The 71479-nt window shown below is 34.0% G+C and overlaps 7 protein-coding genes, 1 non-coding gene and 1 pseudogene across 9 annotated transcripts; 2 read left to right on the top strand and 7 right to left on the bottom strand.

The window, feature by feature from the left end:
* Positions 1-23: 23 nt before the first annotated feature.
* LOC132168212 (blue copper protein 1b-like) lies at positions 24-853 on the bottom strand. The gene is made up of 2 exons (XM_059579334.2): positions 572-853; positions 24-486 (listed from the first exon to the last, which is right to left on the bottom strand). The coding sequence occupies exons 1-2, from the start codon at positions 831-833 to the stop codon at positions 224-226; spliced, it is 525 nt and encodes a 174-aa protein (XP_059435317.2). The 5' UTR covers positions 834-853; the 3' UTR covers positions 24-223.
* Positions 854-4403: 3550 nt separating this feature from the next.
* LOC132175752 (ARM repeat superfamily protein) lies at positions 4404-9311 on the top strand. Its single transcript, XM_059587798.2, has 8 exons — positions 4404-4677; positions 4915-5217; positions 5947-6239; positions 6709-6837; positions 7194-7316; positions 8125-8232; positions 8582-8760; positions 8925-9311. The coding sequence occupies exons 1-8, from the start codon at positions 4518-4520 to the stop codon at positions 9046-9048; spliced, it is 1419 nt and encodes a 472-aa protein (XP_059443781.2). The 5' UTR covers positions 4404-4517; the 3' UTR covers positions 9049-9311.
* A 2031-nt stretch (positions 9312-11342) lies between these two features.
* On the bottom strand, positions 11343-16246 carry SQN (peptidyl-prolyl cis-trans isomerase / cyclophilin-40 (CYP40) / rotamase). Its single transcript, XM_059587810.2, has 9 exons — positions 15851-16246; positions 13955-14452; positions 13657-13744; positions 13492-13544; positions 13000-13104; positions 12475-12550; positions 12068-12105; positions 11911-11982; positions 11343-11747 (listed from the first exon to the last, which is right to left on the bottom strand). The coding sequence occupies exons 1-8, from the start codon at positions 16019-16021 to the stop codon at positions 11929-11931; spliced, it is 1083 nt and encodes a 360-aa protein (XP_059443793.2). The 5' UTR covers positions 16022-16246; the 3' UTR covers positions 11343-11747; positions 11911-11928.
* Positions 16247-34058: 17812 nt separating this feature from the next.
* On the bottom strand, positions 34059-35241 carry LOC132167582 (uncharacterized). The gene has a single exon (XM_059578591.2). The coding sequence runs from the start codon at positions 34723-34725 to the stop codon at positions 34315-34317; it is 411 nt and encodes a 136-aa protein (XP_059434574.1). The 5' UTR covers positions 34726-35241; the 3' UTR covers positions 34059-34314.
* A 2908-nt stretch (positions 35242-38149) lies between these two features.
* LOC132163661 (peroxidase 10-like) lies at positions 38150-43981 on the bottom strand. 2 transcript variants are annotated; one of them, XM_088513276.1, is made up of 6 exons: positions 42749-43981; positions 40381-40540; positions 39656-39847; positions 39474-39545; positions 39225-39396; positions 38150-38705 (listed from the first exon to the last, which is right to left on the bottom strand). In XM_088513276.1, the coding sequence occupies exons 1-6, from the start codon at positions 42763-42765 to the stop codon at positions 38296-38298; spliced, it is 1023 nt and encodes a 340-aa protein (XP_088369402.1). In that variant the 5' UTR covers positions 42766-43981; the 3' UTR covers positions 38150-38295. The 2 variants fall into 2 exon arrangements, with proteins under 2 accessions (XP_088369402.1, XP_059430014.2); XM_059574031.2 differs by lacking the exon at positions 42749-43981 and having other exon boundaries at positions 40381-41658.
* TRNAI-AAU (transfer RNA isoleucine (anticodon AAU)) lies at positions 43963-44036 on the bottom strand. Its single transcript has one exon. It is a non-coding gene; the product is annotated as a tRNA-Ile (tRNA).
* Positions 44037-46159: 2123 nt separating this feature from the next.
* Positions 46160-46747, bottom strand: LOC132168850 (cytochrome b561 and DOMON domain-containing protein At5g47530 pseudogene; annotated as a pseudogene).
* Positions 46748-48547: 1800 nt separating this feature from the next.
* Positions 48548-52401, top strand: LARP6C (RNA-binding protein). Its single transcript, XM_059579903.2, has 10 exons — positions 48548-48853; positions 49091-49172; positions 49281-49378; positions 49979-50050; positions 50135-50214; positions 50325-50403; positions 50593-50640; positions 50759-50827; positions 50989-51117; positions 52144-52401. The coding sequence occupies exons 1-10, from the start codon at positions 48548-48550 to the stop codon at positions 52399-52401; spliced, it is 1221 nt and encodes a 406-aa protein (XP_059435886.2).
* A 5805-nt stretch (positions 52402-58206) lies between these two features.
* On the bottom strand, positions 58207-61010 carry LOC132167355 (transcription factor HHO6-like). The gene is given in 6 exon segments (XM_059578301.2): positions 58207-58500; positions 58502-58750; positions 58900-58976; positions 59331-59721; positions 59863-60095; positions 60432-61010. Coding segments are annotated over 6 exon segments (1218 nt in total). The 5' UTR covers positions 60646-61010; the 3' UTR covers positions 58207-58446.
* Between the last annotated feature and the right edge of the window lie 10469 nt (positions 61011-71479).

Raw genomic sequence — 71479 nt, 5'->3', positions numbered from 1 at the left:
CCTTAGTCACCACCTTCGACAAATCATAATTATTTTAACTAAGAATATTTAAGGTTGTTCTAATTTCTAAGGAGAAGAGAACAACCTTTTAAACATTTCTCTCATGTCCAAACCAAGTCACAGCAGGTACATTTATTTCACTATCATCTCAATCAGAAGGAAGGTTAAGTACTCTTATTGAATACCAGACAAACATAAAAAAAGATGTCACTTTTTGTATCAATTATCTAAACCAACGGGGCATTGGCATGACAAAGAACTTCATCTGTCCAACGCTGCAATGGGTGCCATCGTGCTCACCGCAAGCAAAGTAGTGAGGCTTCCAATTTTTCAGCACGTACTCGAAGCCCTGCCCGCCTCCTTGCGTCACGTTGGCCAACATCTCTGCTCCGGTTAAGTTGCACGTTATAAAGCTCTGAAGGTTTCGTAGCAAGTATACGCTGTGAGGGATTATGGTATTGTCTGTTGGCGGATCATACTTGAAAACTGCAACCACCATATATATTGAACTTAGCATATGTTTAATAAAATGTTATACAACTGACATATAAGTTGAAATACGTTAACTCACCCAAAGTGTCGTTGAGGTAAAAGGGGCCGTTGTTGAAAGCCCAATTAGTGTAGCTGAAGTTGAAGCGCCAGCCTTCGGAGCCGCCGACGATGACCTTGTTGGGGGCAGCCTGTCTATATTTTGGGTGATGGGAGCCACCTTTGTGAGGAGGCCAATGGTTGTTAAACCCAAACTTCCAATCCTTGTTGGCCGTACTAACTGCCAACATGCAGGAAGCAGCTACAATAAGGACAAGGCCATGTGCAAAAGTGAAACCACCCATGTCTTGTATCGAGAGAGCAACTTAAGACAGAGGGAAACTTAAGAGAAAAGATTGTAAGATGTTGGGTTTGACGGGAAGAGTTGATGGGTATTTAAAGAGGGGAGAGGACGAGGGAGAACAGAGAGAAAGGGTGTGCCAAATTCACCCTTTCTTTTTTAATTATTTGGTGTGTAAAAGAAAATTGAAAATACATGGTGAAATAGTCCTCCATTGAGTTCAATTTTCAACGACTCAATCCTCCACTACTTGGATATTTCTTTTCCTTTCTTTTTCTTCCCGCGTGTGTGTCACAATATTCCTCCCCAAAAAGCAGCAATATCAAAACATATATGGAAAAAATGGTCAAATTAGCTAGCTAGGTCCCTGTAGTTTGGGCTTCTGCCAAATATCTCATTCAGCTTTCAATTATTTCAAATAGCTGATAGCTCCCTCTATCTTGGACTATTTTTAAATAGATACTTTTTATTTATTTATTTATCTATTTTATATTTCATTTATCTTTTTAACAATTTTTTTGTGACATTTAAATTATGCTTTTAAGAAATAAAAAACTATCAAATAATTCTATTTATATTAGACTATGATATATATATAGTAGACATAGGAGCGGGTCTCTTCAGCCCATCTGGTCAGCCCAAGCAATTCCATTTTCAATAAGTCTTATAGATTGACTGAAACTTGCCAAACCAAAGGAGGATGGTGCACGAACGATGAAGAGAGGTTGTGTTTAATGTATCCCAATTCCCAACCATTGCGACCTTGAGTGATAACGTTCGCCTCTTTTATCTTCTCTAATATTTTATCACTTTTGCAATTATACCTTCAAACTTTAAAAAAATTGCAATGTTAGGTCGCACATGTTTAAAAACTTTGTAATGTTATCCCTCTATTGAGATTTTCTATTAAATCTTAACGAAGGACACCAAAATACAGAACCAAAATACAGAAAAATATTCCTATAGGTTTACGACTGACCCACAGCCACCTTGACAACCATAGGATAATTTTTTAATTTTTAATTACAATAATTTTGTAATTTTATAGGGGTATAGAGGACATTCTACTTATTAATCGTTTGATTTAACTCTATATCGTAACAGTATGGGTGATATTACAAAGTATTCAAACATGCACGTCCCAAAATTGTAATTTTTTAAAGTTTGAGATTCTAATTACAAAATTAAGGGAACAACGGGGGTATGTGAACTTTTTACATGTATTTGTAATTTGAGAAATCCAAATAACGTGATCACTCTGCCTACTATCGAGGTGGTCACACGGTAGGCACAAAAATAGGAAGAATGCTAGGCTTATAAACAAATTTTATAGAAAAAATTTTACAAACTGATGTAGTACAACATGATTGGATATAAGATAAATTTAAATTTTGAAAAATCCAAATCATGTTGTGCCACATCAGTTTGTAAAATTTTTTTCTGTAAAATTTGTTTATAAGCCTAACACTCCTCCAAAAATAGACCAAGGGGAGCCATGGCCTCCCTTTGTTTTATTTTTATTTTTTATTATTAAGTTGAATATATATATATATATATATATAACTTAATAAAATTGTAATTTGGGAAAACAGAACCACAGCCCATCCCTCTTTTTTTTTTTTCTTTGAAGTAATTATAGAAGCACTCAAAAATTCTAAACGAAATATCCAAGGGGCTGCAGCCTGCAGGCCCCAAATGGGTTGGTGACAAATGTGACATCGAAAGAAAATCTTGGTTCAACCAAAATGGAGGCGGCCAAAACTGCTATCATTATTCTCTATTGTCTATCTAAAGTATGAAATTGACCAAATCAAATTCAATGCTATATGGAAAATTAACTGAATTTGATTGACAAACATGTCAGAGTACTATACTCTACATGACTCTATACATGATGTCTTGATGACGGCTTCATTACACAACATCATTTGTTTACTAAAAACATTATAAAATAAATGGATTCCTTCTTTTTTTGTTCCAACAGTGGTTTCTCCTCTACCTTTTTTTTTTTTCTTTTTCTTTTTTGGTGTGTTTTCAATGCTTTAGCCCAATGCTTCTTAGGGATTTTCTATCTTCTCTAAATTAGAGTTCACATCTGATGTATATGTTGTTACACAATAATATCCAACAAAACCAAGTCTCTACATTTGTCCCTTCTATTTCACTCCTGAAAGTACATGTGGTCCAAAGAATTTGTACTAGGAAAAAACATTGATGAAAGTTACAAATCATTTTGCCTGAGTAATGCTTGCTATTTAGAATATTGTTATACAACGGTCATATAATTTGATGATATTTAACGGTAAAAGTCAGTACCTAGATTAGCACTTGCAAAAAAAAATTAATTGGAAAAAGTACACACATACATCCCTCAAATTATCACCTTATTGTCAATGTCCACCACAAACTATCAATTGTGTCAATGTCTCTCCTAAACTACCAACAAAATGTCAATGTCTCCCCTAAAACAAAAATACTGAAATTAAAAAACTCTTCTAATTATTTTTTTTAAAAAAAAACTATAAACTATAAACTATAAATTAAAAAATATAGAAATAAAATAAAATCCAATTTATATGGATTTAAAAAAAATAATAATAAATTTAGAAAAAACTTAAAATTAAAAAACACGAAAATCCAATTTATAAGGATAGTTTTTTTTTAAAAAAAAAATTATTTTATTTTATATATATATATATATATATATATATATATATATGTGATTTAAAAAATAAAAAATAAATTTAAAAAAAAAAAAAAAAAAAAAAAGGAAAAAAATTAAAAGAATGCTTTTATAAAAAATTATTTTTTAAAAAAAATTAAAAAAAATTTTTAACTTTTTTTTTCCTAATTTAAAAAGATATTTTTGTCATATTGAAACTTTTTTATCGTCATTTTTGTTTTTTTGTTGGTCTTAAGAAGACATTGACATTTGTTGGTAGTTTAGGGAGGAGATTGACACAATAAATAATGCTATAAGTCTTCATAAAATCTTCCTAAAGTCATCCCAAATGTAATATGCCTTTTAAAATTACTAATAATCAATAAATCACATCTCAAATTTAACATTGATTTAAAAGCTACATCACATTTATGATGACTCTAAAAAAACTTATAGCATTACTATGCCACAATTGATAGTTTGAGGAAAACATTGACATTTGTTAGTAGTTTAGGGGAAAGGTTGAGATAATTAGTAGTTTGAGGGAGACATTGACAATGGAATAATAGTTTGAAGAGAGTATATATACTTTTTTTTAAACTAATTTCTACTATTAGGTCATCGCAATTATTTGGCGAGAAGTGGTATACATTCTCTCTTATTCTTTTCTCATCCTCCTATTTTTTAAAATCACTATTGAATATATGGGATCTACATGTGGAACTAATATGACTGACGGATCTAATGATTATTTTAAAAAATAGAAAAATGAGAAAAAAAAACTCAAAAAAGGAAATAAAGCATTTTCCTTATTTTGGCGGTATATAACATTTACCAAATAGAACTCTCTACCCTCTTGTCTTTGCCTTTGAACTGCAAGTCGTTTTTCTCTAAAAATTTACTTCTTTCTCATTTTTCCATTCCAAATTTCAAATCGAAGAAGAGCAGTTACCTTCTGTCTTCTGGGAACTCTCTGTCTCCATCTCCATTCTCCAACCCTGCTCGGTCGGACGGGTCGTCGCGCAGATGGGCCCACCGAAGACGATGGCGAAGGCTGGGCGCACGATCTCGCAGGAGGCATTCGACGATCTGGTCAAGGAAAACATGGACGATCTCGGGATGGACCCCACCGAGGCTCTCCAGGACGCCATCCAAACCCTATCTCTCCAGGGCGTCGATCTCTCCGGTCCAATCTCTCAAAATCCCTATTTTCAAGCTACCCTCCGTTTGATTTCCGAGAGAGTGTGGGAAAATCAGAAAGAAAATGAAATGGCATTCTCTTCAAATTAAGCACTAAAAGCAGCTCTGTCGATAATAATTTCAAAAAATCTTAATCTCTTTTCGTTTCTCCCGCATTTTCTCGGCAGCCAAATAGATCCTCAAGTAATTAAATTTTTCCCATAATTGTATATATGTGTTGCAGGGATCGTCACTTGCGTTCCAGGAGAGGGCGGTGTGAAGGAAAACCCTGTGATACAGTGTGTGGAAAGGTTGAAGCAGTTAGATTCTGATTTAAAGGATCAAATTAGCAAAAAATCTTTGGATGAAATTGTGGAATTGCTTGAAAAGCTTACGGAGCTGTGTGGTGTCCAAGGATCAGGGAATGTGGCCATAGCGACAAGGAATGGCGGTGTGGAGTTGCTTTGTTCTATATGTTCGAAGATTCAAAATGGGTGCGAGCAGGTTCTTGTTTCAGCTTTGAAGACATTGGCGTCACTTCTTCTTGGTATAACAGTTTTTATAATGCATTTAGTTTCTTCGTTCGTTATAGCTTATTTTTCTTGTTGTTTCAGATTGGTTGTAATATAAACTTTGTGATGATTGGTTCGTTATGATTATCATTGTTGAAGATGATATCGGAAAGATGTTGGGGGAGTTAGTGTGTACAGATAGGAGCATAAGATGGTTATGTGGTAATTTTTAGTGGGTATTCTTCTTTTTGTTTATTATCTCGAAATGTATGATACCCACATTTTTGTTTTGGTGATTGAGCTGGCTTTAGTGAAATCTGTGGATTTTCAGAATTAAGAAGGAAAGTCAACAGTTAGGGTAAGAAGTGGGAAAAGGCAGGGGGAAAAGCAAGATAAAATGCAAAAATGTCAAAACAGAAAAGAAGTTTGGATAGCAGTGAATGCAGAAATAATTGTTTTGAGTTTTTTTTTTTTTTTTTTTTTGGTTACTTCATTGTGTATAACTTGTAAATTATCTATAAGAAGTAGGATTGTGATTTTTGATACATTAATTTTATTAAATACTCTCAGTTTGGAAGTTTTAGTAGACAAAGCTTTACATAGTGATGTGAATGTGCATAAACCAGTGGGTCAAGCATCAATGCCATTCTGATTATGTTAAGAAGTGAGATTTGTTTTTCTGTCTTATGTGTCTTATATCTTAAAGAGAAGATAATGTATTTTGCTAATTGGCTTTCTGTCCTATGTATCCTTGTTATTTGCAGATCTTCAGAGTACAGAAACATTTCGGACTAGTGGTGGACCGACAACTGTGGTGGGCATACTGAATGATTACAGTCAAAATTTAGACATCCTGAATAATGGTTTTGCGGTTGTTGCGGCAGCCTCAACTGGTAATGAGGTTCTCAAAGAGTCATTCATGGAGTTGAAAATTGCCGAGCTTATCATGCGAATACTGAGTGACCCAAGTGGGCTGAGTAAAGGCAGCATCTATAGCTTGTATGATACCATACGTATTCTGTTAACACCAGATGATAATCGTGTTGTGGCTTCTCAAGTAAGTAAATTACTCATAAAAATGCATATCTAAGTTTTGCGCAATGCAATGACTCCTGAAAATTAAACATGTAGTAGATGTAGAGACGGGATCATTTTTCTTATTTATGTAATCCCCCGCTTAAAGTTTTTAGTAGAAGTTGCTGTCATTGGCTTAGCTCTAGAATTGGCCACATTCAAGATGATGATCTAACATAACCAATTGAGTGAGTTAATCCCATGGGTCGTCAAATCTGGCCATTAACAAATTGATTGATAACACATTTAAAGGTGAATTTCCTTTTCTTGTCATCCGTAAAACTTGTGCGAGGTTAGACTTCAAAGGCGGGTGTTATTCTTTTGAGTCCCAGCTACAAACTAAGAAAGCTTGCTTTTTTGGTTATACTTGCTTTTGCATTCAACTGGTCTCATTTTATAACAAAAGTGCCAAGTGTTCCTTAAAGCAACTTTGTGATGTATGCAAATGCCAGGTTTATAGTTATGCACGAAATTTTGCAAAAATTGGAGTTGCAGGAGCTCTAGTGGACTCACTACATGCAGGAATTAGCTCACCTGGTCTAGTTTCGGCAAGCATCGCTTTAAAGGCCATTACCGTCAATGTAAGTTTATCCAAATTGGACAAGATGCCAATGGTATCTCAATCAAATAGCCAATGGTATTTTAATCCCCATGCAGATGCAAGAGTTGTGTCTGCCTATCAACAGCCAAAAAATGTTACTTTGTTATGGTTTTCTTATGGCTTTGAATCAATAATAGTCTACAAGATTTTTGAGTTGCAAATATGAAATTGATGCCAGCAATTCATTATGTGAAGTTCTGTTTTTTTTTTTTTTTTTTTTTTTTTTTTTTAATCTTTGTCAGCAACTAACTAGTACTGATAAGAACCAAAATATTTGTACTAGATAGTATCTGCTTATTGGGTTTATAATTAACTCTTAAGATTTTCTTAGTGCAGGATGAAATATGTAAATCCATTGCAGAAAATGGTGGTATTGATGCAGTTCTTCGATGTATTGATGACAGTGGTGAACAAGGCAACAAGATTGTTGCTAGAGCTTGCTGTTCTTTGTTATCCAAGGTATGATTGGATCATTATTTTAAGAGATTTAAAGCTTTCTTTCTTTATTGCAAGCACGTTGTCAAAACTAGCACAAAAAGTCTGGTGGAACATTTCTGGTTTCAACTCTGCTTCCTTTGTGGTTCTACCGCATAATATTATGTTTGCACCATATACTTGCAAGTGCTTGACTATGTTCTCTTACCCAAGTAATGTAGGTAAGAGAAAAGTTTAAAGTGGGTAACTTGGATGTTAAACATTAATAAGATTGTGTATTGGACTTCTACCTGCAACTCCTAGGCAACTTGAAAGTAACTTTTTGGGAAAATATTTAATTGTAGAGAATGTAATTCTATTACATGGGATTTTTTCTCTGCTCTTTTGCATGGGCTTAATACAATGAACCGAATGTAATTCTCTTGCATGGGCCTCCAATACAATGAAGTATGTATGTTGTTGATATATCTATTGCATTGCTTGTTAAGAATCAGTTCTTGATTCATATAGGTAGGAATTTGTTTGGGATGTCAAAAGAGTAAAATAAAATTTAGTTTTGGATATTGCTGTACTCAGAATACATTTTTGAATTCATTCATCCCTCTTTTTCTGGCGTTCTAACTGAAGTGTACTTTCCGCGCATATTCTGCACTCCATTGCGATGTAAATTTGATTTATTAATCAAGAAGTCTCTTGCGTGGTGGACAACTTCCTATCTGTGTGACCGATAGGCCCAAGTAGCCTCTACTTGGTTTGAAACGTGTGTTGCTTTAACTATTGCAAGCATATCACTGCTTGTTTAAACTCCTCTTATGTGTTTTATTTCGATTAGTTGGCAGGAAGTGACGCAAACAAGACTGCCATTGTTGAGAAGGGAGGTATGGATAGGCTAATCAAACTCTGTGCCAGATTTTCTGATGACCCTTCTATCTTGCAAGAGGTAGGGAACCTGCTAGTCTTCTCCAAATGGCTGCATAATTATAAGGCCTGTAACCAACTTCTTGCCCTAACTGGAGTAAATCTTTCTGTTCATTTAATCCGGTCTGATTGGGTATTAGTTTTTTTGCCTTCCTAAAAGCAACCAAATTACTTGGCATTGCATGGTTCAAAGAATATTATTTATTTGCCAAAGTTTGTACCCGAAATTATATGCATGATTGGTTGCTTGTGGACATCACTCGTGATAATTTCCTATTAACTGTGTTATCCGGTCTGATTGAACATTTGCTTTTGTTGTATACTGCATTTACAGAGATTGTGTTATTAACTAAATCTTCATTATGGTACAGGTAATGTCTACTATTTCTGTACTGTCCTTGAGATCACCAGAAAATGCAGCCCGTGCCATTGAAGCTGGGGCAGGGGACCTTGCTATTCAAGCCATGGAGAAGTTCCCTGCGGCACAACAAATGCAAAAAAACTCATGCCTCATGATCAGGAATCTTGCAGTTAGGAACGCAGAGAACAGGTAAGTCTCCTTAATTATACGGTATACACTATATGAGGCACTTTGTCCCGTTTTTTTTTTTTTTTCATTTATTTCAATGGTCTTGATGTATCATACTGCTCGATGTAGTAGATTTCGACCTTAATGAAACCATAATCTGTGGAACAAACTTTTTCATTGAACAGAACTCTTCTCCTTAGTAATGGTGTTGAGAAGTATATAAGGAAAGCCAAGCAAAGCCATGAGAGCTGTAAGGATGCTGCAAGTGATGCACTGAGGGATCTGGGGCTTGATGACTACAACTTGTAACCCTTGCTTTAAAACTACATTGTTCCTTCTAAAGCCATACTATTATGTGCCCAAAAATTTTGTTGGCCCATTTTTCGTTGGGTTTTTTTTTTTTTTCTTTTTGAGAGGCTGTCATGATGTATCCTTATTAATGTTTCAAGCATTCTAATATTTTCTGTATGTCAGAGGTCTCATGGATAAAATGGGACCTATATTTTTCTGAAAACTAAAATCTGTAAACTACTTGTACATGTTTCTGAAAACAGTTTTCGGTGTTTTCGTTAGTTTTCTTTGTTTTTCTTCCTACATGAGAGAAATATTATAAATATTGTTATTTACTTATATTATTATACATATAATTATATGTTATATACTTATACATATATAATATATTATATTTAAAAATTTTACATACTTATGTAAATATTAGTATGCTTATGACATAAATGATAATATTATAAAACATACACCAATAACACCATAAATTATTTAGTATACTTTTATATATACACACGTATATATATATATATACTCTGATAACATGAGGAATGGGAAAGATAATTGAAACATGAAAACATGTAAGATATTTGTTCATGAAAATATAAACTAGATATTGAAATTGACGACATGATAATAAACTTCAAATTTGAATTCAATAAAGTAGTTACTAATTACAAAGTAATTGACTCTGAAATGCTGGAGAATAACATGAGTCAGATACATGAAAAATATCTAAGAAACCTTTTGAAAAGTATTTTTGGCGATGATTCAGAGACTGAGAGCTTCCTTAAATAAAAAAGAAAACTTGTCTTTATGTGATGATATTGTTTATCAATAGTTACTTGTCATGGTGAAACTATTTACTTTTAACTTTTAAATCTAAAACTTCACATGAATCCGAAACTTCAACTTATCAGGCACTGTTTCTTTGTCCTTTCTTCTAAACTTTTACATGGTAGAATTGAAACTTCTCATAGTAACTTGTTAGGCATTTTTATTTTCGTCTTTTCTTCTTAAATTTTCACATGGTTCTAAGACTTCACATGGTAATTTGTTAAGCACTGTTTTCTTTCGTCTTTTCTTTTGAAATTTGACATTTCACCAAGATCACAAGGATCTTGGAAATCCTGGTAAATTGAACTGAGATATGGATTGATCTTAGCCTTTTTATGATGACTTGTGGATGATGAGGTTGAAGAGGTTGGTGAAACTTGAACTTGATCATCAAACTGATTAACTTGTGACATCAATATTTTTCTGCACAAGTCTTTTAATTCATCTTTTGTTTTCACTTAAGACCTGGCAAAAACTATATATATGAACTATTGTTACTTAATAACTAATATACTATATAAGTTCTTTTTATTAATATATACATAGTAATAAATATATACGAGTTGAGCCAAGTTCATACAAGTATGTATTGTTTAACATCGAACCTAGTTTTGTATTCACAAACATTCCGTTTAACAATCGAGCTGTGAGTCCGAGTATATTCATGGCTAGTTATGTTTATTTACAAAACCCTACTTGCTTTACTTTCATAGTAATTTCTTTCTCTTATATATTTTGCTGGGTTCCATTCCAGTGTATACACATACCATTTTGATTGGTTTTGGTCAAATTTAGCTTATTTTTTTGGTTTTGGTAAAATGGGATTGTTGCAAATTTTCAGAAACAGTTTGCCAATTGGGGTTGTTGCAAATTGTTTATTTTTAGAAACAAAAATAGAAATCGATTTGCCACCAAAAAAAAAAAAAATTCAATTTGCCACACAAGCCCCTGTTTTCTTTCCCCGCAACCCATTTATGCTAAAGATGCCAACGAAACTGAGATAGTCCATAAATGTTGCACATATAATGTAACATCAAGTACCACTCCCAAGCTCTTTTTGGAGAAATAACAAACTGGACTTTAATGACGATTCAAGTACCAAGTCAAATATGTTTTTTTAAAGTTAAGGTTAGGGGTCACAAATCATATTCTTGTGTTGGTTTCAAGTTGTTCTTGTGTTTGTTTTGAGTCGTGTAGTGAGTATAAGATATATAAATAAACCTTAACTCGACTCATTGAATTGAACATGTCAGACCTTTCAACGCTAACTTGCTAATTTCGAGTGAAGTTAGTGTTAGGTTCGCAAATCGTATCAATAATTGTTAGCCCTTATGTTGCGTGTTAAGCTCAAGCGTGACATGAGTATAAAACTATATATATATGTTAACTCTAACCCGACTCATTTAATTAAATAATTTAAACCCATCAACCCTAACTTGCTAATTTTACGTTAAGTTCGTGTTGCAAAACTTAGGCAAGGCTAGAAAAATTTTAGGGTTCATCATAAACAGCTTCCCACCTTTGGCGAGACCTTTAGTGCATCATACAGCTAAAGAAAGCCAATAATCATCTCAATATTCCAACTAAAACGCCACAAACTTACCTAAAAGGCCAACAGGAGACGAAGGTTACATCCCTTCTTTTGGATTGGCACTTCAGCATTAAGAAGATGATCATGGTTGAAAATTTAGGTCCAAAGTTATTGTAAACAAAATTGTTCGGATCAAATTTTTATCAAGGAATAGTTCATCAGTGTTAGCCAGTTCTAAAGTATAACGGCAACACTCCCTGACAAGAAAAATCTAAGAATTTTCTCAATCCTCAATTTTGTACAATTGTATTTGGTGTGAAGGATCTGGTTATTTTCCTCGGATCCCTAGCAAAACCTGAAAAGTGAAAGGATTAAGCTCATTAGGAAGAAATACAACAAAAATATACAAGCAGCACAACTCAAAGTAAAAAGGTAGCAATTGAAAAACCTGCAGGAAGCCTATGTTTCAAAGTAATAACAAACAATAAAAGAAAGATATTTTAAGAAGTCTAACACACCAGTTGAATGCCAATCTGCTATTGGAACATCTTGCTGTATGCCTTTCTCTCCAGATCACGTCGATCGGCAATCTGAAACAATAATATGTATTCATAACCCAATCCATCTCAAAACTCTATTGCCATTATATAAAGATACAATTTGCTTTGAACCAACCTTCTTCTTAGCAGTAGCAAGCTCTTTCTTTATTCCAGCTGGGGAAAAAGAAAAACAACCATTATAAAGTAGGGCTTTCAGCAAGTTTCAACAATGAAGTTCATGAGGCCTAACTTTGAATTCCCGAAGAAACATATGTAATTTGACTATTTATTCATCCTTCATCTCCTTTCACAAATCAAAACAACTTTATGTTTGACACTTTTCGGGTTTTAATGTGGAAGGCAGAAATTTCAAACACAATAGTGTAAATTTTCAGTTCACAAACAATATAAAATACTGCATATATAAGATCTATATAGTTCTTAATTGAACTTCAGAGTCAAACATCTAAAGAGGAAATCACCCAGCATAAGTGTATGATGTCTGGCCAAAAAAATGATTATGACGAAGCCTGAGTCACTAACCATTATTTGGCTCCAAATCCGATGCCTTCTTGAAGCTTTCAACAGCAGCATCAATGTCATTAAGTGCCATGTATGCCTGATACATCAGGAGGACCATTATTCCTAAAATAAGAAAAAATGTAATATATTTGCAAAGATATGCAAGCCAGCCTTGGGATTGAAGGCTGTAAAGTATAATTAAGACAAAACTTAAGAGATTCCTAACAAAGTTATGGCCGCACAAACAAGATATTTGAAATCAAAAACCTCCACTTCAAAATGATGCATTGTTTGGACATTTTAGGTGGTTATAGACAGATGATAAAAAAAAAAAAAAATTATTTCAGAACACAATTATGCAAACTCAAATAATTCAAATGAGGAAACATGGGGGAAAAAACAATAGCAGAACATAAGATTTACAAAGATGAAAGCATGGAATAAGCATCTGAGCAAACTTTTTCCATGACAGTAGCTCAGACCGAGTATTTCTAAAAGTTCTCACCCGTCTAGTAATAGAAACCCTTACTGGAGGAAGATACCAACCTGACCTTGGCGGAACAAAGCTTTCACATTGTCATCTCCATCACGCATTGCAAATTCCGTGTCTAACAAAGCTCCTTTCAGATCCCCTAATTTCAACTTACAAGCCTAAAGCAATATACCGCATCAACTGTTAAATAGACAAAAGCAGCTTTGGATATTGAATGATACAAGGAAACATTTAAGAATAGTACATAAACCCATATGGGCCTTGACAGAGAAAGGATTAAAGGACTGATATGCTACCAAATGTAGGGATATATCATCAAAAGGAAAAATTCAAGTTGCGAAGACCAATTTATATATATAATGAACATATATCACACACATTCTTATTATTATCAAATAATCAATCGAAGACGTGTCTAGATGCTAACCCACCCCAAACTCAAAAATCAAATTAATAGAAAGAGATTTCTGATATGGACATTTATCTTTTCAAGACAACTTTTTGAACATGCTGCTTGCAAATAAAGGACTGAGAATATGACTTACAGAGCTGTTAGTGAAAATCTGTGACTTTGTCTTTCTCAAACTCGAACACTTCTCTGCAGTCACAAGAAAGAAAGCGTAGAATCAAAATTGAGGCATGTGTAAGTGCTAACTTCTTAGATCCTCCTCAATGCATAAATAAACTCCATGAGAAAAGTGATAGCTCACCTTCATCAATTCCATCTTTCTCCCAGCAGATATCCAGATAGCGTAAAGCCTTCCGATACTTTCTAAGAGCCATCTTATAGTCTTGTTTCTGTAGTCAGTAATTCATAGCATGTTGTAAAACGCAGGAAATATTTTTAACAAAAAAAAAAATTAAAAAAATGAAGCCACTGAACGCCACTACCAAAAACTGGTTTTACCAAATTCCCTTCCTATCTTGAGGATTTATATTTCAACTAGAAGTCTCTCTCAAATATTATAAAATAAATCATTAACCTGAAGTGCAACCGACAACCCCTACCTTGTAATGCTCATTGCCAAAAGACTTTACAGAATCAACAGCATTCATCCACCAGGAGAGCTCATTTGGACTCTCGTCAAGGTCAGCTGGCCAATCAGGATAAGTATCACCATCTTTGAAAAAATTAGATATTCCATCATCTGCCCCCTCAAGAGTTTCACCACAGTCCACAATTAAGACATCAGCAGTAGGACTGTCACCATCGGTTGTAACATGCTCAATTGATCGCACCACTCCCATTCCTTTAACTACCTTCCCAAACACAACATGTTTTCCATCTAGATGAGAAGTGCGAGTTGTCGTGATGAAAAACTGAGACCCATTTGTGTTAGGACCGGAATTAGCCATAGATAACATTCCTTTCCTTTCATGCTTTACTTCAAAATTCTCGTCTTCAAATTTCAAGCCATAGATAGATTCTCCCCCACTGCCATCACGAGCAGAGGTATCTCCACCTTGCACCATAAAGCTTTTAATAACGCGATGAAAACAGGTTCCCTGGAATGATAACATTCATATATTCGAAATCAATTAAGATAAGTATCACTGAGCCCTTCAAAAGGCAAATACAAACAACGGTATGCAAATACATACAGTAGTTTGTGAGGAAAGAGAATAAGGTGAGTTTTCTATTTTATGCCAGAAATGATAAGCTACAAGTCTCTAGATTGACCAAACTTCTAGACCAGAAAGAACTGAAGAGGAGAAAAAGAAAAGGATCTACTACAGCCCCACCCATCTCACTGCACCTAACCCAAGTCCAAAACACTATGATATTTTGACACCCTGCGTCGGTGCCAATGAAAAGCATGGAGCTTATCATGTATGCTAATGCCTATTAAATGAAGAACACTACCTTGAAAAGCTATCCTTAAATTCAGTCGGCATTTTCTCATACAAAATATCAATAGGTACGTTGCCTTTATTTTTCAAGCACAGGCCAGTGAGACTTGTTCATGCTTCTTTCTGTGGCTTGCTGAGACTTGTTTACATCCACTACGGTTGAAAACATTTGATAACGTTTCTTAGAATGTGCCTTTTTTCTTCTTTTTTTTCCGTTGAAAAAGATGTGACCAAGTCAAAAGTAATTTTGAGTTTTTTGTGAGTATCTTGTGTTTAAAGTTGTTTGTTTATGTTTATACTTTTTTGGGTAAAAAGCAAAAAGCAAAGAAAGAAGGCGTTAGCCAAAAAGGCTTTTCTTTTTCTGACGAGTATAGGTGAATAGAAGTTCGTTCATCAAAGTCTCGAATAATTTCTTTTCAATGAGTCTCACATACTAATGGCGCTTTCATGAAAATTTACCCCTTGAAAGAACAATTACAATGGCCATGGCAATTCCAGCAAGTTAACAATAAAACGAAACCAACAATAAGTTTGTGAGAAATCATCAGCTAAACACATCCAAAAGCGCATCTTTCCAGAATTAAGGCCATTAAAACCACTTCATCACCTAAACAAAAATATAACTTCATAGTTTCCACAGACTGCAGAGATTTACAGAAGCTAAACAGAACCCAAAAAAAAAAAAAAAAATCATCTTACTCTCTCACCAAGGACGCCACCCTTCTCAGAACAAAACGACAAAGCTACCTTCAGCCCAAATACATATACCAGACCCAACAAAAAAATTCCAAAATCCCCAATACATATTCATCCACACAAAACCACATATGTATACAAAAACAATAGAGAGGCATAAATACCCTTGAAATTCATAATCACCATACACTCCAAAACCAAAGCCCTATCACTTTCCTCTATGATCAAGGGCAGCACAGTGTTTTCATCACCAAAAAACAATAACAAAAAAAAGAACAGAAAAGAAAACAACTTAGACCCAGTTAGTTATATGCATAAATACATACACACATATTTGTATGTAAAGAAAGAGAGAACCTTGTAATGGAGTGGCACACCAGTGTTTGGACCAATGCCTTTCTCGCCAGTGCAGAGAGCCCTGAAGTTCTCAGCGGTTTTGGGCACCACATCGTTGAAGAGCTCCACCACTATCCTCCCTTCCAGCTCTCCTCCTATGCTTATGTCCAGATAGCACCGTGGCCTCCCCATCTCTCCCTCTCTCTCTCTCTCTGTTTCTCTCTTTCTCTGTTTCTCTCTCTCTCTGCTTCCTTCTGGACTCTTCTCTGAGCTCTATCTCTCTCTCTCTCCGTCAACGCATAGTGAATGACGGAACAGAAGAGAGAGTTAATGAACCCTAAGAACCGTTAGCTATTTATGTACTTCTCTCGAATCTGCCAAATTTTCAAACGCCTGACGCCTCGGTTTTTCAAGGGCCATTTCTTTTACATTGTTGCAAACGTAGGTCGTGTACAGTGTCAAGCTTTCAAATTTTCTCATATGCCATTGTCTCTTGTCGTTTTTTCTTTCTATTCACAACTACTTCGTGGTTTTACAATTCTACGCCCAATATTGTTAATAAAGTGCAATAACACCCTGCTTCTAGCAATATAAACATTTTTTTTTCTTCTCTCCTCTTTCATCTTTTTGTCGATAATTAGAAATTTTGTTAGAATTTTGTGAAAAAAAAAGTGAGGGTAGATAAGAAACTTGTATTTTGTAAATAAATAATATTTTAATGGTATAAGAAAATGTAAGGGAAGTTATTGTGAAATATATTTTGATAGGAATGAAAAAAGTAATTTTGTGCCATAAACTTAAGGAAAATCAAAAGGAAGCTGCTGCTAGTGCTCTTAGCATCAAAATATCTTAACCTTGTCAGTGCAACGTCTCACCACACATTGAGTGAAACCTGAGATTCCTTACGATCGATATGCATTCGAACAGCATCGACATTTTAACATTAAACACACACGTCAAATCAGTATCTTTGGCACGTGATAAGATTTGGTTTGCTGAGCGTCTGCCACCATGCAATCTAATGATGCCTCATGGTGACTCCTTTCGTTCGAACAACACGTTCTCCATTTGAATATGGTTGTTTGAATTCGTTTTTCGACACTTTTTCCTCTTATCGTCACGTGTTGCTTATATTCGGTTGAACGACTATCGACCGAGACAGTCTAATCTAAAATTTCTTAAGTTCTTCCAATCCCCTTTTTGTTCTATTTTTCTTGATATCGTCCATATTAAGTTGATTGGGTGATATTGTGCACCTAGTAGTGATTTGGGTGTAACTTTAGCTATGAGTGTCAAAATCGCGCATAAGACCCCAATCCGAAAAACTCTTTTCTGTGCACACACTATGGTCACCCACCTATGCTCGGCGAGTGAATTTAGAGCTCCAAATACATTAGTTTCTCTTCCAAAACCCTTTTTAAGCTATCTTCTATCATTTCTAATAAATACTTATTTCTTTTAGGTGCGGTTAGGGTTTCTTCTTTCCTTTTTCATGATTCCTCTTTCTCTTCATCTGAATCTCTTTTCACACAACTTTTAGGTTCTAACTTATTACCTCATGTTTTGTTAGAACGTTCGTAGTTCACCATGGAGTCCATATACTATCTTCCATCTACAATTAATTTCCTCATTCATTGGGGTTTTTTGTTTTCTTTCTATTAAACCCTAATTTTCCATTATACTAATCATCCATCAAATATCTATGTAAGGAACTCTATCTAACCCTTTACTTATTATCTAAGCTCTAAAAGTAATCCTTTTTCTCTATATATATGAAAAGCAGAATTTAGACCCCAATGCAATCAACCAACAATTATGCATCAACATTACCAATTATGCAACAGTAAATATCAAAATATCAAACCACACTAAAAATATAAACATTCAATTACAAACCACGAAAATAGGTTAGATTTGAATTCTTGAAAGTGTGCTCAACATCAATTAAATTTAGAACTAACTCATGAGAAGTACTAATGAAGTAATTGGATTTTCATTTCATGTATCATCATACTATTCTATTAAAAAAAAAAAAAATAGCTTCCATCATTTATCCATAAACCAATATTATCCAAACATCAAATATCAGTCAAATAATCTCCCCAAAATATCTCCTCTTTTTTATCACCAAGAGAAAAAGGGAAAGATTAAACAAAAACATGTTTTAAAACATAGCCAAAAAATCATAAAATAAAATTTTTAGCACTCATTATGATTGCTCATCTCCAGGGATCATCCTATGCAGTTTAGTCCTTACATCAATTGTGACCTACTCAACCTTGTTAGCTTGCTCAGCTGGATAAGTCTGAGTCAACCAAGTTTTGTTCCAAATGGTAACATCATTTGTGCTGCTACTAAGAAGATTCTTACTAAGGATGTCGCCTTAGGTGAAGCTCATGCAGCCCTTTTGGCGGTTCAAACTGCAACTTCATGCGATGCTTACTCTCTCATCCTTGAAGGGGATGCACTTAATGTAGTCATTGCTATTCAACAACCCCAGCTACATGTGGGGTATAATTTTTCTAATGTTGTTTCTGATATTTCCCTGTATTTGCATTCTTTCTTTAGTTGGAAGACTAAAAAAGTTTGTAGAAATGCTAACTTTAGAGCACATTGTTTGACTAAATGAGCCGCTTCCCACCTAGTGTTTGAAAGCATTCCCATAGAATCATCCATTATCTCGTCCATCTCCGAATCAATAGTGGAAAAGATCTCCTTTGTAACATTTTCCCCCTTTCAATTAAAAAAAAAAAAAAAAAGTGAAAATATAAACTAGACTCCAAAATACACCTAGAGGTGGGTGAATAGGTGTTTAACAAAAATTAATGTGGAATTAAAATTAAGAAGCATGCAACAATCAATCACCAAAATATGTAAAGCAGTAAATCACAAAGACACAGATATTTTAGTGACGAAGAGAAAAACTTTTAGAAAACTCTCTAAAAGTAAAACTTCTATGTTGCAGCCAAACCCGGTAAATTATTAAAAAAAAAATCCAGATTATAGACACAAGGACATTTACAACCCTTTGCAACTCCTAGGCTATGTAAGATCAACAAGCTTTCCGCTTGTCTCTTAGCTCAACAATCTTCTTGAAGTGATTCTTCTTTATGGGAACCTCTGATAAACTTCTTATCGTTGATGAACAAAGCAGTGAGGTTCCCCTGTTGTAGTACTTCAAGTGTTTACTAGGTTGAGAATTAGCTTAAGATTAATGGGCTAATGGGTTTACCAAGTTTAGTAGGGTTCATTAGAAATAAGAATTTTGAATTTTGGTTGTTGACTGAACCTTCTAAGCCTTGTAAGTTTGTAACTAAACATTCAAGAGAACACCCTAGTGAAGAACAATCGTGTATGGACCACTGAATGTTCAACCTTAACCATATCCTGGAATGTTCGACTATGGACTACCAAACGTTCACCTGCAACCTTAAAACCGTTGGGTAATAGTACATAAAATGTTCAACTGTACGTAGATTAGAAAAAGTAGCTGAATCTTATCCTCTGGCCTTTTTTCTTTTTTAAATACCCCACCCATCAGCATATTTTCGCCCTTCCAATTAGTTTGTTCACAGAGAGAGAGAGATTTAGAGAGAGAAGGAGCTCTCTTGGTGCCTTGTTCTCCAAAGGAGACAACTTTCCTAGCCCAACTCATTTCATTAGTGGTTGTTTTACTGTTTAATTTGTGTTCATAGCATAACTTGTAGGTTTTAGTTTCTAGATGATTTTGTTGGTCTTAACACTAGCTTAGTGATGTATTAGTGGATTAACAATGATGGATGTAGTTCTTCTTGTATGGATGTGTTGTTGTGGCTTAAGATTCTGTTAGAGATCACGTTAAGACCTTAAGACTTGTCTAGAAGTGGTTTTGTTAGTTTTTGGTTTGAAAATGAGTTTCTGCCCAGCACCGAACATTCGACTTCTTCTGATCGAACATTTGATGTCGTGATCGAACTTTTGATCTTCTTTACCTAAATGTTCAAGGGTCAAGTAGGAGACCTGTTTTGAGCTTATTAGGGTTTAAGGCTTGTCTTTGCTCGGGTTTAGAACTAACTCAAGCTAACGGTAAGCCTTTTCTCAGATTTCAAGGTTGTGAAGCCTCAAGAGAATTTTGTAGAGGACCTCTGTGACACAAATGAGTAAAACTTACACGGATACTTGTTAGTATGTTCTTTGAGCATAACATGATTATTTTATGTATCAAACGTGCATATTTACAACTTACATGAAATACGTTTTAAACTACTGTGAACTTTATTTTTGTGAAAATAGGTGATGAATTATCAAGATAATGAAATGATGAGTTTGTAAATACATGCATATAAAATATTATGAATTAAAGTGCATCATATGACATGGTACACCGGTACGTGTGGGATAACGGTCATGTGCTTACTATACAGGTCAACTCCATGGTCAAAGGTTTTATTGTTATGTTTGGCCTTGGATTCAATAGTTGTTCGTGACCGGCGCATCCATGCTTAAATGGTAGTCGCTACAAGACAGACATTATTAGCGGTGTGACCCACCCGAGGTCAAATTTGGTTAAGCTATTATTGTATGGACGGTAACGTACAATATTCGGGGCATTAGTATTATATTATAGGTCTCTCGGAACAGCACTAACCGTAACGGGAAGTGGTTAATATCTCGGGTAGACAATATAATGTTAAACTATGACATGATTCTTATATTACAACATATATGAGGAGTAGAGATCTTTGAGTCTTATTATTTATGGATGAGACTGAGAGACGAACCGTAAAATTAATTAACTTCTCGAGGCATTACATCTATTGACCACCTTCTTGAGAGTGGGGTTGGGTCCATGGAAACTACACCACCACCCATGGAGGTGTCTCTGCCCACAACCACCCCTTCATGTTTTCTTTTTCTTTTTCTCTTTTCTTTTATGTTAAGTTTTTTTTTTTTTTTTTAACATGTCCACACAAGAAAGGGGAGGGAGGATTCGAACTAGTGACCTTCGCTTCATAAAGCGTGGTCTCTAGCCGATTGAGCTATGGGGACCCTTTTATGTTAAGTTATATGCCGATGTGGCAAGAATTAATATGTGGTAGTATTTATTATTCTTATGTGGTGTCCAAGATGCACGCTCATCAACCTTTTTTAACATAATTGAGACAGAGGGAGTAAAGCGATAAATGGGAAACACATAAGAATCATATATGACACTTTTGAAAACCCATAAAATATTTTGATTAATTAACAGCATAAAACACAAGGACTAAAAAAGTATTCAACCTAAGGGTTAAAAACATTTGAGTTCCCTGAACAATCAATTATTTTAAAATGAGCCCCACAAACTAATAGGTGTGACACTTAGATACATCAAACTATTATTTTGCTGCAAAAATGTCACTCCATTAGTGTTGACCGTTAGAATTGATAGAAAAATTAAATTTGACCAAAATCTTTTGAACATACTCTCACTTTGACTATTGAAAATTCAAATTTACCCTTTATAATTATTAATTCATAAAAAAGATTAAATTAAAAAAAAAAAAAAAAAAAAGAGGTTCAGCCAGAGGGTTAGGGGTGGCCGCAAACCATCCCTAACCACCTCTGGGGGTGGTCCACAAGCCACCCCCTCCTCCTTGATTTTGGGTGACCGACGGATCTATCCTCATGGGGTGGTTTTAGCTTTTTAGAAAATAGGCCTATTATAGGAAGAGAGACATAAACGCGGTTATGTGCAGGGCAAGTTACCACTTTTCCATCCAACCTAACACTGGAGGCTAATAAAATGGCTTTTATATGCCATAAAATGATAGTTTGTATCCAAGTATCAAATTCGTCAATTTGTGGGGTTTTTTTAAAAAATAACCGATAGTCGAAAGCTTTGAGTGTAATTAACAAAAAAGAAACTTCAAATCAGCTTGCTAGAGTTTCATGCTTAACTAAAATTAAACCAGTACCCTAGACGCAAAACCTACCGAAGCTTCTCTTCCTTGTTTTGGTCTATGGAGGTTTTTACATTTGTGTCCTACAAGCTTCATGTGTTTGCCTCTCTTTTCTCTAGACACCTGGATGGTACTTCTCCGGTGCTTTTTTCCTTGTCGTGACTCGATCTGCTCTCCGGTCACTACTTGAGGTGTAGTTTTAGTGGGGGTTCGGAAAGATTTGAACAACCTTTCGAGGTTCGTACATTTTCTCGTGCCTCTTAGTTATACTGTTTTTAATACAAATAAGATTGAAGGATCTTTTGAGGTTGGTGTCCCATCTCAAACCACATTTATCACAACCCTTCAATTTCAAATAGCCCGAGTCATTCAATTGATTAATTTTCAATAATTCTAAGCTTTTTTCTCTCACTATTGTGATTGCTTTAGGTTGTTGTTTGACTTGTCCTCCCCTTGTTTTTCTTTTCTTCTTTGTTGTATTTATCATTTCTCCTTCCTCGTGATGATTAGATTCTAAGATATTTCCCACAAAAAAATATATATATATATTAACCATTGACCTTAAGCAATAAAAAAATGAGGGACCTTTTTCTTTTTCCATTTTTACTGTTTTGTTTTGGAGGGTGTGGCTACCGCCTACCGACACTAAATAATGTTCATAGAAAAGGGAAACAAAACAAACGACAAAATCTGAAAAATTATGACTCGACTGTTTATATGTCGATGGACACTATAAATTATAATTAAATGGATTCCATTGTGAAGTTGAAGCACGAGGGGGTGCGGGCCTTTCTATGTTGTGCATTTAATCTTAATATTTCAAAAATTTATTGTATGTATGTGTTGGAAACAGAATGACATATCAATGCAAATTGTTTTTTGGATTGACATACCTACGGCTACGGGAAAAGGACCTGTCGTTGAGTGCAAACGACTTGTCTCTGGAAAAGATTCATAAACATACAAAGAAGAAATACATGGAAAGCAAAGCATGCACCTCCATGATATGCGCACGAACCTGGCGCAGGTGCGCCCATTCCTGTAACTGTGGCTCCGTAGACCTGAGTGGGAATGCATGGTCTTGTCGATCTGTCTTGTCTACAGCTTCTCGTCCCTTTCCGGATCTCCAAGAAGTGGAAAACCAACGAAGTTCCGCATCTAACGCCAATAATGGAGAGTAACACAATCTGTTGAGCCATACGTGTTGGATTTGAATTGTGTTAAGTTGCGTATAATACGTTAATTTTAATTTGACTTATTTAATTAAATAGGTCATATTCTCTTTTTATAAAACAATTTTGAGATGAGGAAGGAGCATATCTGCTCCCTCCTCTCCTTTTCTCATTCTACTCATCGCTCTTACCTACTCCTTCCCTTTTTTTTTTTTTTTCTTTTTTTCTTTTTTTCTTTTTTATGTTTTTTGTTGTTCTCCTAACATATTAGCAACTCCGTTATCTCCATTATGCGTCCATGCACTTTTTACCTTGTTGTACCATTTATCTTATCTCTGACCGCTTGCTAACTATTTGTTTGTGTTTTTTATTTTGAATAAGAGGTTTCTTTCTCTAGATTTGCCCTCATGAGTGAGAATGAAAAATTAGGTGTAAGAAGTTATTTCTCACGGCCTAGATAATTAGGTGTGAGGGATTATCTCTCACGATCGGTTTAAATAAATTTTGTTTGAAAATTTGGCTACCCATGTCTTAAATCTAGTATGCTCAGAGTATATCGACTCTTTAACTGTATTTGTATATGGGTTAGCGGAAGATTGAAATCATAAATAGCACCTGATTGTAATAATTTTTGTTTGTATCTATGACTTTGTAACTTCATAGCATGTGACTATAATTTTTGCATAACTTTACGCTTTGTGCTGTAAGAGCTTTTTGTTCTGCTCTGTAAGAGCTTTATGCTCGTGATCTTTAATCAATGAAATCATCAGATTTCCGTTCAAAAAAAAAATGGTCAAATCCGTCAACTCTAAGCATTTACTTTTTGAGTTCGTCTCGAGTTTGCCAGTTATATCAAAATTGTCTAAAAACATGTTTGAAATTGCGTTTGAGAAATAGAGCTTTTAAATAAATAAAAAAAAATTTGTCAAAAGGTTCAAAGTGCGTTTTGACTATTTTTACGATTTTTAAACTTTTAAAAGTGCTTTTAATTTTTACTAAATTTGTACTTTTTTCTTCAAACCAACTTTTTGAATGTTAACACACAAACACACACTTAAACAAGCCCTAAGCCTAACTTAGTAGATCCACCTAGGAGACAATCTACATTTAGGTTTGTCCATAATTGCTACTTTTATGGTAGAGTTAATTAGATTTTTAACCAAATTGTTTTTAAATTGAGACGGATATCGTGTGAATCAGAATTCCTATTGTAGGAATAGTCAAAAAGAGTTGTTTATGTTGATTAAAGATGTGTTGGTTAGGTTAGATGTCTTGGACAGTTTTATGGTTAGAAGTTACAAGGCAGTGAAGGCACCACCATAGTCAAGCAGGATTTGGTGAGAAAAAGTGACCATATTCACACTTTAGGGAGGATAATGATAGTAATGATGGTTTGGCATTGACTTAGCACCTTTATCAAATTTTACACACTAAAATAATTAAAAGTGCATTTTTTTATATATATTTTAACTATTTACTTTTTTAGAACATCTCCAACAGTCTCACTATTTTAACAATTCACTTTCACTATTTTATTTAAATATTATTTTTCAAAGATTTGTTTATTATTTATTTAACTATTAAAGTATGAGAGGTAAAAAAAAAAAAAGGAAAAAAAAAACCATTTTTTTATTCAATTGGTGAATATATAATAATTACTATTAAAGGGTATGTCTTTTTTTTTTTTTTTTTTTTTTCATTTTGCATGTCATGTTGTATTATGCATTATCATGTTTTCTTTGTGTTCCCATGTCTTGCATTGCATTGCATTTAATTACCTTGATGTGATTTTTGTATTTTTTTTTTTGTATTTTTTTGTTTTATGTTTTTTCATAAACACAACTGTGGGGTCCAATATAAGTGCATAATGTCCTATTCTGTGCTTAATGGTTTGTATGCATATATAAATGCATTATATGTGTATTATGCAAAAGGGTTTATGTTATGTGTTAGATTGATTTTTATATGGTTGCATAAGTGGTGATTAAAGTATAGATAATGCTTGTAATTCTTATGTGCTATTTGATTGCCATAAGTTAATTTTAACCACATATGTGAGTGTTTGGTGGGCAATCATGGGTGGCATAGTACGTTTTGAAGACCAAAATTTTTTCTTTTAATTATTATTATTATTTTTTTTTGGAGCATGAAATAGTAGGCCAGGGAGACCAATTGTAACTATTCTACTTGGGTATAACCATTGTAGCATCTACCTGCTGGGAGCCGCACAAAAGGAGGTCTAGACGGTGGGAACTGCAAGCACTTCTTCAAATCCAACTAAGTCATAGCCTAACCCAGCTCCACTAGGACATCAATGAAAATTCAAGGCGACTAATACTAATCAAGCATATGTGGGAATTCTCTGTCGTGAAAATTTTTTTTCTCTTACTCACTATTACAAGTGCACAATAGCAAAAACCGATGTTCTTAGACATAAACATTGCGTAATAAAAATCTCTATGTTGATTTGTTTTATGCCTGTTTTGATTTTTGGATAATTTTATATGTGGTGCCTGGCTTAATATTTGTTCAATTTACTAATTTGGATGGTGTGATTAACTTGGGATTTAAAACAAATTTTTTTTTTTTTTTCATATAATGTTCATCAAAATTCATTTTTGTTCACAACACAGCATAAATCAATGTAAAAAATTTGAATTTGATTTTTGGTAGGGCAGCTCATTGGTTCCTTTTGGCAAAAAAAAAAAAAAAAAAAAAATCACATAAAGATGCATAATTAGGAAAAAAAAAACAAAAACTTTCACAAAAAGATCTTAAGGAAAATTATGTTTTCAAAAAGGGGCTTGGCTTCAATCGTTTTTCATATATGTAATTAATTAATGTGTCACAAAGTAGAATTTGTACATTTAACAAGCATCAACTCATGTAAATTAGAGCTTAGAAGAGAAATTCAAATATAGGGGATGCACGAATGACGTTCAAGTTGGTCAATGACATTTAAAACCCCATTAATTAAAAAAGTTGCATGCCTATATATCTTTCATTAAGCTTAATATATATATACATTTTAAGGAAAATCATTCCGATCTCATTAATAGAGAAGTCAAAAGCATTAAAACTTTTACAATCATAAAATATAATGTTCTGAAAGATCCTAGCCGAAATTAAGAGATTAAAGCCGTAACTAAAATATTACATATCAAAGATGTCAAAATTCGCTAGCCTATGACTAATCTTTAATTGAAATAATAAATCTACACTAGGCATACACAAACCAATATAAATAGTTCTTATTTCTCAACCCTACAATCAATAGGATCCCATGCCGACACAAATTCCTCTCCACCTGAAACTAATGCATAAGTAACTGTTTTTAACAAGATTGATCATATCATTTTTAAATTAAGTTCGTACATAAAGGTGTGAGCCAACTTTCAACACTTGTCACATCTAGGGTTGATTATTTTATAGGTGGAGAAAAGATTACGTACGTATGGTGTTTGAAAAAAACGAATAGGCTGAGAAAAAAAATTGGAAAAGAAAGAATTGAATAATGGTGTACTATGCCAATGAGAAGAAGAACAGCTAGAACACATTACTTTCCAGAGCTTAGAAAAGTAATTTTTGATATTAAAAGCTCTATTTTTTAACATAATCTCAAACAAATTTTTTGTTTGACAAAACTTTTTAGATATTTAAATCCCTTAACGCCAAGGGCGGAACTGCCCGGCCTCCCTGAAAAGATTTTCACTTTTAATTTTGTCATCTCTAATCTTAAATCCTGATTCCGTTCTTCTCTAACGCAATCCCGAACATATTTATATAGCGATCTCAGTCCATTATTTGATTGGCATGGGCCCATTTGAAATGAAGAAAATTGGGCACTTGAGATGATAATGCTAAATTTTGAAGCACTAATTAAGTGAATTGAATCCACGCAGAGATGAGTTCTGCGCAGCTCCATCAAGAAAAGAAAGTGGGACAGATAATACATAACATCACAAGCTCCCCATTCTCCAAAGCCTCCAGTGTTGTTTTTGTCTTGATATGCAATAATTTATGTCTATAAGCCTATGACATTGATTACAGAATATGAGAGGCTTGAATAGATTGGTGAATAATAATAATAATCATAATAATGCATGAGATTAGGTCTATGCGTCCACGTCATGTAGCACCATGTGTGCAGCATGCTTAGAAGATCATTGGGTGCCTTTTTTCAAGTCTTCAGACAAAAAAAAAAAAATCGTATCAATATTTTCAATTAAGTATAAGCCAGTTTAATAAATTATCTTTCCATTCCAAAGTCTTGTTAATTAATGTATGTATTTAATAAATTATCCATAAACGTGCAGAATAAGGTGGTCGTGGTCCTATATTTGCTTTGCAAGATGGGCCGGCAAAGACCATGTTGAGTATCATGCGGCCGAGGATAATTTATACCAGCCTGGCTCTGTCGGTAGTTGCAGTAAATAAGGGCCTGTTTTGAAAACCATGGTGGGCTCTCTAGTGGCATGCAAGTCCCAAAAGGTTACAGAAGAACCCGATCAATTCTATAGAAATTTGGCACAAATTAAGTTTTTTTTTTACCCTCAAATACCATATTAGTATATTACCACGTTATTGTGGAACAGAAAAGACTAAAAAAGTACGAAAACATCGTATTAATTGTTGTTCTCTTAGATGGTCGCCTTCTAAAGTCCATAAGATCTCCATTCCCCCCGATTCAAGAGAGTGATAACGCCGCCGTCGTCTCCTCTGCCACTATTCTGGCACCGTAAGTCACCAAATATAATCCCTTAATGCATGTTATAGGGATTTAATTAAATGGGTCTGTTGAGGTTATCCCACATCAGTTGTAGAAGGGGCTGGTGGTCAGTTTATAAGTGTGAAGGAAAATCTCATCTCTTAAGCTAACTTTTGGGGTTGGGAAATGTAGACCACTCAATCTTAGTATTAGAGCACAGGTTCAACCAATAAGTTTTGACTCAACAACCACTGAAAAAACGAGTTGTCTCTGTTCCGACCTAGGGCCTGATGTGTGAGGGAAGATTGTTGGGGACCACCCAACAGAGTCAAACTTCTCAACCCTAACATATTAATTTTGTATTAAATTTATAGGTTATATCAAAAATTGTCGGCTAAAATCTTAATCCCAAATGATTGTGCTTCTAACTCAATTTGTCTCATGCCTTTCCCTTTATTGTATTTAACCAGTGCAAAAAGAGGACTAGGCACACTCCTTTTTTCTTAAGATGCATTTTTAAATTTAGGAGTAACTTTACTTTAAATCTCTGAATTACCAAGCGATTTGAGAAGTCACCCAAACTTCAAAATTTCTCAATTTGGATCCCTGAACTTTCAATTGTAATCAATTTGAACCCCTCCGTCGGATTTTAAACATTAAAAGTGAGACAATGACGTTTACTACATTTATACCCCTGACTTTTTATAAAATTTCAAATTTACCCTTAATTCCAAATTAAAAAATAAATAATTTTTTTTAAAAAAAAAAAAAAAAAAAATTATGGATATTTTGGTCCTTTTATGAGTAAATCAAAATATATATATATATATATATATAGATATTTTGGTCCTTTTATGGGTAAATCAGGGAAGTTAATAGCTAAATATGACGAAGGGGTTCAAATTGACTGCAATTGAAAGTTCAGAGGTCCAAATTGAAAGGTTTTGAAGTTTGGGGCTTCTCAAATCGTGGTAATTCAGGGGTCTAAAGTGAAGTTATCCCTTTAATCTAACTTCGTCGTGTTTGGACTCGACAACATATTCATAGAATATATCTCACTTGCCATGCCTAGACCAATTACAACCTAAAAGGATGCACCCTTTACTTGGTAAATGATTGTTTTTTTTTTTTTTTTTTTGGTAAAGTCCACTTAACCTCCTCAAACTATCACCACAATGACAATCTACCCCCCAAACTATCAATTGTGACAATTTACCCCCCAAACTACTAAAACAATGACAATGTACCCCCCATTACTAGCAAAGTGACCAAATTACCCCTATATAATTTTCAATAAAACAAAAATACCCTTAAAATTTTGAAAAAAATAAATTTTAGTATTTTTATTTTTATTTTAGTAAGGGTAATTTTGTCATTTTGTTAAAAGTAAGGGTACATTGTCATTGTTTTGATAGTTTATGGGGTAAATTGTAACAATTGATACTTTAGGGGGTAAATTGTTATTAGGGTAGTAGTAAGGGTAAATTACCACTTTTTTTTTTTTTTTAAAGAAAGATAAAAATGCATGTGAGAAAATTGTAGTGGAAGGAGATGCAAAAATAGTTATTGAAAATTTTCTCTTTTTCTTTTTAGGTCCGGTTTGTTTTAACGTAAAATATTTTTTTGAAAAGATTGAGTGTTTAGCACGGTGTAAAATATTGGTCAATTTAAAAATATTTTCAGTTGGCGGAGAAAAATAACATTCATGAGGTGTAAAATAATTTACGTAGATGAAGGAAAATAACCTTCAAGAGGTCTCGGGATGCCCGAATACCTGTCTGGATAAAAAAAAAAACCCAAATTGCAAGCAACTTGCACTAGATCTCAATCCCAACCCAAGTCCTTATATTCGCTCTCTTTCTGCACAACTCATTTGTGTCCTCTTTCTTTTTCCAACTCTTCAAATTATATAAAAATAAATAAAAAAAAATTAAAAAAAAAAACTAGTTTTTCAGACGTGTCAAACATGGAAAGACATTTTTAACAAAGGTAACCTAGGACTTAAGGGACAGAACAATGGAAGAATTAATTAAAGAGAAAATCAGTACAAATTGTACAGAGGAAGTGTCCTAGACAGAGGCCAGAGAGAATCCCACCTTTGCTCATTGCTAGAGTTGATGGCTTCATGATGGTATTGGTGGTGGCCGAGACAAAAGCTGCCAATATCACATGGAATTTTCAATAACCAACCAATTGCCACCTACAGATTGGGTGTGTGTGTCTCTTGCTCAATCTGTTTCTTCATTTTCTTCACTAAATGGTCATCCACATTTTCAAGTGGTCCACTGTCCACTTTTGCCCAATTGATATTTATACTTTTATTTTTGGAAAAATCTTACTTGCATTTATAATTTCTCTTTCAAACTTTTCAAGCTTTAAAAATTAATGTATTTAAGTTTATAAAATCTGCAATTTCACACATATCATTAGAGTTTGAGGTTAAATCAGAAGGTAAATAAATGAAATAACTCTTATAATTTAAATCAGACGGTAATTATAAATTTATAAAATTACCCTAATTAAATAATTAATAAAAAAAACATTGTGAACATGAGCTGCCATGGGTCACTTGTGACCCAATGTGGGTCTTAAGGTTGGTCATCAAACCCACCAAGCCGACCACCCACTAAGCCTAACGTGGATTATGCAAAACAAATTAGGGATATATTGAAATTTATTACGGCCTCCGTTAAGATTTAACAAGAGTGACATTACAAACTTGTGTTAACTTGGATACATTAAATTGAAAGCTTTTTGAAGTTTAGGAGAATGATTACAAATACGATAAAAGTTTAGAGTGTTAAATGAATTTTTCCATTACTATTATTTATTTAAAAATATATTGTAACGGCCAATTGTGGAGAGTTGTGAGTGCATTGAACGGCACTCATATATTTCTTAGTTTCTATCAAGTTGCAGACTAAGTTGTGATGGACACACCTTCAGACAATAAGTATCAAAGACTCTGAATTTCATGATTTGGATATGGATTTTGGTTTGCAAATTTTGTTGCACCGAAAGGGCTCCACAAAGAGCAAATACAAAGAGCCAAGTGAGTAGAGGAGCCGAGGATCTACCACTTGATCGAGACCAAAATAAATGTTAGCATGTGCAACCCACACATGCCACGGCGGCGCGTGGGGGTGTACGCACTAGAGGAGTGGAGACTGGTGATGGTGGAGGCATAGCACATGGTTAATGGAGGCAGAGGAATAGCAGTAGATCTAACTTCAAAATCATAGACAAAAAACCTAAAAAGCTATGGGATGGGGAAGGAGGGAAGAGTGGAGGCTCTTCCCTCCTTAGCTTGGATCTTGTGAGGGTTGCATAGAGGATTTGTGTTTTTAGGAGACGGAGCAAGAGAAACAGAAGAAAAACTTGAGTGTGCAATATCCTATATATAGCCTCAAGCACAAACTATACTAAGAGCAACAATCCCAAAGTAAAGTTGGTCAGAAGGTTTTCCACTAACTTTCTCCATTTACAAGGATTTCCATAAGACTGCGCATGAGGAAGGCACGTGTCACGTGTAAAGTGTGACACTCGTAAAGTGTGTCTAAGACGCGCACATGATAAGGATGCGCTGGGAGAGTCGCCGGCTCGTGAAGCGTAACCATAGAATGTTGAAGCTGTGAAAGCTTGCGGGAAGTCCACTAAGGCGAATTTTGACGGCGGCGGACTTGTTGGCTTTGGATCTATTGAATGGTGCGGCAAACACGCCAATTAGTCAACTATGATGGTGCATGGCTGTACAAGCAAAAAAATTAGGTAGTGCATGCGGTGGCTTTGGTGACAGGTATTCCACTTATCAATAAATCTGTACCCAGCAAACCTAATTCTGGTTTTGGATATCCATAATTTGGTTCAAGGAGGACTAGGAAGACATTGACAACACAGGCGAAGCGCGTGGCAGTGCGTGACAAGCATGAATGTTTGGCAGAATGTTCAAGTAGCATGGAAGGTCCAATGGGACTAAAGAGAAATGAAAAGTGAATCTTCAACCCTTAAAAGAATTACAGCACGGATGTTGTAAAAAAAAATTACAGCACCTAAGCCTGATCCTTATTGGATATAATATGAAATAAAAGAAAAAGCAGAAACAGAAAGAAAAACTGATGACGTGTTAGGGCTACATATTGAATGAAATTGAAGTCTGGGTCTTGAAAAAACGCTTAGCCCTCTCTCCTAAAAAAAAACCCTAACCTAGCCACCGCCTGGAGGGACCCCCCCCCCCCCCTTTTCCTCCTTGTTTTTTTTTTCCTCTGGATGAGTTTTTCTCTAACCCCCATCGCCTTGTGCGATTTATCCCCCCTCCTCCCAATATTGCATCATCTTCGCCTCCATAGCCGCCGTGTCGCCTCCTTTGTTTCGCCGAATCGTCACCTCCACCTGGATCTGTTTTGTTTTTTGGGTTTAGCTCTTTTGGTGCTAGATCCATCTTCCTACGCCAGATCTGCCCTCCATCGCGCCCTTCCTCCGTCATCATCGGCACTCCAGCCCCCCGTCGTCTCCTTCCGCTCCTACTCCGGTTTGCCTCGCGCCAGTGTGGCTTCTCCAACAACTTCGTTGATACTTGTGATTTTTGGGTTTTGTGTTATGTTCCTGCTTTTTAATTTTATGCTCTGCCTTGTGTGACTTCTTTTGGGCTTGTATTTTCTGTTGCTTTTATGTTTTGTGTTTGTTTTCGGATTTGTGATAGTTACTCTCTGTGCTTCAGTCCCTTCAACAGACTATAACAGTGCCCCTTCCGCTTCTATCACTGTCCGGTGGTCGTCGCTGGTTAAATTTGGGGGCTCAAATTTTGTCGTGCCCCTTTAGCTTCTGTTACCGCTATGTGCGGCCCTTTGAGAGGACCGGGTCACTTGTTTGACCCATTTTCTACCCTTTGTAATTATTGTTGCACTGTTTTAGTTCGTTTTGGGTTTGTTGTTGGGGAGCCCACCCCTTTTTCGTTGTTAGGATCTCCCACTTCTTCTTCCTTTCGGATCAGAAGTGGTAAAGATCATCCCCTGTAGCCCTTTCCTTCTTTGCTTAGAAAAAAAAAAAAAGTATATGATGAATATAAAGAAGCGGCGAACAAGTAAACCCATGCCAAATAAAAAAAATACTATAAAATATTATAACAGTCACTTTATGCCATGACGAAGAAATTTTGAATGCTTTCATGATACATAGACTGAAATAAATGGTATGAAGATGCTGGTACTATTGAACCATGCGTGTATAAGCTGTCATTTTAACGTTATGTTATTTCTCTGCTGTTTTGTTGTTCCTTGTTTGTGTAGTAGTGTTCTTAGCCTTCAATAAATCTTTCATTCATTAAAAACAAGCATTGGCTATAAATTTTAGGGGCAGCATCGATCATGACCATCAATTATGGGGTAGGGGACCCTCGTTGGCATTCCTAAAGTTTTATAGAGCAAGGCTTTTAAAGAGGGAAGATTTCTGTCAAGGCTCCTTTTATTTCTTCTACCTGGACCACAGCTCCACACCTACTTCATGGCTGTATGTATTTAACGTACAGTTTTTTTGAAAAAAAAATTGATGGGGAAAGTGTTTGATTAAAGCAATAAACCTCGAATGCTGCAGTAAATATAAATTAAATGATTAAATTCGACTGAAAAATATGCAAAAACCCAGTTTACAGACAGCCTCGGCAACAACATTTTCCCATTGAAGTTCAATGTTTCTTTCTTTCATGGGGGTTTGGGCTCCAAAGCCCTGTTTGTCTCTTATCACTAACAAGGAATGTCGTATAACAAGAACAGGATCACCCAGGAAAAAGAAAAAGACAAAGAGGAGAATCCAAAGAACAAGGTCATTGAAATAAAATAAATGATTAATAACTTTTTGGTACTTGAGTTTTGAGATTTTTTAATTATCTCTCCTAAGTTTTAAAATATGACTAATTTAGTATTTCAAATTTTAGAAAAAACCAAATCACTACTTCCAGTTTGAAAAATTCTATAGAGGTGGCCCAACCACCCCCAGTTTAACTTTAGGGGTAGCTGAGGTGCTAGATTAGTCATGTTTTAAAACCTATAGGAAAATTAAAAAACTTTAAAACTCAAATACTAAAAAAGTTATTCACCATAAAATAAAAGACAATAAATAAAAAATAAAAAAATAAAAAGAACATCAGACTAATACAGAAACACAAAATTAAAGACCTAACAAACCACAGAGCTGTATTAAAAGTAGCCATTAATGCTAATAATTGACACAATATATGAAGATCAAAACTTTTTTTTTTTTTTTTTTTTTCATTTTTAATCTTATTTTGTATTTTATTACTCACCATTGTCTCCATATGCTGACAAGAATGGGAAAGCAAAAAGGTGGACGGAGAAATAGAGTTTCTTTCTTCCTCCAAAATTTTTACATAATTATATTCATGAAAAAAAAAAAGAAAAAGAAAAAATCACCAATCTCATAATAATGTTCTCATGCTGATCATAATGAACATTCTTTGATGTTGCATGCCCCATGAAAATTTGGAAAAAGAAAAAGAAAAAACCAGCATAAAAAAAATAAAAATTAAAAACTAACCTCAAACACTAAAAATTAAAAAAAAAAAAAAATAAAGGATAAAACTAAAATTATTAGAAGAACCCATTTCACATAAAAAAAAAAAAGAAAAAAAGAAAAAGAAAAAGAGAGATAGAGTATAACCATAATCACTTGTCAAGATTCACCATGTCCATGTCCATGTCCATGCCCATGCCCATGTCCGTTTGTATTTTCATGAGCTTCCTCTTCTTCCTTTATCTCTTGTGGGGTTTCCACCGGCTCGGCCACCGGCACAGGCTCTTCGGTGGCGGTTGGCGCAGGGTGGCGCGGCGGGGGATAGTCGACTCTGCCGTCGAGGCACGACGAGCATTTCCTCTCCACCCAGCTCTCAAAGTCGTACTGTCCATGACCCATGATGCGGCGGCCGGAACAAAGCCGGCCGATCATCCCGGCTATGACTCCAAGAATAGTTATCACTGCAAGTACGGCGATCACGGGCCCCACCGACCCGTGGCCCGAGTGGGTCGTGTAGGCTTGCTGGGTCACCGCCAGCGGCGGTGGCTGTTGGTCTATTTGAGTAGACATGTGACTATGACTCTCTCACTCACTCACAAAGCTTTGAAAATCTTTTGGGTTTTTCAGAGGTTTAAAGAAAACTAGAATCTGGGTTTGTTTCCAAACAAAGTATTAATTAGATCCTGAAAAGAGACAAAAAAAAAAAAAAAACAGAGTGAGAAGAAAATGGGAGGAAAGTTTCTGTTCGGTGTTCAAAAGCTTTAGAAAAGACCTCTAGAGATTTCTAGTTTTCTTTTAGGGGTTTTTCTTTTTCTTTTCTATGTTTTTCTGTTTTTTACTTTTAAGGGTCAAGTTTTTCAAGAGGAAGAAGGATCTACTGGATTGGTGTGGTAAAAATATGGAGAGAGAGAGAGAGAGAGAGAGAGAGAGAGGAGGAGGAGGAAGTGGGAATGTTTTGAGGAGCAAAGCCCAAGAAAAAAGGTTTTTCAAATGGTGGGAGAGTTTTCTCAGCACCTTTTCTGGTACTGCAAGGATGTATGAAAAACCCCGTTTGACATACTTCAAAAATAGAAAAGCCAGAGGGACTTGGAATGTACCCGGAGAGATAGAGAGAGAACTTGGAATGTCATTTGCATTATTTATTGACTTGCACTTTTCCTTCATCATCTTTTAATTTGCTAACCAAACAAGATTTAAGCTTTTGAAAGGAATTATGATTTAAGAAAGTATTTGAGTAAAATGACTTTGAGTTTGTACTTTATCTTTGTTATTTACTTATTAACTATGAACTTAATTAAGATATCAGCGTGTTCTTTAAACTAAATTCTCTCTCTTTCATTTGAACTAGAAAGCATTTAATTTCTTATATTTTATGGGCATTTTTATTCTTTTACTTTTTTGGAAACAAAATTGTCCCTCAAATATAAACCAAAGTAGATCATAATTTCCCAAAGTCTCAAACCGTGTCTTCCTTTGTCTTCGCCCAATGAGCTCTATAAGAACATAATGTAGTCTTGAGCTTACTATTTTTATATTATCAAACAACTTTTTTTCTCACAAAAAATTCAAAATTTACTTCACATTTATATCACATCAATCAATTCTTCTTTCTTTTCTTTTGTCTTTCCAAAACTCTTTACCAACAACAATGGGGTGATCTTGATCTTGATCTTGATCTTCTCCTTAGTTCTTCCTATTTTATTACTTCATGGAAGATGAATATCAATGCACCGTATGATGCCAAAGGTGCATATCACGATTTTAAAGTTGTTTTTCTTTTTCTTTTTTTATTTCCCATTAAAGTTGTTTCTGGGTACTTGATAGGATTTGCTTTTTCTCAAAGGTCAAAAAGTTTAACATTATTTTTCTACAAGCAAAAAAGGTTCAAAATTTAAGCTAATTGATCCACCGCTCTTCTTTTCATCCTCTCTCTTTTCTCCCAACCTCAACAATCGTACGTCACTAAAGCCTATCATTCTCAAATTCCCCTGCCACAGGTATATAGAAAAGATTGACATAAATAAACCCAAAAGCCTCAATTACAATTACAGAGAGAATAAATGGATTTCAAACAATTCAAAACCACATAGATATCAGGAGTCAGAATATAGAGAATCTGGCCTGAAAACAGAGAATATGTTTGATGATGATGATGAGTATGATAGTTCATAATATAAAATAATTTTGGCAGATCCAATTATATAGAAGAGAGATAGTGAGAGAGAATTTGTTTTTCGATACAAGGACAGAAATCTCAATGTGACTGTACAAAGTTCTGCCAGGCATCTTCCAGCTTTTCTTTATATTCTTTTTTGAATCCAAGCACTCCTTGTCGGCTTCTTTTTTGAATCTATGTGCATTTGAACTTGTTCTTCTCCCTCAAATAGAAACCACTTTCCCTTCTTCATCCCAATTGAACTAGAAATAAAAGAACAATAAAATATGTTTATATAGTCATTAGGCTTGATCTTAGTGGGACTTACACATGATTGTTTTTCAAAATAATTTAAAGGGTATTTACTTTAATTGCTCCGAAGTATGAGTTGGGTAGCACTTTTAGCGTTGAGTCTCACCTTGCAAAAATATAAAGAAAAATAGTAGTTATTATACCTAAGTGAACTCAGGCCCATTAACTTAAGCTTTTGGGCTAGAATGGTGTTAAAATATGTATATTAATGTACTCTCGATAAAACTCCCAAACAATTTATCTCCATAGCAAATGGTATCAAAGTCATGGTTAGCTTCTTGGGATTGGTGCACGGATGCGTGTCTGGTTTGGAGTTAATTATGTCGGCTTCCGCAACTCTTGACGCGAGAAACTCTTGAAAATGTAAAAAGACTCACAAGTGATGGGGAGTTAGGTTAATGTGAAAAGACTCACAAGTAACAGTGTTGAGTACCACAACTTTTGAGTTAGAGTGGTATTCAAATATGTATATTAATACACTTTGAGTATAAACTCTCAAATTGTTTATCTCCTTAACAAGGCCTTCTTTGTCTTTATGGTGAGTGGTCCAGAGGAGAAAATAGTTTTGCCTACTTCTTCATTCTTTCGACATTCATACTTTTTAAACTTTAAATGTACAATTGTAAAAGTGCATAAACATTAATGGGTAAGTGAAATTATCCTTTAAAGTTTTTGGTGAAAGATTTGTGTTTTGGTGGTTTTGTTTTTGAAGCATTCAAGTTTGTTTGGGAACAAGATTTTTTTCCAACTCTTCTCTTCTTTTTTTTTTTTTTTTGTTGATTTGAATTCACTTTACTCAACTCAACTCAACTCAAAAATTTTCAACTCAGTTAAAAAAAAAAAAATCATTAATAATAATAATAATAATAATTTTTTTTTTTGTAAAAAAAGTTAGTTGAGTTGGAAAGAATACAAAAAAATCACACATCCAAACAAACCCGTCATTCAAATGTGGATTCCACTTTTGACATCAAAATCAAATGGCCATTTGCACTTGGATTTAGTCATCCACTATGATCTATATCACCTTTCATGGCACAAATGTGGATACAATTTCTGACAACAAAATCAAATGGCCATTTGCGCTTGGATTTGGTCATCCATTATGATTTGTATCACCTTTCATGGCACCATAATAAGATTATATAGGTTAATTTTAAATTGATTTATTGAATTAAACGAGATATATCTCTCAATCCTAAATCATTAATTTCGTATTGAATTCATATCAGATTTGCGAGTCTTATAAAAAATTGTCAACCATAGATAATTGTTAAAAATTCAAATGTGGATTCCACTTCTGACATCAAAACCAAATGGCCAATTTATATTTTATTTTATTTTATAGATGAGTAAGAACGAGCACAAACAAAAACACAGTTACAAAAAAAAAAAAAAAATTACAGAATCTAAAATACAAAGACCAAAATGAAAATTCAATATTGATAGTGTTCCAGCTGCAATTCCAGGAGGAACCCTCAAAGGCAAAGAAGGTAATCAAGAATACTGTCACCAAAGCTAGTTATAGTGACTCATTGTGGACGTTGAAATTCAAATGCCCATTTATACTTGGATTTGGTCATCCATACAATGTATATCAGCCTTCATGACACATACATAACAAGACTAAACTACTTTAGTAGGCCATTGGCCTTTTACATTGACTAAAGTACTTAATTCACAGAGCCACATTTCTTCCTAATTTCCCCATTTTCCCCAGTGAGCACCCCAACATTACCGAGCTTTATCATCGATGCTACAAAATCATTATAAAATATAAGTGGGTTCATGCTATAACTTTCAACCATTGCAGCAGTCTGTGGATCCCCCATTAAAGCTTGATCAGACTCAAGAAGCGCCTTGTTGCTTTTGAGGTTTGTGTAATACAAATTGTCAAACTTGTTAGAACTTGTGACATCAAGAGGAGCAAGATTGGTCTTTGATGCATCTCCGTTGGGGCATGTGCTTTGCAAGTTTGAGAGGAGCGAAGAGTCGAGTGTAGGGTCCGGCTTGCCGGAGCCTTGGAAGTCAAAGAGTCTCCTCTTGAAGGCGAAGCATTGGGCATAACCTATGGTGTGTCCTCCTGTAAGAGAGACTAGTTGCATATGTAAAAGCCCTCTATGTCAAAAACACATTAAGGAATGACCTAATTAAGGGTACGAGGTAGAGATTTCTGTTCACATGTCGAGTTTGGGTCGTATTGAAGGATGCGTACAAGACTATATAGGTCAACCATAATCCGACCTATTTCATTATGTTGGGTTCATATTGGGTTTGTATGTCATGTCAAACATTGTTAGTCTTTATGTTGTGTATCAGGTTCGAGTTATGTTGAGGCATGAGTATAGGATACATATGTCAAACCCCTCAGCTCAAACCAGCTAAGTTCGTATCAGATTTATGAATCGTGTCAAAAATTGTCAACTCTAATTAAAGGTGTGCTTGAAATTTTCCACCATGCACGAAGAATCAATCTTCTCATGTTATTTGAAAATGAGTGGTCAAATGGATAGTACGATTTATGCATGAGAATGGAGGTCAAACTACTTCTTAGAGTCAAAATTTAGTAGGTTAAAATAAGGACAAGGTAAAGAAGAAGAACCTGAGAGGACTACAACATCCTTCAAGTCAAGACCCTTCGATGTGAACTTGGCAGTGATATTCTGTAGAGGCTCAAAAGGTGATGGTATTTGTTCATTAACTGCCTCCTCGCTTGCTGTTGTTCCATCTCGCCGGCCTAATGGAACAAGCCAGAAATTGTAACCCCAACCAGCCTGACAAAAAAGTTGAAAGAATAAGTGAATAGAACTTGGCAGTGATATTCAAAAGGTGATGGTATTTGTTCATTAACTCCCTTCTCTCTTGGTGTTGTTCCATCTCGTCGGCCAATTGGACCAGGCCAGGAACTGTAAACCCCTCCAGCCTGACAAAAAGTAGAAAGAATGAGTGTAGAAATAAGAAAAAGACGATCAACTGAATAAGGGATTGAATTGCAGAGTCATCTAAAAGTTTATATAGAAGTGTATCAAATACCATAGAAACAGCTTCTTTTGCTGCAAGAGTCAATATATCAGCACAAGAAACAGTTAATGGACAATATCTTTCAACTTCAGCCTTTATATTGTCGATGACTTCAAAACCTCTAAGTGAATTGCGATTGGCAGGAGCATTCTTTTCACCTGTGAAATCTTTTGTGGCATCAAGAAGAACTGACGCATCACAGCCCTATGCCAAGCAATCACACACTTAGGCAATTTAACGGCTCCATAGAGTCAAATTTGATGTACATAAAGAATGTTCCACTCATATTAAAATATCCAAGTAACAAAGAAGCAAATAGAAACAATCTAAAGGGACATAAAATTAACAAGCAAGTTGTACAGAGTTTAACATGCTTGTCTGGGTATTACGTGTCTGTCACATGTCCCATTGACATAGTAGCCTAAACTCATTGTAGGCTGTTTGTGTAAACAGATAGAAACTTCTGATAATAAAATGTGCACCAAATTTTATTTTATTTTTCATTTATTTTAGTTATTGGCAAGTGGCAACCAACTAAAACATAAAGGGTGCTTGGCAATACAGTATATGGTATAAGTTGGTCTTTCTCAAAGTTACTCAAAGAACATGTGTTTCTATATGTATGTGCGTTGTATGTGTGTGCTCCAATCTGATTCTGGCAGGAAGAGATTGCACTGCAAGAGATGCAACAATGTCTAAAAGCTAGAGGTAAAAAGGTTTTAGAAAAGAACAATTACATTGACAATACAATCGTGAAAGTGCAGCCGAAGTAGGGATGCAGCCATCCTGTAGTCATTATTGACAGCTGACTGAACCCCTTTGCTGACAATCCAGGGCAAGCCGGGGCAAGAATTGGCATAGAAATTGTAATCAAGCTGGCTATAAACAAGGGGATACCTATAAATGGTTGGAGACAAAGACACAATTAAACATAAGGTGAAACAGGGGAAGAGTTTTTGACCCATAGCTTGTGAGCATGGACAAGTTGCTGTGAATTTCTGATTCCTATTACATGTACTTGGGGCATAGTGGTGATTTATATGCAAAACAATAGAATATCAAAGGAAATTGATTGGTTAACTTAGAAAGTGGCTATGCCACTAGTGTTGTAAAATCTAGTGGCCACATTTGCAACTTTGTTGTCCTACTAATTTAGATGTGATAAGCATTCACTAAAATCATCCCCTACTTTATTACTTCTTATATTCCCCAATCGTTATTTTATTTAAAAATGTGAAAAGTGTTTTTGATAGAAACTTTGGGTAACTTACATTTGAAAACCAGCTTACAAGGGGAGGGTGTCAGAAAGTTTACATACACATTGTTAGTATTGTACTTAAGTTATGTGAGATACTTGGGATCATAACATATAACCACGCTCTACAACCGACGTCTACATTGACCCAATGATAACCAGTTTTCTTTTGGCGGTTTCACTCATCTATCAATATTAAATTACTTAATATTATGCTCATACATAGTATCAAGACATTTTAATCCAGCCTATAGGTTGCTCCCTATGTGACTTGTGCACAAAGCTGCAAGTCATTCGATCCCATATTCAATGAATTGCGTTTGATCCCATATTCAACGTGGTAGCTAACTTTGATACCAAATGATATAAAATTTTGGTAAAACTCACCCTTGAAAACCGACTTACATGGTTAAGATTATACTTAAGTCATGTGAGACACTTAGGATCATAATGATTTTTGATATGAAATCTCAAACTTGAGGACTAAATTGTTAATAGCACTACGAAGGAACCAGAAATCAATTTCTGATGCATGACCCTCCAATACATAGTGCCATGCTTTAAAAACTTACAGAAATCAATGCCAATATTCTCTAACAACACAATTGTGATTAGTTTTTGTTAGAACTTTCATAGAAAATGAATTGAATGTCCTATCTATTAGAGTGTAATGGGTTCAGAACATTTGGTTTCAACCCATGTGCATTTGAATCTAATTGTTTGTATGTTGAGATTGTTCTCAATGATAATCTATGTAAGATGTAAATTGACACCAGTAGAACTTATACTAAAGATGTCCATATCACTGGCATTGACCTAATCAATCAACTTATGTACAATTATGAGAAAGGGAGAAAAAAATTCTTTGCAAAATATTCCAAGATAAAGAATAAGCAGAGTCAAGATAAAATGTAACATCTTGAATAAACGAAGGCAAAGTTAATCTATTGTTTGTACAGTATGAGCTAGTGCATTCAATAAGTTTCCCTAAGCTTTCAGCAAATAGAGATGGTCTGCCAATGGTTTCGATTAAAAGAAGCAGTGGATGATACATACTAATGTCTGGATGATATATCTAATCCATCGTTAAGCAGCTAATATCAGGAAAAAATTCTTAACAAAACAAGAAATGTGCACATCTGGATCCACATTCAACTTAAACCCACACCTCAGCCAGTAGTTTCTTTCCATAGGCACAAATTTCTTCCAATTTTTACTCTCTTATTACTGGGTTTCTCCCCCTATTTCACTGCAGCAGAACAGTTGTTCAGCACAATGAAATTGCCTGCTCCAACAATCAGCAAGGAAGAGATTAGCAGTGACATATATATAAATATATAAAAGTTCATAGAAAACTTGCGTAGAACTCAGACGTCTCTCCACTGATATCACAGGCTACATTTCCTTTTCTAAGATACTTAAAACATTTTTATTTGACAAGAGAGACAAAGAAGCATTCAACAAGAACTCATACTTGAGCAAATATATTAGTAAAGATTTCATACGCATGCTAAGATCCAAAAACGTGACTAGGATCTCATACAAGAAAGGTATGCAAATAATTCTATGCTGGTCAAATTGTAAAGACAAAGCACAATAAAACCTTACAATATTTATCAAGTCATGACAGTGGAAGTACAAGTGTCTCTACAAGTAAGGCTAGCAAAAAAAATTTCAACCAGCACTTTGCATTCTACATTATGCATTGCACTTAGTAATGTAGTATATTAAAAAAGCAACAGTGAAGTGCACTACTTCACTATGACAACTATTTCATTACAAATTTTTGGTATTGCTTTATCATTAGAAGCCCCTGGATGCTACTTGTAACAATTAGAGAATCCACATACCTAACCTTGCCCTGCATAATTATCTCTCCTAAAGTGAACTCTTCCAAGCTTCAATGGAATATGGAACCTTCATGAGTTAGAAGACTACCTGGCAACATAAATAAGCAGGTGTTCAGCAGCAATACATGACAAGGAATCGAGTTACTAACCTGGGAAACTTGCAATAATGGTGAAATTATTTCCTCGACTATTTATTGGCTTTTGTAGTCAACTAGATGTACCTAGATAATCTAGTTCTGTGGAAACCCAAAAACCAGTAGATTTGATATAAAGGACACATAAAAATAATTTTACATAAGAAAGCAAGAGCGCTAACTGAATGATGAGATCATTTGGTGGTATGTACTTAAAACTATATGCTGATGATGAAAACAAATAGAAGCACAGTATTTAAAGGATGTTTGATACAAGTACTATTCCTGGACAGGCTTCAAAATCATAGAATGGAACTTTGGTAGATGGGAACAACAACAAGCTTTAAGCATCCAATTTCAGAGCACATTGATGCCTATAAAGTAAGAGCAAGTAACCTATGCTTCTAGTTCTAATGGATACTTCTATAGATCCATGACCCAAGCTTGTGACATAGTTTTACAAAATTACAAACAAGATAGTGGACAGCTACACCAGAAATAAAGCTTGTGGAGAAACTAGTTCATAAACTAAAGAGAGACATTGCCAGGCACTATAAAAGGCGGCATCTCATTTTGGACCCACTCCAACACAAAGCCATGTTTACTGAAGACACCAACAAATGCTAGACTAGTCCTGTTTGAAAAATTGGCAGGGTGTAATTAGATGTACATCTTATTCTCAAATGCCATGACAAAAAGCAAGATATAATCGATTGTAATCAGGGTGCTAGCTATTTGATGAAAATGGAAACATTAATCAATAGCTGCTTATGATTCCTTCCAAATTCTCTTATTGAATTCACACACACACATATATCAACCAGTTTCTGTCAACAAATTTTTCACAAAGAAATCTCTTTCAGGCATTTTATCATGCAGGCTACGTGCATTATCACTTTAAACACATTCCAGTTCCAACAAAAGAAAATACTACGACAGAAAAAAAGAGTGTGGTTACAGCCCCACGCTTTTGTTGGATAAACAATATTTGATTTTCTGCCCCACGCGTTTCTTTCATTTGTAGTTCAGGTTTACATATTTTCAGTTGAAAAAAGGGAAAAAGAGATAGAATGAATTTCATGGCCCATGCAGGTCTCGAACCTGCGACATTCGCGTTATTAGCACGACGCTCTAACCAACTGAGCTAATAGGCCAGTTGAAATGACTCATTGCATTTTACTATTTGTTTGTTTTACATAACGATCATAATATAATTACAGTTATTTCTCTACTCAATTTCTCCTCGTCACAAAGATTAGGCCACACTTCAGTTATAACCAGATTAGAGGATAGCTTCAATCTAAGTTATGGTGTAAACGGGATATTTTATACTCTCGAATAGAAAGTAGATACCTAAGCTTAAAACACTAAAATATAATATAATTCTTCACACCAAATAATTTTTCTTTTCTTAATAAAATATCTCAGATAAAATATCTATTGGAAAAAAAAAAAAAAAAAAAACACACACACACACTAATAAAACCACGAGAGCCATTATCATGGTTGATTTTGAAGATTTTGGTGTTGGGGGCTCGGAGGTGGGTGGGAAGCGTTGGGTTATAATGAACTAAAGTTCATGATATTAATTTGAATTAATGATATAGTATTTTCATATTTATTATATTTGATGCTTTTACGGGATGTATTAATTTTTTTATTAAAAACTGTAAAATAAAGTCTTACCCCCACATCATTCCAACTCTTTAACCATTAACATAATTTGAGCAGACTTTTGCAATTTAATTGGCCAAAGAGCAATATCTGTTGTCGTGGTGTGAGTGGTGAGGGGCAACATTATAATTTTGGTTGACACCTCTTTTTTTTTTTTTTTTCATTGACGAAGCTTGTGGAAAATATTTTGCTAATTCGTGTCGGATTCAGGGATCATATAAAAAATTTGTCTGCTATTATGTCGCGTGTCGGGTTGGGTCATGTTCGAACCTTGAATATAAGATTATATAGGTCAATTATAACCTAACTCATTTAATTAAACGGTGCATACACTTCAACCCAAACTTTTTAATTTCATACTACGTGTCTGGTTTGCGAATCATGTAAAAAATTATTAGTTCTACTTATAATCACCTGTGGAATCAGAATTTTAGATGGGACAAAACTATTACAAAAAAAAAAAAAAAAAAAAAAAAAGGACCAGCGCCCTTTTCACATTTCGTTTTGCTCTTAAACAATTCCTCTTGTTTCGGTTTTTTTGTTTTTTTGTTTTTTTTTCATAAATTTCCAACTTTTTATAAGAAACGAGACATAGTACTATACATTCTCCCATCTTTCTACTTTTCAAAATCACCAATAATTATGTGTAGCTTATAAGTGAAACCCACATGAGCCCACAGATTCAATGATAATTTTGAAAAGTAAAAAGATGAGAGAATGATCAAGGAAGGAAATGAATCATTTCTCATAACAAAGAAAAACAGTCGGTGCAGATCGACAGCTGGCCTCCCCAAATCTTTTTGGCTCTTCACTATTGATTAGCAATTCTTTGTCTTGTTCAAAATTTCATTGACTTTCTATAAAAGATTATTCATTGTTTTAATATTGATCCATTTGAACTAAAAATTTAGTGGTTAAACAATATTTCATAATCAACTATAATTAAAAAGAATTAGGGCAAAAACAGTTATACTAATGTTTAATTTAATTAAAACAAATGTGCACATTATAAGTTATTATCAATATTGTCTCACCCGCACAATAGCATGCATTATCTCAAGCCAATAGCTTAAAGGTTTAATAAAAATATTTCATTGATAATCATTTCATCATAGTACAACGATGCTTAATTGCCTACTTATTCTAGTTAATTGTAGATAACTGCAACAATTATGAGTGTAGGCAAAAATAAAAAATAAAAATTTTAAAAAGTTTTGTACTCCACCAAGCTAGGAATGCTAGCAGTTCTCTCCATATTTTTCTTGTATTCTCAGAACTGATGTGAATTTTAAAATTATTATTGAAAAATGAAATCTGCAATTTTTCAATCTCATGTCCATCTGCCATCCATCTTTTTTTTTTAAAACCAATGATCATTAGATCTGCTTACCTTATACATATGGGTCATACATATCCATTTGTTAGTTTTAAAATAAAATAGGTGGAGATCATGGATGAAAGATGGACCGGAGATAGAAAAATAGCAGTTCTCTTGAAAAATTCGATAATAATTTTAAAAGGCAGATCACTTTTAAGAGGACACAAAGGAGACATATTTAAAGAGGACGTTTGGCATTACTCGTACTCCGTCATCACATGAGCTCTACACATGGTGGTCATCCAGAAGATTCAAGGTGCCTAATGATCTCAAATTAGGTGAACCTGGAGAGATATCATGTTTCCTAGGGTTCCCTTCAATGAGAGGACCTTCTTGCCAGACATGGTTCACCGTTTTCGTGGCACCATCAAGGGCCAGTGTAGCAAATATCATCATCTCATTGCCATTCTCAAATGTTGCAGAGAGATTTGAAACCCCAAAGCTCAAACTACCCTCTGGCAACCATGTGTGATATGCAGGCACTGGTGACGTGTATGCATGCATGGCTGAGCTGGAGGTTTGATAGGCCACAAGGGCTTGTGCTCCGACCATTCCTTGTCCTGTAGGGTTGATGCCCCAAGCAATCCATCTCGAATTTGAGGTTCCTGTGAGCCTGAAAGCAATGTCAACTTTGTTGGTTGATTGGTCGTAGCTCCAGTGAAGGAAAGCACTCAAAACAGGAAGGTCTTGGCATGAGGTGTATACCCTTTTGCTAGAGAAAGTATAGCTCTTGCAGGTTTGAGCGAATGATGAGGCACATAGAGAGAACAGAACACAAGAGAAAAACAACATTAATGTTGGAGCTTTTCCCATGGGGACTTAGAAAATTTGAAATTAAATCTGGATTATTGAAAAACTCGGGGGTAGTTCAAGCCCTAGGCGACCTCCAATTAAATAAAGCCCCCTTTAAGGCTTTAACATGGTAAAAAGTTAATCAATAGTATCTAATTAAGGCCTCAATTAATAATTGTATAATAGAGGTTCTATATGAAAAAATAGTTTAAAGTTCTAATATGGTAAAAAGTTAATAAATATATAGTATTTAATTAAGGTCACAATTAACAATTGTACAATATTAATAAATGTTATTTCTAAAAAAATATTTGAAGGCTCTAATATGGTAGAGTAATGCTACGCAGTAGCATTTCTTCAGGAAACCATCCATAACTACTGAGATGGTGTGGGTTAAGTGAATCATGGTTATCAGATTTTTTTATAATAATAATAATAATAAATAAATAAATAAAAAACAATATCACGCCTTCACCATTGAGTTCCCCAAAATCAATATGGTAAAAGGTTAATAAATAGTATCTAATTAAGGCTCTAATTAATAATTGTACAATAGAGTTTATTTATCAAAAAAATAGTTTAAGTCTTTAATATGATAAAAAGTTAATAAATAATATCTAATTAAGGCCCCTAATTATGGTAATAGTGTAATGCCCCAGTAAAATCAATTAATTAGTAATTGACTATATGGTTTACCTTTCAATCTTATTCTACGACGAACAAACTCAGGAATTTCATCATCTTAATTCGTAAAGAGTTAATTTGCAGTATAAAAGTTTTCACTTATAAATAGAGATAACTATAATTTAAACTTACCATCCATAAATAATAAGGGGAAGTCTAAAGCATGATCACATGCATAGATAAGCCTTCAAATATCGCAGTTAAAGACCAAACATCAAAATATATTACAACTCAAGTTTCACTATCACAATACGTAATCAAATTTTACTCTTAACAAGATAAAGCATGTAAATAATCTCGATCATGTCCTTGCAGGTGGCTCCGTCAACATCCCACATGTATTTGAGCCAGACAGGATCTAACTCCTCAAAAATAATTTGGATCAAATTCTTCGCAATAACCCGATTCTTCCCGGAATCCATCTTCAACTAAACTATCTATAATGATACACACACACACACATATATATACCACATTTTAATCTTATAACTATCCAACTTAACCAACTCTTACTTTCTTTTTAAAAATAAATAAATAAATAAGGACTAATCTAAAGTTTGTCGAGAAGTCAACACATTGTGGGATACTTAAGCTTATTAACCAACTCTTGACTTTCTTTTTTTAAATAAATAAATAAGGACATAATCTAAAGTTTGGTTGAAAAGTCTACACATTGTGGGATAGTTCTACGATGAAAATGTAATTTTTAATATTATTCTTTTTTAACAAAGATTAACGGTCACGTTAAATAGTTGTGAAATTAAAATGTAATTTGTAATATTGCTCTAACAAAATATATCGGACAATATCTTGATGATCAAAGTGAGTCGAGGCAAGATTTTAGGAATTGGTAGAGAGAGAGAGAGAGACTTTTGGCAAAATGCTAACCTTAAAAAAGAAGTCAAACCCACAAGCAACGGTCGTGTGTAGGAAACTTGTCCCCTCGTTGCAATATAGATGCCCGTAATTGGGCGCGAAACGTGGATTCAATATGAACAAATACATGCAGACAGTTACTAAACTTCAGGGGGAGAGAGAGAGAGAGAATAAACCAACATTCAAACACAAATCTCAGGTAGAGAACTGAAAACAAAAAAGAACAAGGAAACAAAGACAAACAAAAACAAAAGAGAAAAAATGGCACAAGCACAACCTGAGGAGAAAATGCAAGAAAATGATCACATGAAACAAACAAACAGTCCCTCTTTCAGATTCAATGCCCAGGCACCTGAATTTGTCCCAAGATCACTTACGCAGATGCCTGCGGTCTCAGATTATGCCTATCCTGCATGCTTCCACTTTCTTGGTGGCTCTGGTGGCTCTGATTGGATCTATGTTGGGGACCAAGAGCCTTCATATTTGATCTCCAACCCCAATCCCCCGCTGCCCGATCGCTCCAAAAGCACCTTCTCTGATGATCTTCAGCAAAAGATCATCAAACAGGTGATTCAATTTATCTTTTATTCTTAGTTTAAATTTTTAAGATAACTGGTGATTTAACATGTGGTATTATGATAAAAGTCCAAAGTTCAAATCCTAAATATGTTGAGCTTTTAAAAAAAAAGTGGTAATTTAACAGTTTTGATTGTTGATTATAACTTTTCTTTTATATATATATATATTATACTTTTTACCACCTTTCGAATTTCAGCATGGTATTTCTGTATGTATATATAACAGGTGGAATATCAATTCAGCGACATGAGTCTGCTTGCAAATGATTCTTTTATGAAACATGTAAATAAAGATCCTGAAGGTTATGGTAAGGATGATCATGGAAGACAACTTTTTGTACTCAATTATGCTTGTTTATGGATTCAAGCCATAAAAACAAAGATTCTCATTCTTGCATTTGTTGTCTTTGTAACAGTTCCAATACCTGTCATTGCTTCCACAAAAAAGATTAAGTCCCTTGTTAATATCAATAACACTATAATAACCCAAGCACTGCGGTCCTCTTCAAGGCTTGTATGTCTCTGCTTTCTTTTTATCTTGTTATGGAATACTTTCAATATTAAACATCAAATATATTTTCGGGAAAACTTTACTTACTTGCCCTGATGTTTTGACACTTCTGTAATCATATCATTAAAGTTTAAAAAGTTTTAATGTTGTTTTCTCATGTTTAAAAAGTTTACAAGGCCATCATATCCTTATCTTTAGGATTTAGGTTTGAATCAAACAGTTAATAAGTGAAATCCTTTATATTCCTGTAAAATTTATAAAAATTTAATTTTTTTCTTTTTTTTTTTTTTTTTTTAAAAAAAAAAGGAACAACTTGACCCACGGATGGCGGTGGGTTAGCGGTTGAGCATTTTTTTGGCCTTTTAAAAGAACAAGGGTAGTTTGGGTATTTTAATGTCCTTGGCTATGATTTAACATAAAGTTTATTTAATAGATATGTGACATTGCAAAATTTTAAAACATAAGAACCCGACATTATAACTTTTTAAATTTTAAGAGCACAATTGAAAAAGTGCCGAAATATTAATTATGAGGTAAGTGAACTTTCCCCTGTATTGTCTTTGTGGTTTATAAATACTGATCCTATTTTATGATGCATGAAAGGTTGTAAGTTCTGATGGCAAGAAGGTTAGACGTAAACACCCTTTCACTGAGAAAGAAAAAGAGGATTTGCAGGTAGAAGAACTGCAAGACTTCCTATATATATATATAGCACATGGATAAAGAAAATGTTTTAATTTAGAAAGTTTTTTCTTGCAGTCTCGTACAGTTGTTGCAGAGAATTTGCCTGAAGATCACTCTCATCAAAACCTTGAGAAAATATTTGGTGTGGTCGGAAGGTTTGGTCTTTTAACCTTGTAATTTTACATGCTCCTCTTCTGGTGTACGTGTTTAAATGTGAAGAAGAAGGTCTTCCTTGTTGCTCATTTTGGGTTTTGTCACTGAGCAGCGTGAAAGCAGTTCGGATATGTTATCCCCAAGAATCCCACTCGTCTCGATCCAAAGGCGATTGTTTAGTTAGCAACAAGGTAGAAATTATTTTTGAACTACACATGATTTATCACACCCGTTTCACATCAGCTAATGTGCTATGTATGAACAAAAGAAAAATGATCAACTAAATCACGTTACGTCAATAGATACAAAATAGGTGTAAAGAATAACGTTACTCATGAACTAATCCATTTTGTTTTTGCATGAATTCCTTTTGGCTTTAGCTGCATGCACTTGTGGAATATGAGACTGCGGATAAAGCTGAGAAAGCGGTATGTAAAAATCAAGAAGAAATTTTAATATTTATGCAGACTTTCTTACTTCTTTATTGTTGTTACTACATATCATCTTCACCTTGCAACAGCATCAATAACTCGCCATCTTCACCAGGTTGAGAAATTGAATGATGAAAGGAACTGGAGAATAGGGCTTCGTGTAAGGTCGATGATTAGACGCTCGGTATGTATCTCATCTAATAAGCTTTTGAATTCTTAAGAAATGATAAAAAATCATTCTCCATCTTATCTTTTACTCATTTTTCTATAGTGAATATGTGAATTTATCATTTAATTTATAAAAATAAAATATTTATAAAAAATGATTGAGAAAATGATGTGCAGCCAAGATGTGTTCTAAAGAACAGGAAGTCAGAATTGGATGGCATTTTAGAGGACTCTGAGGCAACACCTCATGAATCCATTGAAGATTCCTGTCAGCCAAACAACACAGAATCAGTTGTCGAGGGCAACGTACGTAAGATTAATCCTTCATCGAATATAGCTAATCATATTAGAGAATCTTTATGCAGATAAAAATAAATAAATAAATAAACAAGCTCTATGATCTTTAAGGACTTTTTTCTGTTTATGTATGCTAGATCATCAATTATTTTAAAGGTTTTAAGTATTAGGAATAGATGAATTTAATCATTTAATTAATACTCTAACACTTTTCCTCATGTGAGATTTGAACTCATACAAAGACATCTACAATTGTATAATGTCAAATTACCAATTATCCAAAAAAAAACTTAAACTAACATAAATGGGTAAATTTGACTATTTAATTAATACTATAACATTCTGATTTGCTCCCTCTATGAACCTCATTCATCTCACCATGTTGCATTAAAGAGCTTAAAAAGTGATTTTAGCATATAAAAATGTAACAACAAAAAATGGGTCTGTTTGGTAAAAAAAACACTTGACTTTTTTGCTCTAAAAAAAGCCCAAAACTACATTTTGGAAGTAGCTTAAAAATGAAGTTTTTCGAAAAAGCTATTTCATACCTCTTTTATAGACAAAAACTCTATACTGCCTTTTGGAAGAAGCTTAAAAATGAATTTTTTTCGAAAAAGCTTTTTCAGCCCTTTTTTGTAGACAAAAACTCTATCCACTAACGTAATTTCAAACCGGCTCTAAATCTCAACTTTTTTTTTTTTTTTTTTTAAGATAACCTTAAACGTTGCACCAAAAGCATATTTGAGATTGTATTTAGAAATAGAGTTTTTCCTCATTTTTAAGCATCTAAAAATGCAATTTTAGGCTTTAATAGAAAAAGAATTCAAAGAAGTGCGCTTCTTATGTTTTTTATCAAACTGACTCATTTTTGTCTAGCACTAGAGCGCTTTTTAAGTTCTTTAACACAATTCCAAAAATGAAAATTAAGTACACTATTATTATCTTAATTTGACCTTGTTGATACACTTTCCCTCCAAACAAAAGGGGGTCTTAATTTGATTAAAAAGAATGAATGTATATATAATTGATTGGCAGGCTGAGGAAAATTCATTGGGATCAAAGAAAGGATGGGGTCGAGTTCGAGGAAAATGGAAAGGGCGTGGTCTAAGCCACTGTGGGCGTGGGCTGCTGCTGCCCTCTTCTCCATTATTGCAAATCGGCATTCTGTGTGAAGCTTCTGCCAAACACCCTTCCAAGAGCCCAAGAATGCCAGATGGGACAAGGGGTTTCACCATGGGAAGAGGAAAGCCATTGACTAATATTCCACCTCATCAACCTGCTGCTTCACCTTAAGAGTGATGGGTAGTGCCCTAATTTGGTCTTCTTCTTTTTTTTCGCCCTAAAGGTTTTTGGCCTTTAATTAGTTCATATAAAGTGGCTCTACATTCACCCAGCTTAGTCTTCAAGAAATCTGGGGAATTGGTCAAGTAGCCAATAATATGTGGAATATTGGTCTATAATTATATATATATATATATATATGTAGAGGTCATGACAATGGTTGTAGGTATTTGGTGTTCACATTTTTGTCTAATTTTTTTTTTTTTTTTTTTAAGAATTTTATAGGATAATAAAATCAATGTTTCAATGGACAAAGCTACTAAATATTGTTCTAATTATTTTTAACGTAATTTGGATTATGTGTGTGTGTGCGTATGTGTGTGTATAGCTGAAAATGGGTACTATTGAGTATTAGATCAAACCTTTGGTTCTAGTTGTAAAATTGTAAAATAGCACAAACTTGGGTAACTAATTTAATTACTAAAGCAGTACTAATTAAGAAATCAAATGACAATGTAACCCATAACTAATAGTATTATCTTATATATCAACAAGTATGTAGATATCTTTCCTTGTTGTGCTAAGTCTAAAAGGAGACAAAATTATCGACCCTAAAAGATCTAAGAAGATATATATAATTAGAAAACGAGTGTATTCATGAAAATTGTTGAAGAGTATTGAACTTATAGAAATTTTCGAAAGGAAGGTGGCGCGTACCGCATGCTATGACGATTTTAGCAATTTTCCGATGGCGATTTCAGTTGTACGTGCTTCGAACCCGAATAAGTGACTGGAAGATAGAAGGTGATCAGCGGTTGAAAAAGATGAAGAAGATGAGGGTTAGGAAGAATAAGGTATGAGAGGCGGAAGCAAGATGTGGTAGGATTTGGGGGCTATAGAATTAAGCTTAATTTATTGTAGGGGACTGATGTGGAGTGAGGCCTGATGTGTTAATTCTAGCTGTAATTTTTGAAAGTCGAAAGTAAATATTAACATGTGTCGTGCTTTTATTGGGTATGACCTGGCAAACTGATAGACTTTGATAAGTTATTTGACGAAAATTGATTTTATTGTTCAGTAAATTATTATTTTGGCCTAATCTCTAAATTATTTTTTATACTGCATGGAGTAATTTGTAATTTAAGATTTAAGTCAATCACATAAACTAATCTTAATTTACATTTATTCCTATTAAATAAATTAAGTCTTAGTCGAATTTATTCAAGCGGATTCGAAAATGGTCAAACTTATTTAATTCGGGCCCTACTTGGGAACAATGGGGGGGGGGGGGGGACGACCTTGACCTTGATAGCTTGACAGGATGAAAGACTCTTCAATTCTCAACACCGTTTGAGATGTTGGTAAGTTGGTTACTCTTGAAAGAAAAGGAATTAGGATCCTCTCCATTTTATTTGAACTGGATAATATCTCGTTAGTTATAGTGGAAGGTATTTTTGTTCCCTCAAAAAGTAAAAAGACAAAATACTCATCCACTATAACTAATTGGACAATATCCAGTTCAAATGAAATTGAGAGCCGACTTCTTGATTTTATTGGGTATGACCTGGCAAACTGATAGACTCTGATAAGGTATTCTACAAAAATTGATTTTATTGAACAGTAAATTGTTATTTTGGCTTGATCTCTAAATTATTTTTTATACTGCATGGAGTAATTTGTAATTTAAGTCAATCACATAAACTAATCTTAATTTACATTTATTCCTATTAAATAAATTAAGTCTTAGTCGAATTTATTCGAGCCAATTCGAAATGGTCAAACTTATTTATTTCGGGCCCTACTTGGGAACAATTGGGGGATGACCTTGACAACTTGACCAGATAAAAGACTCTTCAATTCTCAACACGATTTGAGATGTCGGTAAGTCGGTTACTCTTGAAAGAAAAGGAATTAAGATCCTCTCCATTTCATTTAAACTGGATAATATCTCATTAGTTATAGTGGAAGGTATTTTTGTCCCCTCAAAAAATAAAAAGACAAAAATACTCATCCACTATAACTAACTCGATAATATCCAGTTCAAATAAAATTAAGAGTATCATGTTCCAAAGAAAAGGCCGACTTCTTGATTTTATTGGATATGACTTGGCAAACTGATAGACTTTGATAAGTTATTGACGAAAATTGATTTTATTATCAATAAATTGTTATTTTGGCCTTATCTCTAAATTATTTTTTATACTGCATGGAGTAATTTGTAATTTAAGTCAATCACATAAACTAATTTTAATTTACATTTATTCCTATTAAATAAATTAAGTCTTAGTCGAATTTATTCGAGCCAATTCGAAATGGTGTGACAAACAAGCTTATTTATTTTTGGCCCTACTTGGGAACAATGGTGGGGGACAACAATAAACTCTTGGGTTGACCTTGACCGGATGAAAGACTCTTCTCAACACAGTTTGAGATGTCGGTAAGTCGGTTACTCTTGAAATAAAAAGAATTATGATCATTTCTATTTCATTTAAACTGGATAATATTCAATTAGTTATAATAGAGGGTATTTTTGTCTCCTCAAAAAGTGAAAAGACAAAAATACTTCTCCACTATAACTAACTAGTTCAAATGAAATTGAGATGATTCTGATCTAAAGAAAAGGCCGACTTCTTGTCCTAAAAAATTAATGTTTGAATCTTGACCGTCCAATATCAGACAACAGGATATGTAACGTTATGGGAAAACTGGAGGGAAGCCAATTCCTTGAAATTGGTCGGATAAAGAGAATTCATGGGGCGTGGAAAAGAGATATTACCATAAAGTCCAGCCTGCGTTCCCTTTTAGCTGGGTTTCTTAAGGTATTGTTGGGCCCAGTTTAAATTGGCCCAACCATTGGTAAAACGATTCGTCTCTGAGAAACTTATTGGAGAAAATTTTCTCTGGATTTGACTAAGTTCACATTGTCAATGACTCAATATCTTTAAAATTTAAACTAATAAAAAATAGTGAATTAAATTATTTAATAAATACTTTAACACTTTTATCTCCTTAACAAATGGAACACAACACTTAGAATATTTAACTAAATTATAGAGTCAGGATTTAGACTTTTTTTTTTTTCTAATTAAAAAGGCAGGCAAGAGATCACCAACTATGACTATTTTAGTCGAGCGTGACTATAGTAGCACCTACCCGTTGAGAGCCGCACAAGAGAGGCCTAAACGGTGGAACCACATACGCTCACTCAAGCCCGACTAATCCATAACCCTATCCAATCCCACCAGGCACCAAGGCATCAATAGATTACACTTATTAGGCATGGAGGTTCCCATTACGAGATTTGAACCTATGCCCTAGTGTTTACCTAATAATTTTGAGAATTTTCTTAGGACATTAAACCACCATCCTAAATGATCAAAATGTAGACTTATGACATCTACTTTGATACCATTTTTTTTTTATCACTAGTCTTATACCATATTAACTCGCTACTTATCCTAAAAGTTTAAACGGATAGAAAATCATAAATTTAATTATTTAATTACTACCATCCAACCCAGTACTTTAGTCATAATCGAAGAACCGATAATATATATATATATTAACCAAGATAATAGATTTGAACATGAAGTTTTGGTTGGAAGGTTATTTAATTTAATTTTGGGGTGCTAACAGACACATATTATTCTTCATTTGGATGGATCCAGGAATTTGATATCTTCTCAGGTAGAAGCCAGGAGAAAAAATATTTTTGGGGAGGTGTTGATGGTTGCCTGGTTGGCATTATTCACCAAATTCTTTTCTACATTTGTCCCTTTGGGTACATAATGTCCTTTTTATTGTAGTGTTTTCCATTTTAATATTTCCATACCTACCAATCAAAGGGTCTAGCCTTTGAAGGAATCTTCAATAGGACTAGTTTTCTTTGTGGGACCAATTGCATATATTTTGCTTCATCTACCATGTGACTTTGCCTACTAAAATATATTCTCTTCTCATTTCCCTAATCTATCTACCAATAAGAGAAAGAATATTATACTTAATTATTAGATTGGAATATAAATAAAATAATAAATTATCCTATTTTAGAGAAAGAATTGTTGATAAGAGAGGTTCCATCATTTTCACTCACTCTTTTTCACCAAAACAAAACAATCTATACCATATATAAAGTGGACCTATCAATGTGGGCTCCTTTCATTATATCTTGTCTACAAGATTCTCTCTATTATTTTGCTTGTGAGAGTGACTGTTTTGTCATGCATGAGATGAAAAGAAAAATTGATTGTGTTTTCTTAGTGGGATATGGCTGGGTTAGGTAAAGGGATGAAATCTTGGGGTTTTGAATAATTTGACCCATCTTAGTCCCTGTTTGGAGACCACATAATTGGGTGAGCTGGCCTCCTCACAACCATATAATGTGATGGCTAATGAATTCCTCAAAACCTTTTTTTTTTCATATACATGATACATGTACTTTGTTTTGTGGAAATGAGTAATTTCTCAAAATAGTAAGATTGAAGATTTTGGTTTAGATGTTGGGTGAAGGCATGGCATCATGCAAATAAGATTGATCGGAAAGGGCAGATTCGGGTTTAGTAGAATTGATATCCTTAACATTAAATTCGTATCCACTTTGATTTAGATGTTGGTTGAAGGCGTGGACATCATATCATGCAAATCAGATTGACTAAAAAGGGCAGATTCGGGTTTAGTAGAATTGATATCCTTAACATTAAATTTGTATCCACTTTGATTTGTGTGCACCACGGTGTGTCTCGTCATTAACTGCTAATGTAACAACCCTAACTTGTGTCTTACGTGCACGTAATACTGGATTTGACAAATGCCTTTCCCATATGTGCCTACTTATTCTTTCTCGAACCTTCTCCCACTCAACATATTTTATACATGAAGCATGGAGGATTAAGCTTGCAATCCTTTTGGCTTAGGTTGGAAATATTCAAAGAACTCATTGGACAATGCGCTTTAGGCTAACTTTTTGCTTTTTAGTAAAAAATAAAAACAGCCATAAAAAAAAAAATAAATAAATAAATAACAGAAAGCACTTTTAAAATGTTTTATCAAAGGAATCCATTTTCTCCCAAACAGGGCTTTAAGTTGCTGTATTGAAATTGTGGTGAGCTTTCATTGGAGTAAGATTGAGGATAACCACAAGAAAGAAAGAAAGAAAGGAACAAACCCTATTATATTCTATGGAAAGATAAGTCCGGATCTTGTCCTGTTTTCTTGTACGACTTAAACATTGTCCCCCACCTATTGAATTTGGAATATTGAAATAATCATTTAAGGAGGACACGTTTCTACCCATTCCATTAACAAAAACAGTAAAAATTCAAGACAGAATCATCCCAAAAGATCTGAGTAATAATTTTTAAACATGCAACACATTTATTTATTTATTTAAATCAGCTCAAGTGCCAAATTTAATCAAATCTTATCACAGGGTTCAACAGTTGGGATTCATTCAAAAACAGCCCATAGGATCTGAATTCTGAAGTTGCAGGAATCTTAGGAACCAATATTCCTCAGAACCAACTTTTTACAAGCTTTTTAGATGGACCAACCAAAACTTTCTCCTGATAAATTCTTGGTTGGGATCTGTAGTTTTCAGAAAAGCAAAACCCTGATAATTATTCTGAGCTGGTAATAACTTGAGAAGAGCTTGGCAATTCTCTGTCATGGCTATGGAGAATGAATTATTTGACCCCTTAAGCAACTTCAGAAAATGGCAAAAATGCACAAATGCCCATCAAATAGATTTCAAACGTCAGGGAATAGGATAAAAGTGCATACTGAAATACTAATATTAAATATTTCAAGAAATTATTGGAGTAACCAAGAGCTTTTATGATATGGGAAAAATGGCCTCCTTTTTTTTCCATGCAAGGCATGGATTAGCTTAGAATTCATGTACCAATCCCGCAATAAAACAACTCCTCAAATATGAGACAGAAGGAAAGCTAATCCTACAAAATTTCACATACTCTTTCAAGATCCTTCTCATTTTATGTATAATGTAATATTCTTGTGTAGTAATCAGCTCCTCCCATGTATACTTGTTATCTGCAAAATTCATGGTGGATGAACTCTATACATCAGTTTTCCAGGTTTCTGAATGTGACTTTTTCCAGCTATAGCCCTCAGATTTTGCATCTTCATCATCTTCCATGCTGTCACCCCCTGTGGTTGAAGTCCCCCCAGTGTTTCCAGCTAACTGGAGGGGACCTTGGGGAGAACCAGACTGGGAATTACATGCCTTAGAGGAGTCACCATACTGATCTTGGGACATCCATAAACCTCCTAAAACAACAACAGATTGATTTGCAGGGGAAGCTCCCCCAGTAGCTGGAAGCCTTCGAGTATGAAGTCTGTATTTCTGCAAGAGAAAAAAAAAAACCTTGAATCAATTTTCATCATCAAAATTCAAGTTCCAGTCAAAATCTCAATCTTTAATAAACCCATTATCCTCATTCTTCCCAACAACCAAATATAGCAGAAAGGGCAAAAGGAAAATTAAGAACCTACTTGTAAATGACTCTTAACTTCATCATTGGTCAACCCGTCAACCTGCATCAGTTCTCTAATTTGCTTTGGCGTGGCTGCTGTAGAAGATCCAGAAAGTTCAAATTAGAACCTTTCATATCAAAAGTGAGAGTAATGCAATCTATTACAGCTATGTATGCACAGAAAGCTTTCGAGAGATCCATGGATGTTATGCATCAAACACTATTTCCCTCTAAATCAATCTCCCTATAATACAATTTTATATCTTATCATGTGGGAAAATTTACTTCATATCCAAAATCTCCATCTTTGAGATGAAAGTGGCCTCAAGTCGAACAAATTTGTTATTTTTATAGGTAATCAAAATATCATTAAAAGCAAAAAGCCCAATAAAGGGAATTTCATCCAAACTCATATAATCTCTAATGTCGATTTTACTTTCAGTTTCTAACCTTGTGAGCCTCCAAGCTGCTGCAAAGCACTGACGAACCGCCTATGCAACTCCGGTGACCAGCACCTCCTCTGCTTCCTAGAGGACTGCTGCTGCTGCTGCTGCTGCTGCGATTGCTGTGCTCCGTTCCGTATATTTGCATTTGGAGCAGAGGAGGAAACCACTCTGCTACTGCCGATTCTCGAACCATTAGCACCCGATTCCTCCCTCAGATTCTTAATCCCCGGCGTGAGAAGAGAAAGCCCATCAACCGACAGTTCCTCCTTCTCTTCCTTACTGGCCACGGGAAAAGCCGAACACGACTTGAATGGCATAAATCCCCTGCCTTCACTTCTGTTCCTACAAGAGGAAAATGGATCCTCGCTTCCTAAGCCATTCTTTTCCTCATTTTTCTGCCATAACCAAATAAAAAACATCAATTTATCTCAATCAGATTGCCTCAAAAATTAGCAATTAAATTTGACAAAAAGAAAAATTCACATGACGTTTCTGGGTCTATGAAGTTATAATATTTTAGTTCTTTTTCTTTATACCTTAGTGTCTAATTTGGGATTTTGTTTGGTGCCATCAGTAAAGGGGTAATCATCAGTGTTCCAGAGCTGCACAGAGCTCATCCAATTCTTCTTATCCCTGTGGTCTTTTTCTTTCTTATTTTCTTCATTTCGATCACAATCTTTCTTCAGTGGTATGAACTCCTCCAACACTGGTTGAACGTCATTTTTTGAAGTGCATTGAATTGACTCCTCATCCTTCAAATGGCGAATCGCTGCAAAGACACACACAGACAGAAAAGAAAAATTATTAAAATAACAGATAAACTTATTGATCAACATGTTCAAAAGTGAAAACCCATCTCAGAATTGGAATCCAAAAACTCATTGCCACAATTGAATTTCCATATATAACCAAAAAAAAAAAAAACACAGATGCATAAACAATAAAAACCCAAAATCCCATCTCCAAAATTGCATTATCTAAGTCAAACTAACAAACATGAAGAAGCCCATACATCAGAATCCTCTTAAAAAGAAAAGCCCATCTCCAAAACCATATGTATTCCCAAAATCATCACAGAAAACAAAAGCAGAAAATCAAAACCAACCATCAATCAATAAATTCATGCAGAGAGGAAGCTCGCGCTTAAACGCGTCGATCTTCCTCATTTCCTCCTCCAATCTCTTCACGAACTCCTCCAGCCTCGCCGCCCTCTCCGACACGTTCCCGATCATGGAAACCTCCCTTCGAAAATCACAGATCGTTTTGGGCACAAACGTCGGCCTAAAATCCAAGCTCAACTCCGGTGGAACCGAACCCATTTCCAATCTTTCTCCCTATTATTCTCCCCACCCTTCTTTCTCTCTGCAATAAATATTTATCACCCCCAGAGAAAAATACAGAAAACACTCAGGATCTGCCAATAGATATATACATATATTATATAGTGAGGGAGAAGAGAGAGAAAAGAAAAAAGAAAAAAGTGGGGTAATGGGAAAGGAAAAAAAATCGAAGTTGAAATTTCTACGCGAAGATTCTGTTTGTTAAGGAAGAGAACATCGCCGAGTTTCGACGGGTTACACAAAAAGTCACTTTCGCGTCGTCGCGTATTAAATCCACCGCAACTCGAGGGGATCTCCGAGTCCACTCAGCATCCAATCCGGGTCGACCCGTACACATATGGTAGGTTGCTTTCTTGTTCCAAATCCTTCATTGATTCCCTTTGAAGGGACTACAATTTTTCGCACGTGGCTGTTTTCGAAGCGTGGTAAGTTACAATAATATATATTTTTATTTATATATTGAAACGCGTAGTAGCGGTTCTGACTCTAAAAACGAGAGGGTTTTTATTGGGTGATAAATGAGAGATGTTTATCAAGTCATGAGTTGTTTTTATTATTATTATTATTTATTTATTTATTTATTTTGTGGATTTACTTTGTTGGATAATTAGTTTTGGTGGCTTTTAACTCGTTTACGTTTTGAGTAAATATAAACATATTCTTATTATAGTCATTCTAAAAAACCAAGAATGGATTCATTTTTTTGTTTTCAACACGGTATATATGACTAATTAAAGTGTTTTAAATTATCCTCCGCGTAATCACGCGGATAAATAAATTTAAGAATTCGAATCTCGACGAACAATGTGAAGAACGTGATTATTTTTTTTTCTCTCTCTATCTCTACGAAGTGTAACAAAAAGTAAAAACTAATCATTCAAGACGGGTTGTTCTAAATTGTGAGGTCGGGGGTTTTAAAGTCGGATTCAACTGCTCCCTATACCTGTAATTATGAAATGTTTTTAGAAAAATATTATTTAGTAGACTGATATACTATTGTTATACGATTAAAATGACGTGGCAGTAAAAATTACTCTTTGAATCAACAAAGACTTAAAAAAAGAAACGAAAAGTAAGTAGCTGATTTTTACTGTCACTTCATCCCATAAATAAAAAAATATCTGAAATAGTGTCAATGTTAGTGCTTTCCTATTAGGTGCTAATAGATGGATCAAAAGTGATCGATAAGACATGCTCAAGACTTTTGCTAGAATATATCAAAATCTTTGTAGATAATCATCACTTGTCCCACCTATCAATTCTAGGTTTCACCAGAATTGATACATTTTATGTAGATAAAATATGAGAAAAATCGATGACTATGATTAGCAAGAACCAATGGTCAGATGAAAAATGTTGTGCAATAATTTTTAGCATATTTTAATCGCAAATGAGCGTTACGTGTTAAATGACGTGATACTTATCACGTCAATTCGTAACAAACTTATCGCCAATACCCTTAGTAGTAATTTGTTAATTTTGTGTATTGATAGAAAAAATAACTTGCTAACTAGCAATAGTTTCACCTTGGACATGGCAGTGAAGTAGTCGAGCTTGCATTAAACTATTTATCTCAACAATTTATACTAATATAAAATACTTAATTTAATCATTTAATTTTTATTCTAACCCCATTCCTTGCAATTTTGTATATAAGCTCAAACTCTTTTTTAATTAGCGAGGTCCAAAACACGAGAAATATTTAATTAAAATACTTATAGTAGTACCCTCAAATCAAATCAGTCAGTCTCACATAATCATCCTGAAAAGGAAAAGAATATTAGTGGACCGTTGGACGTAGCATGTGACGCTAGGCATATAGTCGCTACTCACTAGGCATGTGACAAAGGTTAGGGTAAAATGTAGGCTCTAATTGCAACAAATTTGACCAAGTCCTAAAGTTTTCCCAATTCTTACCCTCTTAGGATCAAAGTGATAGTTTCATAGTCTCTAGCATAATTTTAGCAATATATATAAGTTCTCTTCTTTTTCTTTTTCCTAATCAATCTTATTACTAATTTTCATGTTCAAGATTACATACATATTTTGATCAAAAACTATGTACATGTTCCTTACCACACCAACCATAAAATAAAAATAAAAATAAAAATAAAAAGCCTATAAATTTGTTAAAAAAAAAATCTATTCGGATCTTCTTCTTTTTTAACTTTATTAATGATGGCCTAAAAAAATTTTAATGCAGTTCGGCCCTCCAAAGTTTGAGTGTGTTTGGCGCCAAACTCATCTCATTTTTTCCGTTTCTCAAAAAATAATAATAATTAACCTCACTTTTTCCTATTACCAAGCATTTTTTTTTCACAAAAAAAAAATAAAATAAAATATCTTCTTTCTTTTTTTTTTTTTCTTTATCACATTAATTAACAAAAAAAAAAAAAAAATGCAACAAATTTGTTAAGCAAACGGGATGGTTACATCATCATTGTAGAAAGAGTGTGCCCCTTGAACTCTGTCAACTCTTGTAAAGCAAGTTTTTCCCGGAGAAAAAGTTAAAAAAGATAAGTGCAAAAACTTTACACTAAACCTTGAATTAGTCCATTGAATTGGTCAATATTCTGACTCATCACCCCCAAAGATTTCTTCATCATTTTTATTTATTTTTTAACTTAAAAATAAAAATAAAAATATATATTAAAAGTATAGAAGTACTTGAACAGAGTCAAAAAAAGGTTAACGGGTTTTTTTATTATTATTATTATTATTAATATTTTATATAAAATGATGTGCCACGTTTTTGCATCTCTACATTATGGGTGATGAAAGAATCTTTCATTTCCTTTATGGGAACAAGGAAGACCACCAAAGAGGAATATTGAGGCCAGTCTATGTTCATTGGGATTCCAACACTTGGATATTATTTTTACCCATATATATATATATGAATTAATTCTTGACAATTGGCTAGAGATTCTTCAATGTTCTTGGGGCAATGCTTTTGGGTCTCGATTCCAGAAGGAATCGCCACTTTCTGTGACCCACAGGTTCATGTTCGTCTTAATTGGTGGGTTAGAAAAATTTTTGGTTGCTTTCTTGATTGGATTCCCAAAACCCCTTTATTTCCTCATATTTGCTCCCCACGGTCCACAAGGGAACAGGCATCTCTGAGTTGGCTTAAAGTTTGTACCATACGCCAAGTGGGAATAAAAGGACCAATTTGTAGATGTATTCTAAGTACTAGAAAGTACCATCCACATCTTTCTGCTTTTTTCCGCCTATTGTTAATCAGTAGACTATTGTTTTATACGACTGTCATACAATTAAAATAACGGGACAATTAAATCAGTTATTACTAATCAATTGTGTCAACAAATTGTAAAAAAAATATGTAAATCCGTTGCGTTATTCGTGAGCGTGTGCGAAATACCGTATAGCACTCAAAACTAGTTTTCACAAAGGGATGGTGCAAGATTTGTAGCATGTCAATCAACATGTAAGGAAAACACTAACATGTGCTAAGTGGGAAATCTTTTTAAGATTACTTCAGCAAGATTGTTGTAGCATGTGAAATCACTACATGCATGCACATGTAAAGTTTCAATTTTTTTTGTTTTCCTTTTTTTTTTCATAAAAAGAAAAGAAAATTAAAATTAAATTTAGAGTAATAGAAGAAACATGATTTTTCGTATAACAATTAATATAAGTAAATAAAACAATTAATTTATAACAGGGACACCATACAAGATGTGATTGGGTCGTGTGAAAGTAGCAACTGGAAGAGCGCGTGGAGGTGCCGGGTCCAACAATTGGGTGGCTTAGAGATAAGGAATCTTGGGGAGTTTTTGAGGGCCCCATTTTCGATATTGCCCGAGATTTCAACTACGTTACCATTATAAAGAGGACAGAAGGAGAAGATGCTCTTTAGTCTTTTTCTATAACAGAGAGAGAAATAAATAAATAAATAAAAAAGGACAAGCTTTTTACAGCCGTTAGATTCCACGTCTCTTCCATAGAATTAAGAATCTGCGTCTTCGTTTCCTTCCACCAAAATTCAATTTAATTTTGTTTGTTGGTGACTGTGGGATAACATTATTCTAATCAAATATTTGTTTTTTATTCTATCTTAAACGTGGGGTTTGGATTGGATCCACTCCTGTTTCCCGCATCTCCATTGGTGTCTTGTCGGATGCTTGTACTTGAAGAATCTATGCATTTTGTTTCCCATTCTGCCCCTTTCATTTTCACCATTTTCACCATTTTTCATTCATATTTTGAACTGTCATTTTCTTATATCTAACCTTTTTTTAAAATTTTTTATTTTTTTATTTTTTTTTATTTTTATTTTTTTACACAAGTTATTTTATTTTCTTATCAATGAATAAAAATTTATAATTTTTTTAGGGGTGAAAAGGCGGTTGCAGTTAGCGGTTAGTGGCTAAAACCTCTGACCGCAACGGCCTAGGCGGTTAACTGCATCCTAATAACGCTTTTTTACTAACCGCGTTTTTTGGCCTGAGCTTTTTATTTTGCTGATTTTAAGGCTCACTTAAAACAATGTCTTTTCCTTTTCAAATTTCATGGTCATTTTAGCATTAAAAATTGTTATATATCAAAATCTTTGCTGGTCACTTTCTACGAATCTATACAACATATAATACAAATAAAATTACAAAAATTTTTGTAAATCATCACTTCACTTGTAGTCTTGTACACAACATACAAATAAATATATATAATAAAACTATATATATATATATAAAGCGGTTAGCGGTTAGCAGTTAATACGATTAGTGGTTAGCAGTTTTAAATTTTCACCCATAATTTTTTCTATATTATTTTCATCTCCTCTTACAAATCAACTATTAAATTTGTGAACTTATGTGAACCTCACATAAATCAATGGTGGACATTACAAATTTAATGGTGGACCTATTAAATTTGTAAAAGAATATTAGAAAAATATGGACAAATTATTGATACAGATCATTTATCAACATTGACTCTACAATTTATTTTCTATTAAAATAGTCGCATTAACTTGTCTAAACTTTTAAAATAAGTGGTGATTTAATACAAATTAGCAATATATATATATATATATATATATATATATATATATATATATATTGCTAATTTGTATTAAATCACCACTTATTTTAAAAGTTTAGACAAGTTAATGCGACTATTTTAATAGAAAATAAATTGTAGAGTCAATGTTTAAACTTGTGACATCAGCTTCGATATCATGTTAAATCATCACTTATCTAAAAAATTTAAGTTAAGAAAAAAAAATTAATTATTTAATTAATACTTTAACATTTTTAACGACACTGACTTAATTGATGCTAGCTATGTGTGTGTTCAAAATAAGTAGTATAAAACAAAATCTTTAGGTTGAGTTAAGGTTCAACCTTAATTTTGTCATTTTTCTTGATTAATTAAGGCTACGTTTATTTCAATGTAAAATGTTTCGTTGGAAAATATTTTCAACAAAAAAATGTTTTTTTTTTTTTCTAAAAATATTTTTCGGTATTTGGTTCGTACAAAAAATTAGTGACGGTATAAAACATCAGGCGACTTCTAGCAAACACCGCGGCGAATTTTGATGAACTCTGACGGCAACAAAGAATAAACTATGAGAGAAGGTACGTGCAAAATAGAGAAGCTCAAACTCAAAAAATAGTTTACAGTTTAAAAAAATTGAAACCATTTTGTAGAAAATTAAAGAAAGTTTTCATGATCAACATAAAATGTTTTTGTTTTAACCATGATTTTCGGTGTTACTAAACACCAAAAAAAATAGAGAAAATGTTTTCCAAAAAATATTTTACATCTAAACAAATAGAACCTAATTAAAAGCTAACTTCTTTTGAAACACTTTTATTTTATATTATTTAGATTTTGATTACATAAGAGTGCATTCTACCGGTTTAGAGTGAGATTAAGGCTTTGTTTGGCAAAGCTTTTCTTCCCTTTGTTACTGTTTGTGCACAATTTCTCTAAAAAAATAACATCAAAACATTCTAACTTTTTTTATTTTTTATATCATATCATTCACTTTTGAGAAATGTTATAGTGCATTAAAAAGACCATTTTTGGCTCATAAAAGTCTTAGGTGGCAAAATGTCATAGGCCCCATTTGTAGTTATGGTGGCCCCACCCACTAATGAGCCTATGACCTCTTGCCACCTAAGACTTTTACAGGCCAAAAATGGTCTTTTTATTGCACTATAGCATATTATTATTCAAATTATAAAAATTCAATACAAAACAACAAAAAAAAATAATTTTTTCATACCACTATTTCACTTTTTTATACCGAGAACTTTTTTTTTTTTTTTGTTTTTCACATTAATCTGTAACAACTACACTATCGCCTAATCCATACCCAACAGCAATTTTCTTGTCGGTAAAAAGCATAAACTTATCTAAAAAAAAAATAAATAAATAAATCTAGAGAGATCTAGAGAGATGAAAAAATAATAAATAAAAAAGACCTAATAATACATATTTTATGAATAAACCGTTCAACACTTCAGAAAAGTAGAGGGGCACGTTGTGCGTCTGGCCTCTTTTGCGTGGCAAGGGGTTTATATTCCCCTTGATGAAGAGTCAAAGGGCATAAGATTCTCTTAATCTTCTTTCTCATATCAAAGTAATTATTGATGGCGTAGAATTGGAGCCAGGTCAGAGGATCTTTCAACCAAATTTAAAAAAAATTTGGTCAATTGAAGATTTTTATTTTTTTGGTAATTAATTCAAGTAAAAGATAAGCAAAAGACAAAAGAGTATTGAATTCTTTTTTGGGTAAGTAGAAAAGTGTGGGATTTACTCATTCTTCTAGAGGAAGGGATCTCTTCAAAGCCAACCAATATATATATATATTAATGGCCCAAATGAATGACCTCACATTTAGAGGATCCTCTTGAGAATCCAAGAAATGGTATCTATAATGTCCACTAAAGAGAATATGGGGATTTCACACCATTAAAACCAGGAAACAAACAAACAAAGACTATTAAATAAACAAATCTCTTTGGGATAGCCTTGGAAATTTATACTCAACATCATTTAATTGGATGGTCTTGGAGCAAATTGGTAAAATTGAGGGTCCCAATTACACCCTTCCCTAATTACAAGTTTAAGAAGACTCTAGCCTACTAGGGCTGTTTACAAATACAATCGGACAAAGTTTTTCTCCAAACTAGGTTGGAGGCATTTCCTTCAACCTAGTCTATAAAAATGACATGTGTTCATTTTTTTATTAACATGTGAGATGAATATGAGTTTTTAATCAAAGTTATTTCAACTTTGTCCCTATTATCACATGTTCAATGGAAACATGTCACTCTCATAGACTAGATTGAAGGAAATTTCTCCAACCCCGTTTAAAGGAAAACTTTGTCCAATACAATCCACCCAACTTGCCTGTTTGCACCCAGATTAACCAATAAGTTGGCTTAGGGGTTGGTAGTGTAACGATCTCAGTAAATAATCTGAAGTGTTATTGTATGTCCGTGAATTTATTTTGTTATGCTAAAATGCAGCGGAATTGTATTTTTTTTTTTCGACAACCACAATAGAAATAAAACTAAATCACGAGTGTAATAGCCAAACGAACTACTAAACGATAACATAACTTAAACCATCATAATCACAATTTAATATCGCATAAGTGAAAAATTCAAGATGTAAATTAGAATTACAAAATGATTCCGTTCACCATTGTATATTGCATCGTACCAAACCAAAAATCACCCATTAATTCAGTGTTCTATTCCAACGTTACAATCAAACTAATGAGTATGAATAACCGTTTCATTTCAACTTTTTTTCATTTCTATAACAGTCTTTTCGCGTACCGAACATGAGAGGATAGGCTGAAAAATGTGTGGCTTGTAAAATATCTATATTATAGTGCAACTCTAGAAGCATGTTAACCTTTTAGCAATAGGTGCAATTGATAGTGGTCACACCTTGTACGTAACTTCCGCTGAGAAAATGTTGTACAGGATTCCGTGAACAAGGCAAAATTCCCTTTCAATGAAGAAAATTACAAAACAAATTGATTGAATCCAAGGAACAAAATAAGATACCTTATTTAAAGCCTTTCGAACAAGACATAGACTATCCTTATCACCCACCCTCAAAGCATCTTTCACGTGATGACAAGCTCTTGCGCATGGCCTTTGTGTGTGACCTCCTCATGAGGGAATCGTTTGTCCCCATTCTCTCTCTCTCTCTCTCTCTCTCTCTCTTCTCTCTCTTCTGTGCTGTCAAGTTGGAATCTTTTTAAAAAATTTAAAATAAAAATTGGGAGATATATATATATATATATATATATATATATAGAGTTTTCACAGTTTTTGGCAACTTTCTGAGGTTGTTATTGTCATTTAGGGTTTTGGTGTCTTTGTCTACTTTTGGGAGTTGTTGAGTGGCATTATTGTTGCTCTTGCAAGAATTCCACTTATTGGCCCTCTCCCAAACCTGCCAGCCCTCATCATCATTTCTTCTATTCTTTTCATCTTACCCTTTACAATTTCAACCCTTTGAGAGAGCAAGAGATTAGAGAGACTTGAAATTAGACTCCTCAGTCACTTCTTTCTTTCTAAATGGTCCACATAAAGCTCCCTTTTTTAATTTATTTATTATTTATTATTATTTTTTAAATTTTCTCCAAAGTGTAATCATCATCTATTTCTTTTTCTCGGTATTTATCAGTCTAGTGTTGTTACCATATTCTTTCAGTATTGCCATTCGAAATTTGGACAGCAAATATGAAAGAGTATTTATGAGCCCTACTTGTCCAAACAATTATGCGGGCTGCCAACTTTTAACACAAATCCAATACGAAATTAAAAGGTTAGAGTTGAAGAGTCTTAATCCGTTCAATTAAATGAGTCGGATTAGGGTTAACCTATACAGTTTTATACCCATATCTCGACATAACCTGAATCCGACATGTGACATATGATTGGCAATTTTTGACATAACCCACGAATCCGACACAAATCCAGTACAAAATTAGAAGGTTAAAGTACTTGTGGTTGATCTATATAGTTTTATACTCATGCTTTGACACGACAAGAACATGAATTACTACTCCTAGTCAAAATCCCATATTAACTTTCTTACATTTATTGTCCGAATTGCTGAGATATTTACGCATGCGTCATGAACATTGTTCCAGAGAGTATATATTCCCTTTTTAATTTATGTGAATTCCATTGCATAGGAAATGAAATGTGCTCAAGTTAATCATGATGAGTATGGTGCATGTCTTCCCTTTCTTACTTCATGCTTGTCACCTACAGGGTACAGTATAATGATAAGTATTTGTTAGGGTTACATTCAAATCTTTTCTCAAGACCCCAAAAGGGGTGACTTTTTCATTTCACCAATTAAATGAGGCTTCTTCAGAGTGAAGTGCAGCAATGAATTGTTCTGATCATTATGGCCAAATTCTAAAAGCCACACAAGCCAAAACAAAGGGAACAAAAATACTTTTGCTTTGGAAAACAATGTGCTTAGATCCATTGAACACAACACCCTCCCCTCATCATTATATTAAATTATGCATATTCCAAGTAACTTATCACACTATACTTTTTATTTTTTATTTTTTTAATGTTTGATTAATCTTTTGTCAAGCATATATATCCTTTCAACACATATCTTGAATGTCATTGGAAACTATTTATTTATTATATTTATAATTGAACCATCTTGGAAAAAAAGACAAATAAGGCTTCCATCATTGAATATTTTTGAAAGGAACCTTTCTTAAAGATTAATAATATTAATGTTTAGCTATAATTAACCATATATGTCAAGCATGAGAATGATAGTAACGACAAAATCAAAATTGATAATTATTCTCCATATATGCTTACCTATAATATAATACTTCTAAAATCAATTCTTACAAGAATGCCACCTGCCCTTTCAGGAAGCGTTCATTCATGGCATCCTAATCCTGCAGACATCTTTGGCTCCATATACGTGATTTTTAAGTATATGCCAATTTAATAGACTAAATTAGAATTTTTTTTTTTTTTTTTTAAGTAAATTCCTCATATCCCATTACTTCAATTCATACTCCCTCGAAGAATATATATATATATATATAAAATTTAGAAAAAAGAAAAGGAAAACTTCACAAAATCCCTTTGAACTTTCACTCGTTTTGAAATGACTTCCCAAATAATCAAAAACTCTCAATTTAAGATATCTAACTTTTAATTTTTTGCAATGTCTCCCATCTCTTAGAATATTCCGTTAAATCTTATCCAAATTCTCAAAATACCAATTTTTTTATTAAAAAAAAAAAATTGCAAAGATTCAGGCATAGAGTTTTTAGCAAATTCAGTTAAATCCTGACCAACGCACAGAGACAAATCTATGGGGGGATTGGGAGTGGCCGCCCCCACCCCCCAATTACAAGAAAAAAAATTTAAGGTAAAAAATAAAAATTAAAAAAAAAAAGGAAAAAATTTAAGGTATTTTTTGCCAATTGGTCTCTCCCCTAAATTTTTTTGGCCCTTAGTCTCTCTCCAAATTGAAAGCTGGATCCGTTCCTACCAACACATGCCATGAATCTTTGTAAATTTTTATAAACAACATTTTGAAAATTTTGACAAGATTTAATAAAAAATTTTAACGTTGGAGTATTACAAAAAATTGAAAGTTCAACTTTAAATTGAGAATTTTTGAATCTTAATGTCTTAACGAGTTGAAGTTCACGAGAATTTGGTGAATTAAAAAAAATAAATAATAATAACTTTTTTGGGGTGAGATATTTACGGCATCAGCCATGAGTGCACATGTTGAACCCACAAGAAAAGGTCTATCATGG

The sequence above is a fragment of the Corylus avellana genome, chromosome 2 (assembly GCF_965113065.1).
Source record: "Corylus avellana chromosome 2, dhCorAvel1.hap1.2, whole genome shotgun sequence".
NCBI classification, from domain to species: domain Eukaryota; kingdom Viridiplantae; phylum Streptophyta; class Magnoliopsida; order Fagales; family Betulaceae; genus Corylus; species Corylus avellana.
This window is presented reverse-complemented; position numbering and strand designations above follow the sequence as displayed.

Coding starts and splice junctions, on each gene's coding strand:
- LOC132175752 (XM_059587798.2), top strand. CDS start 4,518: ATGGGCCCACCGAAGACGATGGCGAAGGCTGGGCGCACGATCTCGCAG. Junction 6,838..7,193: donor TAAAGGCCATTACCGTCAAT/GTAAGTTTATCC, acceptor TTCTTAGTGCAG/GATGAAATATGTAAATCCAT. Junction 8,761..8,924: donor GTTAGGAACGCAGAGAACAG/GTAAGTCTCCTT, acceptor TTCATTGAACAG/AACTCTTCTCCTTAGTAATG.
- LOC132168212 (XM_059579334.2), bottom strand. CDS start 833: ATGGGTGGTTTCACTTTTGCACATGGCCTTGTCCTTATTGTAGCTGCT. Junction 487..571: donor TTACCTCAACGACACTTTGG/GTGAGTTAACGT, acceptor TGGTGGTTGCAG/TTTTCAAGTATGATCCGCCA.
- LARP6C (XM_059579903.2), top strand. CDS start 48,548: ATGGCACAAGCACAACCTGAGGAGAAAATGCAAGAAAATGATCACATG. Junction 50,051..50,134: donor AAGAAAAAGAGGATTTGCAG/GTAGAAGAACTG, acceptor TTTTTCTTGCAG/TCTCGTACAGTTGTTGCAGA. Junction 50,641..50,758: donor CGGATAAAGCTGAGAAAGCG/GTATGTAAAAAT, acceptor CATCTTCACCAG/GTTGAGAAATTGAATGATGA.
- LOC132163661 (XM_059574031.2), bottom strand. CDS start 40,608: ATGGGTCAAAAACTCTTCCCCTGTTTCACCTTATGTTTAATTGTGTCT. Junction 39,546..39,655: donor CAAAAGAAGCTGTTTCTATG/GTATTTGATACA, acceptor ACTTTTTGTCAG/GCTGGAGGGGTTTACAGTTC. Junction 39,397..39,473: donor CAACACCAAGAGAGAAGGGA/GTTAATGAACAA, acceptor CTTTTTTGTCAG/GCTGGTTGGGGTTACAATTT.
- SQN (XM_059587810.2), bottom strand. CDS start 16,021: ATGGGGAGGCCACGGTGCTATCTGGACATAAGCATAGGAGGAGAGCTG. Junction 13,105..13,491: donor AGATTTTCACTAACAGCTCT/GTAAGTCATATT, acceptor ATATTGCTTTAG/GCTTGTAAGTTGAAATTAGG. Junction 11,983..12,067: donor TTGCTACTGCTAAGAAGAAG/GTTGGTTCAAAG, acceptor TTATTGTTTCAG/ATTGCCGATCGACGTGATCT.
- LOC132167582 (XM_059578591.2), bottom strand. CDS start 34,725: ATGTCTACTCAAATAGACCAACAGCCACCGCCGCTGGCGGTGACCCAG.